Raw genomic sequence first — 72,089 nt, 5'->3', positions numbered from 1 at the left:
TGCCGAACCAATTTTATTAAGAAACGACGCAATTCAAAAACTTCGATATTTACGAGATTTCCAAAGGCTGTAGGCTGATCTTTTTTTGAGAGAAATCCATGCCGAACCAATTTTATTAAGAAACGGCGGAATTCCAAGACCTCGATATTTACGAGATTTCCAAAGGCTGTAGGCTTATCTTTTTTGAGAGAAATTCATGCCGAACCAATTTTATTAAGAAACGGCGGAATTCCAATACCTCGATATTTACGAAATTTCCAAAGGCTGTAGGCTTATCTTTTTTGAGGCTTATCTTTTCTGAGAGAAATTCATGCCGAACCAATTTTATTAAGAAACGGCGGAATTCCAAGACCTCGATATTTACGAAATTTCCAAAGGCTGTAGGCTTATCTTTTTTGAGAGAAATTCATGCCGAACCAATTTTATTAAGAAACGACGCAATTCCAAAACCTCGATATTTACGAGGTTTCCAAAGGCTGTAGGCTTATCTTTTTTGAGCGAAATTCATGCCGAACCAATTTTATTAAGACACGACGCAATTCCAAGACCTCGATATTTACGAGATTTCCAAAGGCTGTATGCTTATCTTTTTCGAGAGAAATTCATGCCGAACCAATTTTGATAAGAAACGACGCAATTCAAGGACCTCGATACTTGCGAGATTTCCAAAGGTCATATGCTTACCGTTCTTGAGAGAAATTCATGCCGAACCAATTTTATTAAGAAACGACGATATTCCAAGACCTCGATATTTACGAGATTTTCAAAGGCTGTAGGCGTATCTTTTTTTAGAGAAATTCATGCCGAACCAATTTTATTAAGAAACGACGCACTTCCAAGACCTCGATATTTACGGGATTTCCAAATGCTGTAGGCTTATCTTTTTTGAGAGAAATTCATGCCGAACCAATTTTATTAAGAAACGACGCAATTCCAAAACCTCGATATTTACGAGGTTTCCAAAGGCTGTAGGCTTATCTTTTTTGAGCGAAATTCATGCCGAACCAATTTTATTAAGACACGACGCAATTCCAAGACCTCGATATTTACGAGATTTCCAAAGGCTGTATGCTTATCTTTTTCGAGAGAAATTCATGCCGAACCAATTTTATTAAGAAACGGCGGAATTCCAAGACCTCGATATTTACGAGATTTCCAAAATCGGTAGGCTATCTTTTTTAGAGAAATTCATGCCGAACCGATTTTTATACAAACGACGTAATTCCAAGACCTCGATATTTACGAGATTTCCAAAGGCTGTAGGCTCATCTTTTTGAGAGAAATTCATGCCGAACCCATTTTGTTAAGAAACGGTGCATTTCCAAGACCTCGATATCTACGAGATTTCCCAATTCTGTAGGATAAACGTTTTTGATAGAATGAATGCCGAACCAATTTTATTAAGAAACGACCGCAATTCGAGGACCTCGATATTTACGAGATTTCCGAAGACCATAGGCTTACCTTTTTTGAGAGAAATTCATGCCGAACCAATTTTATTAAGAAACGACGATATTCCAAGACCTCGATATTTACGAGATTTCCAAAGGCTGTAGGCGTATCTTTTTTGAGAGAAATTCATGCAGAACCGATTTTATTAAGAAACGACGCCATTCCAAGAACTTGATATTTACGAGATTCCAAAGGCTGTAGGCTTTATCTTTTTTTAGAGAAATTCATGCCGAACCAATTTCATTAAGAAACGGCGGAATTCCAAGACCTCGATATTTACGAGATTTCCAAAAGAGGTAGGCATATCGTTTTTTAGAGAAATTCATGCCGAACCGCTTTTATTAACAAACGACGCAATTCCAAGACCTCGATATTTACGAGATTTCCAAAGGCTGTGTAGGCTTATTCCTTTTTGAGAGAAATTCATGCCGAACCAATTTATTAAGAACGACGCAATTCAAAAACTTCGATATTTACGAGATTTCCAAAGGCTGTAGGCTGATCTTTTTTTGAGAGAAATCCATGCCGAACCAATTTTATTAAGAAACGGCGGAATTCCAGACCTCGATATTTACGAGATTTCCAAAGGCTGTAGGCTTATCTTTTTTGAGGAGAAATTCATGCCGAACCAATTTATTAAGAAAACGGCGGAATTCCATACCTCGATATTTACGAAATTTCCAAAGGCTGTAGGCTTATCTTTTTTGAGGCTTATCTTTTCTGAGAGAAATTCATGCCGAACCAATTTTATTAAGAAACGGCGGAATTCCAAGACCTCGATATTTACGAAATTTCCAAAGGCTGTAGGCTTATCTTTTTTGAGGCTTATCTTTTTGAGAGAAATTCATGCCGAACCAATTTTATTAAGAAACGACGCAATTCCAAGACCTCGATTTACGAGATTTCCAATGGCTGTTGGCTTATCTTTTTTGAGAGAAATTCATGCCGAACCAATTCTATTAAGAAACGACGCAATTCCAAGACCTCGATATTTACGAGGTTTCCAAAGGCTGTTGGCGTATCTTTTTTTAAAGAAATTAATGCCGAACCAATTTTATTAAGAAACGACGCAATTCCAAAACCTCGATATTTACAAGATTTCCAAAGGCTGTAGCTTATCTTTTTGAGAGAAATTCATGCCGAACCAATTTTATTAAGAAACGACGAATTCAAGACCTCGATATTTACGAGATTTCCAAAGGCTGTAGTTTATCTTTTTTGAGAGAAATTCATGCCGAACCAATATTAAGAAACGCGAATTCCAAGACCTCGATATTTACGAGTTTCCAAAGGCTGTAGACTTATCTTTTAAGAGAAATTCATGCCGAACCAATTTATTAAGAAACGACGCAATTCCAAGACCTCGAATATTTACAAGATTTCCAAAGGCTGTAGACTTATCTTTTTTGAGAGAAATTCATGCCGAACCAATTTTATTAAGAAACGACGCAATTCCAAGACCTCGATATTTACGAGATTTCCAAAGGCTGTAGGCTTATCTTTTTTTGAGAGAAATTCATGCCGAACCAATTTTATTAAGAAACGGCGGAATTCCAAGACCTCGATATTTACGAAATTTCCAAAGGCTGTAGGCTTATCTTTTTTTGAGGCTTATCTTTTTTGAGAGAAATTCATGCCGAACCAATTTTATTAAGAAACGGCGGAATTCCAAGACCTCGATATTTACGAAATTTCCAAAGGCTGTAGGCTTATCTTTTTTGAGGCTTATCTTTTTTGAGAGAAATTCATGCCGAACCAATTTTATTGAGAAACGGCGGAATTTCAAGACCTCGATATATACGAGATTTCCAAAGGCTGTAGGTTATCTTTTTTGAGAGAAATTCATGCCGAACCAATTTTATTAAGAAACGACGCAATTTCAAGACCTCGATATTTACGAGATTTCCAAGTGGCTGTTGGCTTGTCTTTTTTGAGAGAAATTCATGCCGAACCAATACTATTAAGAAACGACGCAATTCCAAGACCTCGATATTTACGAGGTTTCCAAAGGCTGTTGGCGTATCTTTTTTAAAGAAATTAATGCCGAACCAATTTTATTAAGAAACGACGCAATTCCAAGACCTCGATATTTACGAGATTTCCAAAGGGTGTAGGCTTATCTTTTTTTAGAGAAATTCATGCCGAACCAATTTTATTAAGAAACGATGCAATTCCAAGACCTCGATAATTACGAGATTTCCAAAGGCTGTCGAACCATTCTTTTCTGAGAGAAATTCGTGCCGAACCAATTTTATTAAGAAACGACGCAATTCCAGGACCTCGATATTTACGAGATTTCCAAAAGCTGTAGGCTTATCTTTTTTGAAAGAAATTCATGCCGAACCAATTTTATTAAGGAACGACGCAGTTCCAAGGCCTCCATATTTACGAGGTTTCCAAAGGCTGTAGGCTTATCTTTTTTGAGAGAAATTCATGCCGAACCAATTTTATTAAGAAACAGCGAAATTCCAAGACCTCGATATTACGAGATTTCCAAATGCTATGGATAAACGTTTTTGAGATAAGTGTATGCTGAACCAATTTTATTAAGAAATGACGGAATTCGAAGATCTCGAACTTCTACGAGATTTCCAAACCTTTTCTGACAGAAATGCGCCCACAGCCAGTTTTATTGAAATACAACAAAACTTACATAAACCAGAACACCGAAGATTTGCAAAGACTCGGAAGCATCGAAACATTCAAGATTTCTAAAGACTTACCGGTTGCGAAAAATACACCCACAATGCTATTAGTCAAAATGTGAGAAAACATTCCTAAACGAAAGAAAAACGTACATTCAAGTGTTCTAAAGGTCAATGGGTTATCTTTTTGGTTTGGTGGCGTCAGTTTAATATTTACATGAATCGACCCCAGCACTGGTGTCACATTCGCTAACATATCCGTGTCACATTCGCTAACTATGTATACACTTGCTTCTCGAAGGTCATCGCGAGCAGACGCACGAGAGGTGCTTTGTGGTCTTTGTATTAGCACATTCCTTGTAATTCGGACTGTCTGCACGGCCGATTAGGTGTAGCTAGCACCGAGTGAGCCCCACACCTATAGTTGTAATGTATGCAGTAAACTTATAGTGCGTCTTTTCATGGTGGGTGGCAGGGTGTCGGAACGGAACGAAAACCTGAAACGAAAAACGAAAAAAAAAACGATATTTCTGACCGGAACGAAAACGTAACCGAAACTTTATCCATTTAGTTCCGGAGTGAAACCGAAATTTTTTCAGTCGTTTTTTCGGTTCACGAGAAAACTTCGCAATCCGGAACAACTGAAGTCATGCAACATGAGCAGTTATGCATATCGCAGGGTACAGTATTAGCGCATACCTCAAGGAGGAATCCGAAAGCAAAAATATGCTGAAATTGTGCGAAAAACGAAAACAGTGGCAACCGGAGATGTTTATATTAACGCAGGTGGACTTTTGCGCCTTGTCACGCAGGTAAGCGTGGAGTGGGCATTGTCGGCGCTGAAGTTTGTTACAGCGAAAGCTGTTATGAGATGACGTCCGATTTTGGCGCCATAGTTGTGCGCCGCCGCCGGTGTCCGTAACTGCTATCGCGTGAAATAAGGAAAAAGGAAATGAGAAACAACTTTCTAGAACCGGATGTGATTTGAACCTGCGCCCTCTGTGTGGCAGTCGAGTATTCCGCCACAGTACCACGCTGGTGCTTCTAACTCTTTCAAAAAAATACTCTTACCGGCACCATGTCGTGCAAGGAATTGTGCTAACATGTGTAATATAACGTGGCAGAAGAGTAAAATAACAAGCTGGCGCCACACAATGCGAATTGCGCAATGATGTCGGTCGTTGAATGCTTCTAACCCGTTACAAAGGGCTCAGCCATAATTGTTCATCGAATCGGTACCACGATTCTCCGAAGAATGACGAAAATGGCATAGTGGGTGCTTCGCTACTTTAAAAAAATTACGATGATTTATGGCGTAGTGGGTACCTTGCATGTGCACTTGTATTAGTTGCCCCAAGAGTCTACAACGGGCTCTACAAAGACCGCTCTTCCAGTTTTCGCTGTGACTGTGCTGCGTGTTCCGCGCAGACCTGGCGATGTTTTTATAAGAACAGCGGTCTCGCACATAAGAGAGTACACTCAATGGCGTGCTGCTTCTGAGATCGTTCTTACTCCCTTGACACAAAGCATTGAGCCCGCTAAAAAAATCGTAATTGACTTTTGAGAAAATACATACTATGACTTTGAAGGGTATACTGGTTTGTGCTAGTTGGTAGGAATTCGTGGTGAAGTTACTCCCGCTCCTCTGAAGTGTTTTACCACTGTCCCACATTTTTTAAGAGGAGGGCAAATAACTCTATCACGAATCCAATGTTTTTTTTATGATTATCTTAACTTCAAATGTTTGCATTAAAAAACCGTTACGAACCGTTACGGAACAGCTTTTTTTTTTTTTTTTGCGCTCCGGAACAGAAACGGAACGGAACTAAAACCGAAACGAAAAACATTTCCTTCCGACACCCTGGTGGGTGGTATTCTCACTTACAGGGGTGTTCAAAAATTACCAGGCCGCACTCTCCATGCAATCCCGTGGCATGGCGGCCTGGCAACTTTTGAACACCCCTGTATGCACCCCTGTACATGCCTGGGTCGAATTCATGAAGATGACGATGGATGATTTAGTCAGGATCTATATACTGCGGTATTTAGCGCAGGAGTGTATGAAGAAGGGCATTAGTGTCTATCCGTGAACATGGGATGGACACTGTTGCGGTGTTAATGTCGCCCATTTTGCTTCTACCGAGGGACGCTCGAAAATTTCCTTTAAGCCGCAGTGTATGCACTGGAATCCACTGATGCCTCATACGTACGATGGTCAGCATTCAGGGCGACATCGTACGTGTGATATTCGGCCACGGCGTGGGCAAGAAGATAAAATCCCTCATAGCGCATTATCAATTACTTAAAGCACTGGAAAGTCGCAGAATATTGTCCAGCTCAGAGGCAGCTGCATTCGTTACGTCGAAGTCGCACGGACCACAAATTAGTTGGTTGATATTCGTTGTAACAGTATAAATACTCTTACAAATCGGCAATCTTGCTCGCACAGAAACGCATTATTCAAAGCTTCAAATCCATTATAATCGAAGTAATCGTCCCCTTTCTCCTTATGGCAATTCAAACTAAATTGACCGGGACCTGAAAAGGTGAAAGTACAACCGAACATATGGTTCGTTTGATGAAACAAGCCTTCGGTTGTGGTTGAGAATTGCCTTTCAATATGTGGTTGTGAATTGTATTTCAATATTTGCTTTTTATGCTACCTTTGATTTTTGAGCCTCGCCAACATAGGCATGTGCAGGGTTCACCATTAGGGGGTGCAAGTCATAGTATAGCATACCCCCCCCCCCCCCCCCCCACTCCCAGCGTTGGCCGAACCCAAATGACAACATGCTTCAAGCGGATGAAAAGCACACACACACACACAATGGCCAGCCTTTGGGCCAGACTTCACACAATGGCCAGCCTTTGGTCCCTAGTTAGCCGGCAGTAGGGATGAGAAGTAAGCAGTTCTTGGAAATTGCAACATTAGGGCCCTTCAGCCGGCATTATCGTTCAAAACCTGCGTGGCCATAACTGAGTAAACGTACCGGGCAAACTTTGCGCAACCTCCTTGGTGATCAGGGGTGAAGGGGCCGCCCTCCCTCCCCCTGCCACCGTCGTGCGCACGTCTATGCTCGCCAACACACCGGTCCCCGGACCACGGTGTTAGAAGTACAGGTGGAACGACGCAGCACCGGCGCCATGCGCTCGCTGCGTCGAACTTCGGTTCCTCCGCGCCGTCACGCCGCGAGATGGCAGGAGCAGTCAAGAGGCTCACAGCGGCGCGCGCCGGCCTTTCTTCCGACAAAGCCACGGTGACGAAGCAGTTGTCGCCACATTGCTTCCTCGTTTAATTCTTTTTGTGCGACGGCAGGTCATGCTATTCGAGTGAGAAAAGCCGTGAAATGGGCAAAAAGTGTTTTGTGCCGCGGCGCAACTCTGTGTACAAGACCTGCACTGAAAAGTCGATTTTTCTGCACCCCGAGATGCGGAACACCTGAATGTTTGGCGTCATACGATTCCGCGCAAGGACCGCGTGCTGCAGTCTACTGATTACGTGTGCGAGAAGCACTTCGAGCCGAGGTACATAACGAAGACGTGGGAAGCAGTGTACGAAGGGCACGTTCTTGTGAGCACATCACGAAAGACGGCTCTGGCTAATGACGCCGTGCCGACGAAGTAATGAATTCGTTTTGAGTTCATCGTCTTGAGTTCATCCACGCCGTGAGTTGGCCCTTTTTTTTAACACCTACGTGCGTGTGCAGTCTTTCTCTCTCCGTGCGAAAGCTACGCTTGTTAACAATAAGAATATCTGGGGTTTTACGTGCTGAAACCACGTTATGATTATGAGGCACGCCGTAGCAGAGCTCCACAAATTTCGGCAATGTGGTGTTATTTAACATGCACTGACATCGTAGGTACACGGGTCTCTAGCATGCCGCCTCCATCAAAATGCGACCGCCGCGGCTGGGATCGAACTAGAGAACTTCGGTCAGCAGCCGAGTACCGTAACCGGCGTACCATCGCGGTTGACTGGCTACGCTCGTAAAGACTCCGCACACCGCGATCGACGTGTTCCTTGAAAGACGAAGTAGTAACGCTGTCTTCGGGTGACTGTGCGAAACATAAACATTGAAATATATTCCTGAGTTGGCAACAGAGAAGCATTCATAATGCCTTTTCGCAGTGCCAAACCAGGATGCTTTTTCATATCCTTCGTCGGTGCCTCAAACTTAGCTGCTCGCATTCGCTAATTTTAGTATTTTATGCACGACCAGCTGAAAAGTCGTATTCGTGACACATTTTTTTATCCGCGATCAACGAATGTTCGCGACAGCAAAGACAGTATGCATTTTCTGTTGTAATACCACGGCTAATGCGGTATTTTTTCTAACTATCCAAACTATACTTCTACAAATAGAACTAATTTTTGTCATATTTCATGTGACGCCACTGTCATATCTTTAATTGTCCGAATGAGGAAAGCATATGTTGAATTTGCCCCCGCCAACCTTCGCGGTGGCAAATTCAACATATTCAACAGGTAGCGGCTGTATCGTCCAAATTTCGATTTATTCGGAGTTATTATTTCTTTATTTATTTATTTTTGCGCTCGTTATAGCGCGAACGCACAGTTTTTTATTCATTTCGAGGGGCGGTCGCGGCTCCGAAGCGACCACGCCTGATACCGCTCTTGAGCCACCCACAAACCGCGGACAGAAGTTCGCCGCTTCCGGAGGCGCCGTCGGTCCACCTATAATACTTCTAACACCGTGCCCCGGACCGCGCCGACGCAGTGCCGCGTTGCAAATGGGCGTGGCATCCTTCGCCGCGCGACAAAGTTTCAGGCGGATCGTACGGCGACGGTACACCTGCTTCACGACATTAGTGTGTAACACAAAATCCTTTTATTGAAAATAAAAGTAAAAAAAAGAAAAGCGAAAAAAAAATTACTCCCCGTCGGGGAATCGAACCCCGGTCTCCCGCGTGACAGGCGGGGATACTGACCACTATACTAACGAGGACGTGAGCTTTCGGGCGAAATATGGCTTTATAAACATTAGTTCTACCAATGCCTCCGCTAGTTCTACTTGTTTTTTTTTTTAATATTATTTGGGTCACATTTAGTTTTTCTGTTTTCTCTCTGGCAAGATTGACAACGTTCTGTACTGTTTATATTGAAAATTAGCACCATAACCAACACGATCGTCGCAGCGGCCGTACCTGTCTAGCTATCTACTAGCTATTTAGGACTGCTTATTTCAACGCTTCCAGCTACAGTGCTTCCAGCTTAGCCTACGATGAGATTAGAACTTTCCCGCTTACTACGCGTACTTTACCGCCACGGCTACAACCTACTAGAATCATTCTACTGTACCACGGCGCGCTCCAGCGCGGCAGTTTTGAAACCGGCCTTCATCCTTCTCTGCTTCTTTTTTGTCCTGTACTGTCACCAAAAGGTACGGCTGAAGTGACCATCTGTGCTCAGACACGCATGGGGGCAGTTAACTGCCCCCATGCGTTTCTCGCTTAATCTTTTCGTCAGTCGTCATGCCAGTGCGCACTGAAAGCTGTATCTCCGAAAGTGATCGTTTGAGCATACAGCCCTTGAACACCTTGATAGAGCGATACCGGCCGCGGCAATCGCATATCGATGGAGGAGAAATACGAGAGACCCGTGTACGAAATGCTAGAGGCCCTCCACTGCGGCACACCTCTTAATCATATCGTGGTTTTGGCATGTGAAACCCCACAAATTATTAATACGACATGTACCGCTGAAAAAGTTAGGGGGTGTGGGACTCCACTTAAAGCTAGTGGTGACCAGCCTTCCTCACGAAATGCTTGCCGACCTGCGCGAAATTGCGGTGAAGCCTATTTAAATCTAGTAGCCCCATCGGAAGTGTCACTGCCGCTTCTTTTCCTTTTCAGCAGGTTGTCTCTATCCCTTTCTAACTGCTACAGCCTAACAGCAAAAGAAATAAGCTGGTCAGCTCCAAGACGTGCTTCCGAGATTTGCCAAATACAGAACACGAAGAGAAAGCCTAAACCGACTTACTGTACGTATGTATATGCGTGTGTATCAATCTGTAGTACGCGCAAGATAGCGGCTAGACTGCTATGAAATGTGTGAATATTCTCAAGATTTCTGAAGAACCATCTGCCATATCCCTATATTAAAAGCAGTTTGAATACCATGAAGCACAAATAAATTACTATCAACTGGCATGACGGTTAATTATTTTCAGTTTTAATAATTCCAAGTACACCCTCATTTAGATGTCCAAAGTTCAAGCTTCGCTATATAGGGCTTCTGGCACAATCACGCAATGTGAATCAATAATATCGGTAACTGGGAATTTTAGCTTAATTGGATATGCTAATAGTAGTAAAAACATGTTGGAAAAGATGCACACGTGTTCATCCTTTTTCAAACACTTTTCAACTCTGTAACACTTCGTCAAAGCACAGAAAGAAAGCAAACAGTCTTGCATGGTCAGTAGTGCACCATCTGGATCATCTGCAAGCGCACAACATAATCCCAGAGGCTAACATATTGGCATTTACATAAAATTCCGGGGTTTTTAAATTCTGAGCCACCTCGGACCTTCTATTTTCAAGACCTTAACATCCCTGTGCTCTTCAGCCAGGTGCGATATATAGATTCACTTGCTGTTAAACATTCATTTCATCGTGGAGCTTTAGTCACAAGATAGCCACCTTCATGCACCGCAGGTTTGTTTTTTGCACATTTTATTGACAACTGCAGATGACTTGAGTGGCCTGTTTGCATGAACTTCATTATCGACTTGCATGATGGCATAACAAGATGTACTTTCTTCTGTATTCCAGCACATCCACGTGAAGTACAATAACCAGAAGGTGTTCACAACAATAAGGCTTGCAGGCAGAAACAGAACTTACTAAGCGTAAGAAGTAATTTTGCTGCACTTTCAGGACCTCAAGATATCTTGCTCTTCATTCAAGCGTAGTAGGCCCATTTTCTGTTGAAGCTGCGGTCACATAATCGTGGAGCTTTGCTCATGAGACAGCCACTCGTGAGCACAGCATGAAATCGCTTCAAATTCAATTTAGTATTATCGCATATTATAGACTATTACAGCTGATGAATTGGGTCATTTGATTATGTGAAATTTATGCCTGCACGGGATACTCTGTGCAATACATTTCAGCTTCTAGCTTCAGCTCTACATTAACAGGATCTGCTCTTCTTCTGTATTCCAGTGTACACAAATTATACTTAAATAGTATCAATAAGTGTTTGAAACAATAAGGCTTGAAGGAGGAGAAAGTGGTTGCTACGAGTTTGAAGGTCTAGGGGATCTCCCGCATGAGAAAAAGAGGTTGGTTTCGCGCCAGAATCAGTCAACAACTTCATGTTTAACTTGCTTGACATTCAACTGAGTAGAAAAGACAAAGCCCGTGTGACGACTTGAGTGAGCAGTGAGGCTGATGGTCACATGTAGCGGTATTCACATCAGCAATGATGTGAATATCATGAGATCAGTGATGGCCAATAGACAGTTTTAATCCAGCATACTAGGAGCATGGAGCGCTGGGCAAGTTGGTATCCATTGTGACGATCAACTGTGCACAAACACAGGGACAAGGAGGGGACACGAGACAGACTCGCGAGTTAGCATATGAAGATACTAGAGGGAGTAAAACTGCACATGCACTGAGCATGATAGAGATGTGCATGAAGTCGCTGGTTAGAGCAAAGACTAGACATACGTAATACAGATGCTAGCTAGCGGTTAGATACGCACATGATATTGCAGAGCTTGTGTTGCTAGCACAACACAAAAGTGCCATGGGTCCTTTCATGGCTTATGTGATGTCTTAGACCTGCCAAAATCAAAATAAGTAGCTGGAAAGAGCAGCGGGAATTTAGAAAGTGCGACGAAAATAGCGTGCACTTCTTAAATGTGCTTGAATCCATTCGAAGACCTTTTATGCCAGGATTTCAAGTTACACTGTGTATATGTCAACATCGGTTATTGTAACCTCTTCTTCGGCTTTAGATAGCGCAATGGAGTCAAATGCCCAAAAGAATGCTCACAAACGACTAAAAAGGCAATCTGCTTTAAAAATTTCACATACAATCAACTAAAGCTTGCAATAACTGAAATTTGGGTGAGTTTGTTACATTTCATAACAGTGTTAAAGTACAGGGCAACGACACAAAAGTTTTTTGCACTGAAAACATCTTGAAACAAATTCTGTTGTCACTTCTCCCAAAGCCATGTTGAAAGTAGTGACACAACATGCCGTGCTTGCCAAAGGAAACTGTCTAATGGTAGCAAGTGGACAGAAAAGCATGAACTGCAATGAGTAGAGCACTCGGTGAATTATCTTAGAAAGCAGGTCTATAAGTACAGCTTACCCATTACTGACAAAGTCACCTCCAACAAGAAGATATTTATTATAAGCACGCATAGGTTGGAAATCACCAATATCACCAATATTGGCAAAAATATATTCACACACTCTATTATATTTGATATTTTGTATACATGAGGTTCAAGCACAAGAAATAGACCACACTAGAATTGCTGTTGTAGACTTTATAAAATACGTACCATATTGATGTTCGTTGCAATTTCTCCATCACTCGCTGTCCGAAAAACTCTTATTCAGTGTTGATGAGCTCCTGTTTGTTACACATTCCCAGCTCTTATGCTCTGAAACACCACTCTTGTCTGCAATTTCGATAGGGTCAAGTGCACTACCTTCACATTTTCTGATGTTCCCTTCCCAGCTGTTATGTCTGAAAACGTGATGGCACCTACGTTGACTGCTACATCACTGCTGAAAAAGCAGTACATGCTGGGTGGCACCATCGTAATAAAAAAAATTCGGCAGATCCCACGTACCATCTGCCAATAAACCAAATGCTTGTTATATTATGCACTGTCCGTGTCACGTATTTCAATCACGTTTTGTATGCGCGCTAAAACATTTTGCATGCGTTAAAACCAGATGTCTCATTTTCCTGGATCATCACCCTTTTCCTGCAATCACCTAAGATGTAATCGGCTTCTACTTAAGCTAACTGTGACTTACTCTTCTCCGTATGCTTGAACGACATGCTGCCCCAGTAGCTTGTGTCAAGGTGAAACTTGGAGGCAAGTAGCCCAGCTCATCAACTCTTGAAGTCGGGCACCATGGAAAACATCGTGGCAGCAAGTTTCCCACCGTTTCCGAAGTGTCACCGAAAGTTCGAGCTGAAAAAATTCCTTCGGTGCCTTTCACCAGTTTGGGAACTGCTGAGAGACTAGCTTCCTGCAATGTAAATGTCCGTGACAGTCAAACGGAGGCTACAGTAAACGGGCTGCATAGCTCACTCTGCAGCCTGAAGTGGCAGTGTGGTGAGAAAATGGTCAATGTTTCAGAAAGAAGGCTGTGCACAGCATGCAGTGCCACCGCTGGAAGCGCGCCGTGAAGCGAGAGAGTAGGGAAACAGAACACAAGGGGTGAGGTTTGTTATTTGAATGTCACAGTCCCTCTCCTATGGCAGATGGGAGAGACACTGCTTGTGAATGCTTGCAGAGGCAAATGCAGAAACGCCTCTTAGCAGCAAGGTAACAGCTAAGACTTAATTGAGTATCTTGAGACTGTTACAATAATCAAGTTATTTTAAAAGTTCTTTCAATAAAAATGCTCCCTAGATGGCACCTTACAACTACCAATGCATAGCATAAACTTGCAATGGGCCTAGTGAGGGGCCCTTCAGTGTCTGTTCTTTGAATTGATTTGTGTATTGTACGATGGCAAATGATGTTTTACAGCATTGTAAAAGCCCACATGCACAAGAGATTCTCAGTTCAACATATGAAGTACTTTTCAAACGTAGGGGGGCATGCTGAGAACATCCGCTAATTGAAATCCTGGTTGTTCCACTGGCCACATTGATATAGAAGGCGGCCTTTAACTATTTCTATAGTCATACTGATAAAAAATTTTCTATCGTGTTTAGCAACACTTCACGACTCGATGGGCAAAGCTTGCTCCATCTGTAGCAAGAGTAGTATCAAAAGTCAACCAGTCAACACAAGGAACTTATTACTGCCGTTGACACTTTATTCATCATATGCACTTTTTGTTACAAAGGGAAATAATTTGTGCAACAAACAGCTGGTAGATTTCTAACTAAAACTGTGTTACAAACACAAGGATTTGCAATTAACAAGGCTAAACTTAAGCATAAAGGGAAAGGGGAACATCTTTTATATATCTATAGAGTATTTTACACGGTTAACATACAATGTTGGAAGTTTTGCGGGTGACCACTCCAAGTACAAGACGCATGTCACCTCTTTTAATATACATTGCACAGGAAACCGGCTACATCTACAGACGTCACAAGAAAAAAAATTATAATAATTAGGAATGTAGTTTCCCAAGCCCATTCAAAGCTTAACTCTCGCATATGACGTCCACACGTACGATTTCTGCCACATATTACAGAACGCAAGCCCCTTCAGCTTCCGTGCACCGTGTAAACTCGCTGAACGAAAAAAAAATCACACGCAGCTCTCCCAAAATAAAACAGATATGTCCCTGCAAAAATAGTCATAAATAACACGAACAAGCTCAGTAAATCTGGAACGCATACAATCAGAAGACAACACGCCGGTGTTGACACTACTTCACCGGCAGTTAGTGGTAAGTTCAATTAAGAGAAAAGGTCACAAAAGTACTGACAGATAAATAGATTTACAGCACTGTAAATCTGTTATAATAAAAAAAGTATCAATGAAAGAGGACCTGAAAGCGGGGGTGGGGGGCCCGCAAGAACAGAACACTACGTTAGTAATAGTAGAAACAACCTGAGGCACAGTTAATGTCTCTCCACAGTCCTTCCCCGTCCGGTTGCGAATCGTGCTTCCCAAGACAATATCCAGCTCAGCAAAGACAGTGCTACGTAGCACAACCTTTGCAGAAACAGACAACGGTACACAAGCTCCTTTTCCAAGCAGTTCTGGGTACAAAACGACAATACATCCAGTGAAACCCTTAGCAAATGCACTAGCATCTAGACACTGTATGCACATGACATGCTGTTCTGAGCTAAACGATACTTTAATCCTAGAATAAAGAACAAACGAGAAGTTCAACGCCGGTAAAAATCCTAACGCTTAAATGTTAAAAAAAGAAGAAAAAGTTGGGTGGGAAAAGCCTGGAAACAAGGCAATAGAGCAAAAAAAAAAAATATCCCTCAAAGAGAGGAACTAGAGAAAGCGTGAAGCTGCTTTATTGTAAATTAGTGATGGGCCTCGAAGGAAGCACAGAATTTCATCTGCAAGTGAATTAATACTTCAGGGGAAACAGTAGCGGCATCTACTGAAGATTCAGCAGACAGGAGAAGGATGTTATTATGCTTGCCATTCCCGAATCCACATAATTTTCACTAGGCGAGTGAAACACTGCACTGTACAATGTCCACAGTGCAACCGCAGCAAATCACTGCATACATCTCAAGTGAAGGCTCACATGACAGTCAAACGGAGGCTACAGTAAACGGGCGACAAAGCGTATAATAATTCATCGGCAACAAACACAAAGCCTACGCTACAAATTCCTCAAAATTTGGCAACTAGCTGGTCCGAGCACAGTCATCGAGTGCATTGCACACACACCGTCGTATTCATGAAAATGATCAACAAAAAAAATGAGAGGCACGATAAACTGTAACAAACGCAACAGGCATCAAAAGTGTGAGCGCACCGGCGGACTAGCATGTCCGCTGCCACCGAGTACGTCACCCTCAGACACGAACAGAAGTGACTGCAGTCTTGACTAGACAATGCACACATTAGAAGATAAAACGTTGATGACTACGGCACGAAAGGCAGCAACGCATATGCAAGCAACAAGGTATCGTAAATGTGGGCAACAAGTAAACAAAAACAAAGAGGCTAGGCCTATCCGACATCCATTCGTCGTTCTACCGCAAAAAAGCACCGTTGCGGTGGCATCGTTCTCGAATATTTTTCACGCAGCTTTTGTGACATTGCGGCACAAACCTCATCTAAGCGTGCATTTAATGCTTGAATTCCAACCCCTTTTTTTTGTTGCTGCTTCGTTATGCCAAGCAACTGCGAGTCTCTCAAAACAATGCGCAAACGACGCATGAGGAATGCGTCCACGCAAACGCTTGCATAAAAGAAGACCACCACAGTCACGTCTTACCTTGCAATCTCAAGTACAACAGCCTCGCATGCACTGCCCGAATAGGGTGCGTCGTCAGCACCAACAACCACACGTGCCGACTTCCAAGATATGTGTGTATGTGTGTATAACTTCATTTTTCACAGGGTGTCATCTTGCGGAAAAATAAAGCGTTTTCCGGAAGTCCTGAAGCACAAAAATATCTGTACATACCACATCTGAGGCCTGTCGAGGCTCGCAAATGGAAACTGAACATTCAGAACTGTCTCAAATGCTAATGTAGAGAAGGCCACACTATGTAAACTAAACGTTGGCCCGCATACGTGATACATGAATTTGACTACAACATGAGAGTCACACATAGCCATCGAAAACAACTGCGCGTTACACTTCTGCAGCAAAAAATGAAAAAAGTAGGGTAGGGTGGGGGACACATGATAAAATGGTTAGAATGGAAACTGGAAACATAGCAAAGATCAGACGCACTGCAGAATAACAGAGCTCGAACAGAGAGACCGGGCTTGGACTACTTCGGGACACTGGTGGATGATGAAGAACTTGTAAGGAGGGCCCGTGTAAAACTGCCTTGAGAAAGTTGGAGAGCTTGCCAGGCCCTACCGATGCCTCATCCTGCAAAACCGAAAAAAAAGTGGATTAACAAATTCCATGCCCTTCCGAAGAGCCAGTCACATAGCATAACTAAGTAATTCTGCATAAAAGTTTCGATTCAGCATTTTTTGTCAATTCTCCCATATCACTATCACAGGATTGCGAAATCTGATCAGTTGTCAGTTGTTCTTATGTGCCTTTTATTGAAAAATTGCGCATAATCTGTAGCATACTCTGGCCAACATCTGAACTCATTTTCGTGGCAATGTTACCATTTCGCCCTTCCTGGTTCACCTGCAACAATGAATTGTCGCATATAACAAAGTAAATATAAAAGCTTTATTGCTTATGTTATCATGTAACAAACGTAGTATTGTTGCAAGGAAGATCAGAATTAGCATACTAGAGACCATGAGGCTGAAGTTGTGCAGTTGATGCTAGAGCATCTACCACCATCCGTTAACCCCTTAACTGCTTTGGACGAGCAGAGCTCGTCCTGCCCAAAGTGTCCCCAAACTGCTTTGGACGAGCAGAGCTCGTCCTAGCGGAATAGGTACTCCCCTCTGGCGTTCAGGACAAGAGGCGCTCTTCTACAGCTTAGATTGCGTGTAATCCACCAGATGGCAGCATTTACTTGGCAATTTATTTTTCTCCTGCGGAAAGAGCGCGTTTTGTATAAAAAGATGGCTTGCGGTGGCGGTCACCCATGCATAACTGGCTGGTCAACACGAAAAAGAGGCTGTTCATTTTCGTCATCTTCTTCGAGTGATGATCATTCGGATACAGATGTTTATCTTGTGTGCGGAAGTGAAGACAGCGAAAGCGGTGAATTGAGCATCTCCTCCGGAGATGATGAAAACAGCTCGGAAGCGAACGTCGCGAGTGCTCGCCAGTGGATCCTGCCTGATGCGGACAATCCTCATGTGAAGCCTCCTCGCTTTCCATTCTTGGCCATTCCAGGCAAAACTTTCAACTTGTCATCGCCTGATGACCTTATGGAATATTCAGCAGTTTCTTCAAATGTGCTTCGTTTGCTCTCGGAAGCGAGGAGAAAACGGGGAAAATTGAGAAAGGAAACTCGATTTTGGTCCAGGAGCTGGCCCCCTTGCGTTATTCCGCGTTTTGATTTGACTAAGTATGTGGTACAACTATTTTTCAACATCGACAAGCTGCTTTTAGTACAATCAGATTCGAAATCAGCAATAAAAAAATAGGCACTTTTGGTTGGGAAATTTTCAAAAAAATAAAGCACTTAAGGGTTAATGTGTCACCCTGGATATTATGCATTGTCCCATCCGTGCGACTTGCATTCTTGAACGGCTATCATACCTGCTCCCGCCTCGCAGCAATATGCTTATTTGTATTGGATGTAACAAGTATATGCTTATATCTGCATAATTTAGGAGTGAACGAACATTCTCGATATTTCAAATATTTTTTTAATAATGTTGCTATTCAATTCAATTCGCACCAGAATTTTACTATTCGAAATATTCAAACTGCCAGAAAATAAATATAACAGTTTCATTAGTTGAAAATCAAATCGAAGAGCTTCTGAGTTATATGCGTAAATCCAGTTCCCTTTGCAAACTTCGACCTATCAGAAGTTTAGTGGCCGTCACCGCACCCTGTCGCTATTTCACAAAAGGTAGCTCGATCAGTGCGCAGACTGGAAAGAGTGCAGCGTAAAAATGCGAAGCGCAGCATCTGCTTATACCGTGCTTGATTGAATGTAAAGCGCACCCAATGTCGACGATCGGAAGGGGAAAAAAAAAGGCAACCACAATTCACTCTCACAGTAAGTGAAGTTTATTCTGCTGCAGTTCCTTTCCTTTGGTGATCCAGTTGTGGATACACCTCGACCACGCGCAGATTAGAGGGCCGTTACCTTGACAAGTTCGGTCTACAAGGAACTGCTTCAGAATGCCTGCACGCTTGTCATCTAGATCATGATATTTTCCCATTTTCGGCCCGTAGAAACTTTTCCACTTTTCCTGGAGGACATGCAGTTGAAGATCTTCTTTTGTTTGCACCACTCACGAACACGGGTTTCGGGCATGCAAAACAGACGCGCTGTAGCTGTCCTTAGCGGGCGAAATCACTCTCCTTTGATATGAGTTTTCATAACGAAGGGGAGCACACCATTTCCACTTCGCTGGGAACAAATTTTACGCGGACAGACCGCATTTGAGCACGATATGCGCCGATGCAGGCTAGTTGTAAAATGCATTCAATCACCATCATGTGATTGCGATGTCATTACATCTGCAAGTGATCGTCGGCTGTTACTAATCCCACGAACGTAGTTTCGGTTTCATACTCTATCAACTCGTTTTGTGGTTTCCAAATAATGTCTGGTCGCCACGAATTCAGCCTGCAATATAAAATTCATTAGCATCACCCTAAAAACAGCAAAATATCAAGTTTTCCAAGCTTGTGCCAAACTGCTCGTTACGTCAACCACATCACTATGCAACAGCTAGCAGCATAGTTTCGTAATTGCGTGGCTGACAGCGCGCTGCCGCTATGTCTACGGGTTACCGTGCAAAAGGAATTTTTTGTTTTTGGCAATGTTTTGCACTACATTTTAGCGCGAAAGCATTACTTGGCCAGGGTGATGTAGGTTTTCAAAAGCGCACCTCGCTGGCGTCGCAAAAGCAGTGTGCGGAAAACAAGCGACCTCTCCCACCGGAACTGACAGCGGCGCCAACAACTGACGCAGAAACCACTCGCAGCCACAGAGTAGGAGAGGGGAATCCCTGCAGCAGAAGAGCAACTCCCAACTCTAAGGAAGCGGGCCTTCGTCCGCCAGATCAGTTGGCCTTCAACTTCTGTGGAGGAAGTGTTGCAGCAGCATGGACAGTGATTTTGCAACATAATAGCTGCAGTGAGTCCAATATTGACGTTGTAGGCTTAGCAACGACATCAGTAAAAGACTCGTCGACATTGCCATTTATATGACCCCGATGACAAAATAGAAGAGGAGAGTAAAGTGTTGACGAAACCACTTTGGTTGAATGAAATCATGTAAATAAACACTATCCGGCCTCTGCATTGCCTCATTCTTTATGGCACAACTCGGGAACACCACTTTGCAGCACCCGTCTATAACACCAACCGAGCCAAAATAAATGCTTTCACGTTCCCATTTATAAACATACGATTGGGGACCCTCTACAACTTTTTTTCCGTAACTGATTTTTGGAATATTTGAAAAATATCTTATTCGATTCACACTCAAAATTTAATATTCGAATTAGCTTCACACCCAAAATTTGCTATTTGCACTGCTCTAGTACATTTGCGTCGGTTGTGACTGTTATAAGACAGCTCCGAATCCAGTATATTCATTTCATCTGCAGGAAGTGTTAGCATAAGGAGCTAATGAATCCAAGGAAGATTCGGCGTAGCTTCGTTTTCAAGGGAAACTAAAGATAAATGTTCCATCTGATCTAGATTAAAAGATCATGCTTCTGTAACAACAATTGTACAGATTGCTTCCAACATCCTACCCTTGTCAACAACATCTGTTTTATGAACGATCAAGGTCACTTGAGAGATAAGCGAGAGGGTGTTGAATTTAGCGTTACAGCCTCTATGACTACTTGTGCTTGTCACTTGGCAACAACAAAAAACAACAAATCAGGCACCGACGCAAGACACATGTGGTGCAAAAAGTGAAACTATGCTGCATAGAGTGACTGTGATGCGCCATGGTGCCTGCATGCTCTCCCTCTTTCCTACTCACTCCAAGGGCATGAGAGCATTCAGCAACACCACACATACAGACACACAGGTCTGATTGACGCTGGTTTCACCAGCTTATTGTTTTCGAAATCTGGTGACATGCGTCAGAGGTGGCAGCCAACCACTGCTGGTATAAAGATGCTGCTCCACTTTGACGGCGCCTCTCTGTTGTGCAGCACGATTTGAGAAATATATCTCGATATATGACATATAATATATCTCGATATATGATATATACGCGATTTGAAATATATCTCGATTATGATATATATATCTCGATATATATGAAATATATCACGCATATGACTCGACCATCTGACTGCTAGCAGCTGTAGAATATTCGCTTATTGTCTCACTCTTCCTCTGTGGCAGCAGCAAAACATCATTCTACTGGAACTGCAAATAAACGCACTTCGTTGTATTGAGGTTAGTGAACCAGTAGTGTTTGACAGACATAAGGTAGAAGAGGTTATTAAGAGTGAAACAATTTGTTTACATTGAAAATTTCATTACACTGAAGTTCATTACACTGAGGTTTAACTGTACTGCGTACTATGTTTTGGCTGCATACCAATACACTTCTTTCAAATGGGATGTACTACCTTTTGGACACGAATGTGTGAATATATTCATTGTAATGTGATTTTACTAGGGATGGACGAATATTCAGACGTTTCGAATATTCGAAAGAATATTACAGTATTCCAATTCGCTCGCATACGAATTTAGATTATTCGAAATGAACCCCTATAAAGATGGTTTCACTGCACCGTCCGGTTGCTGTGCCATGAAACAACCCATCCAGGGGTAATCTGCACTGTTGCGAAGCCACACTTCAAGGATGTACGTATTTTTTAAGTTTAAAAGTGTGTTATATAGGCTATACGCTAAGTAGTAATTTTTAAATTGTAACGTATTGCACCACTTATAACTTGCACCCTACTGCTATTCAAATCTTGATACTATTCAAGGCTGCTTCCACTTCATTTCAAACCAAAAAAGTGACATTCAATCATACTTAGTTCCAATCCTAAAAATATTGTGCAGGTGTCATGACAAAAATGCTCATTTTCTTAATAATATGTGGTGAGTACTATTCGAACTATTCGATTCAAAATTCTTCAACCAAATTACTATTCGCTTCGGATTCGTTTCCAACCTCAAATTCACTATTCCAGTGATGCTACCGAGGACTTCTGATTTGGAGCAATTTTTGGAGCAGCAAACTTTCTGTTTTGGAGCACTTTGGAGCAGCAAAATTTTCATCTTGGAGCACTTTGGAGCAGATAATTTTGCATCTGGGAGCACTCTGGAGCAGCGAATTTTACATCCTGGAGTGCACTACAGAAGCATATTGCAATAACATTCAAGCACCGGAAATTACTATGGGGCTCTTATGAAGGCTAGAAATATTCGATTCATTGCAAATCTCATGGAAAAAATCATCTCAGGAAACTCCATACTTCACTCGCTAATGAAAAAGTAAGGGCTCATGCAGTGGAGCGTTCTAAATTAACCTCTTCGGCGATTATTTTCGACACTAGCAAATAAGCAGAATACCAGATCAATAAAATTGCACTTTATGAAATAACGCTCTAAATACATCTATGTGGTTATCAGCAGACATTGTAGATAAACGCCGTGATGTACAGCAGTGCCTCAATGCCAAAGAGTCACACTGTCCCTAATGCATTCCCCTAAGAAAACTCCAAGGCGAAAGCCAGGTTCTTTTTCTTTTCGATCGACGGGTTGATCCTCCCCCCTCCCTCTCTGCAAGCTATCTGCACCTCACCTGGTTTTGCGCTAGCTCCATGATCGGCACCAATTACGGAAGCAGTGTAAAGCGACGATGTCGTGATGGCGTCATCACGTGACATCACGATATATGACGCCATGATGACGTCACAAGTTTTGACGATCTATGACATGATGAAGACGCCATCACATGATTATTTTTGCATCAATCGATTGACGCCGCGACGGTCAATTTTTGTGTTTGATAAAGCATCCGATGCTTTCGCATTAATATTGCGTATTGAACGTTAACAACCTGGCCTTACATACCAAACTGTCCTCCACGATGTCACCTCTTTGCCATGCGCGAAACAGCTTCGCTTATCATCCACTTCACAGAGTGAAATGGCTCCTCAACTTTTTTTAAATGTTTATTGTGATAACAATTATATGGACGCTCTCGTGGATTTTTGTCGTCGCCATTGCAGTAATTTTCTGTATAAAGACCAAATTAATAACATCACCACGCGCATTCTAGCCGCGGGTAAAAGCTCGCGAGCGCTGGCGACGAACGCGGCTGAAGCGGAGATTAAGCTAGCGGCTGTCTGTCTCCGTCGCACGGACAGCGCATGAGATAACATCTTCGTGCGGGCCTGCCGTCGATTGCTCATCAAACAGAGAGGAAGAAACGCCCCGCCGTCTTTCGTAAGGAGCATGAAAGGACGCCAGAGGAGCAAGGGGGGGGGGGGAGGGGGGAGGGGACCGCATCGTTCGAAGGGCGCAGTCGCTTGCGCGCGCGCCATCTCGAGGCATCAGGAGACGGCTCGTAAACTTGCTGTGCTCTCAATGCTTACTTCGTGTTTAGAGAACTCAGAGCAAGAAAACGCTTCGGTTCCTGGAGCGGCCACATTCCCTTAAACCAGCATTTTGGAGTTACGCGAAATCGAATCCAAAAGAGTAGTTGCTGCTAGCCTACTTCGTTTAACAAAACATTTGTTGGTACCGCATCATGCTTCGCCCTTAAGCGAAACTGAGTTTTTTTACCCATCTGCTATTGACCCCGAAAGCGAGGGGCGCACGTGTAACATGGGGTAGCCGCTTCACTGTGGGCCGTCAGCGACGGGCCCGCTACTGACAGCTGCGTATTTGCGGCTGCTCCGACCAGGATATATGCTTTTATGTATGAGATGACATTTTAAAAGGCAAGCAAGAAATTCGAATTGGAACCCTAGCACGTGAGCTCGAAAGGGCAGGGCCTTTTAGCGGGTATTTACTGCAGAGTGATTAAACTCAGATGTGCTGGTATAAGCAATTACGAAAAAGCTCTCCGAATGGAAGATCCATGGATAAAGTATATCCGAGGAAAAGTGTGAACGCGTTTCCACCGTTCGCGTGCTCTTCCATAAACGCGAAGCAAGGAAAATTCGATATTGTTCCATATACAGTAAAACCTCGTAATTCGAAGGCCTCGGGACCGAGAAAAATATCCCAATTAAGCGGATTCCAATTATCCGAAACAACGCGAAATCAAAGAAATCAGCCAGAAAACGTGATGTACGGAAGTCACACCTTTATTGTGGCAAGTCAGCCTACTTGGAGAAAAATTCCTCCATGCGTGACTGACGCGTTCGGTAGTTCCCAGCACTGAAAGTCATATTTTCCAGCCTGTCAATGAGGCGCAGCATCTCAGCCTCGCCGCCGTTGCACTCGACGAAGCTGCGCACAACACTCAAGGCATCGATGACATCCGCCAAAGGGGGTGCTCGGGAGGGCTCGTCATCGCTGTCAACATTAGAGGCCGAATCGGTCGATCTCGCAGCTATCTCGCTGTCGATGTCGGCGTAACACGTCTGCACTGTGCACTCGACATTTACGTACTCGGAGAATCCGATTGGAGTGCACTCCTGTCCGCGTGCAAAGCTCTATCGAGCGCAGAGAGTCTCCCTTCTTCATCAAACGGGCAAGTGACAGCGGGTGACAGCAAACTCAGCGGAGGTTGCCTCTTCTTTCACAAAACCGGCGTGCTCAAAACACCGTCGAATAACAGTGGCCTCCACCTGCCTCCATGCGTGAACAATGAGGCAAATACCACCGAGGAGGTCAATATTATACTCCTTTCCATGTCATAGCAAAGGAGCATTCGCTTCAACAGATTGCAGCGATTATTTTCTGGTATGGTGTATGACGCCCTGGTCCATCGGCTGCGATAGCGACGTCGTGTTCGGGGGTAGAAAGACCAGCCTGATTGCCTGCAGGTTCTATGAGCCGTGTGAGCTGGGCAATATCGACGACGAACAAAACGCTGTGCCCTGCGGCCGCAAACTTGCGGTCAAGGTGCCGCACGTATTCCTCAAAGAGTGCAGCCGTCATCCAAGCTTTTTGTTGTTTTTATAGATCAGGTCATCCTTGGATGGCAGTCGTGCATTTTTGAAACAACGAGGCTTTTCTGTCTTCCCAATAACAAGCAGTGGCAGCTTGTGCTCACCGACATGCTTGCACCAAACAAAACAGTGATTCTATCTTTGTTCTGTTTCCGCCCCTTAATGTCTGCCTCCTTCAAAGCGAAGTCTTCGTAGGCAACATTTTGTAGAACAGAGCAGCTTCATCAAGGTTGTAAACATCAGCTGCTTCGTACTTGGCGAGTAGTGGAGCCAAGGTGTTGCTGCTTCCAGCCGTCGACAACAGACTGATCCGCGCTGCACTCTCGCCACAACAGTCACGAATGTCAGGTTGTTGCGCTCCTTAAATCGGCAAAACCATCCATTGCTGCATTTAAACTCAGAACGTCCAAGTTGCAGCGCCAGCTGGTTGGCCTTCTCACGCAATATGGTCCCATTCACGGAAGGTGTGCTGCGTTGGCTTTCTGCAGCCAGTCGATCAGAGCTGCTTCAACGTCGGCGTACGTAGGCGGGCGTACTCGTGTACGCTTTGACGAGTGCGTCTTGCTGTAAGCATCGAGAATTTTCTCCTTATTCTTGATGATGTTGCACAGCGTTGACAGAGGCACGTGGTGCTTTTCGCGAGAGCCGTTTTCGACGCCGTCGACTTCTGCCTCTTCAATTAAGCACACCTTTTTGTGCAGGGACAAGCTCTTGTACTTCAGCATCTTCCTTCCAAGCACACCTCAATCAACTAATTCACAGGGAAGACACTCAAGTGGAGACAGGAGACAAATGGAGCAGTCGCACCGAATCGCACAATGCTCGCCAGCCGACATCCAATGGCACAAAGACTCCACAAACATTCACTTCGCTAGAGTGGCTAACATCGCTGTTGAGATGATGATGATCATGATCGCAACCGCCGCATCGCCGCCTGGCAATTGCTAAAACATGGCGTCTACGACGTATTTCCGGTAAAAAAAAACATGGCCTTCGAGATCCGTACATCAAAAAAAAAATGCATTTTTAGTTACAGCCTCCGATTCGCAACACCCTTTGCATATTTTGGAAGTCGCGGCCAAGTGTGCCAATTAACCGGGAAGTCGCAGACTGGCCGCACCAATTATCCGGTTAAATTTACATGTAAAATTTGGGACCGCGCAAATAATACAAATTATCCGGGATTCCCAATTAACCGAGTACAAATTACCGAGGTTTTACTGTATATACTGCTAGCGATCCGAGATTTCATTCCGCGATGTCCGGAAACAGAAGTGACAGACATTTTAGCAGCACACGTGTAGTTATTACTGAACATTGCTTTCCTTACGTGCCGTGCGACGCTTGAAACGAGCTATCAGCAGCGTTTCTAGAACAGACGACGTCCGCCGATGAATCGCCGTCGCACTTTCTCGCTACCGAGAGGCCTAGACGTCACGAGCCTCTGCGGAGAGCGCGTTTTGCTGTCGAGCCGACTTGCAGAACAGAAGCTGCGTCGGCACCATGCATGGCATCATGGCTTACTCGGGACGCAGCACGCGAGCGCTATTTATTCAGCGGATAATTCTTGGTCCATGGTTGCGACTTTGGCAGCCCCAAGATCAGCTGCACATGTTCTGACGCGCCGGCCGTGCGATTGCCGGTGATAGACGCCCCCAAACCCGAGACTTTGGCGCAGTTTGGCGCAATTTTCGTCGATATTATCAGGATGGCGCAGTAAATACAATTTGGCGCATTTTGGCGCAGTTGGCGCAGGAGTGGAATCACTGCTATCGCTAGAGCTGTGCGAATAGCGAAATTTTGGGTGCGAAGCAAATTCGAATATTGAAGTATGAGTGTGAATCGAATCGAATATTTTTTGAATATTTCTCGAATATTTCTAGAATATTTTCGAATACTTCGAAGTGAATTGCCGAAAAAAAGTTAGGGGAAGTAAAGTTTGGGTCCTTTACCCGCGATACGATAATCGCGATTCGGCCAGAGGCCGACCACCAGGCTTGTGAAGGATCGGCACCGGAGGTGCCCCGTCAGCGACGGTCGTGGTGGCGATTTGCAGGCACAGGCTCGGAGATGATGGAGAATTAAAGCAGTTTATATACAGATGGTTACAAAAACACATATTTACAGCGTATTTACAAAGTCAGAGCGTCTACGTTGGACATCGTCCACACCTCGGAGACCCGAGTACTGCCTCGCAGTAACACCGCCCTGCTCAGACTGACCTACTTCCCACGGTCGGCCTCTTTTCCTCCTCCTGGCCCCCTTTCCCCAATGCGGCCACGTGGTCCCGCCAACTCTGGCGCGCCAGTTCTTAGAACCCATGCGGCCGCACCCGCGGAGGGAAAAGCGCTCCACCGAAGGGATGACGTACAGTGTTCCAAATGAGGTAACCTCCCGAGTTGTTTTCGCGGTAGCACGCACTCGGGGGAGGGGGGGGGGTGCTTTCAGAAACGACGCCGGCACGCCGCAACCGGCCACCGACTGCCTTCCCTCGGCGCCAACTTGCCCCCGTTGACAGATGTCTGTAACCCCCACGCCGTCCCTCTGTTTACGTGGGACACGGTGCCGGCATACTGGCGCCAACGGCCCTCCCCCAGCTCTCTGTTTTTTCCCGAACCTTACAGAGGATTCCTAAGCATATTCTTATAAGATAGCAAAATGAAAGTGTTTCTTTTCACCATGTTGATGAAGCACTGGCGGGGTGGCGTTTCATAGTGGTCTAATTAAGAATGAGCAATGTAGAGGCCGAATTGTATTATGTACATGATTTGGTGCAACCAAAGTGTTGCCGACAACACTTTACACGTGATGGCGAAAATGCCATTTCCTCAGCCTCTCCTCCTCTTTCACTTCTGTGGAAGCCCAACTGATGTGGTGAACAAGGGTGGCTCCCTTCAAGTCTGGAGTTCCAAGTCTGCCTCGTAGACGTCAATATATAAGAACATCTGAAATTTTGGATGCTAAAAAGCTTCGCTTCCGATTTTTCGGACTTCCTGCCCAAATTTCTGGTCCAAAACACCATTAATTGAGCCCCACCTCTGCCACATCTTTCATCTCATGTTGGAAACAGCGTTTCCTTGAGTAGTACATTTGCGACCATAGCAGAGCTTGAAAGGCAGCTTTGCCACAATACCGGGGTGTGATGAGGTGAAGCATATTAAAAATATAGGGACCCCTTCCAATCGGACGTTGACTGTGTCTTGGCAAAGTTCGACCGTAACGGAGCTTGAAAGACAGCTTTGCCTCAATACGAGAGTGTAATGAGGTGAAAGCGTATTGAAAATCTGAAGGGGTAATTTTCAATCGGACGTTGACTGTATTTGTTTTAAGGAAGTTCGAATAGTTTGAAAAGTAAAATTCCAGTGCGAATCGAATCGAATAGCAAACACTATTCGAAAAAATTCAAAATCTCGAATATTCGCACACCCCTACTATTAGCCCATCCCTAGATTTTACTGTAATCTATAGCTGTGGATAAGGAGAACACTTAATTGTGCATGCTTTACCTCTGCAGCCTTTAACTCACTAAACCAAAAGCATCCACAATTATAGACATGCCACGAGTGAAGCACTTACAGTGGCTGCTCAGTTTATTGGCTCCATCAGGGTAGGTGTCGCTCGCTGCCGGCTTCTTCCATCCCCGGTGCACTGGTATCAGAGACCGCGCTGCTGCTGCTGCGGTCGCCCACTGCCGCCGAGATATTAGGGCTCGGGGTCCGGGAGCCAGCGGTGGCACCGCGTGGTGCGAGGCGCCGGTTGTCGGCTGACGGCACGCTGCTCTTCTTGGTGGCAGCACCACTTGTCACGTGGGCTTGCGGATCTGATTCACACAGACTTCCGTTAGCGCGACAAAAGAAAAGTGGCATATGTTTTTACTCATGTTTCTCAGGGCCCAGAAATGTCATAGACAGCTCCAATGATTGCCAGTAAAATTTTTAGACGTAAATTATCATACTGGCACTCGTAATTATATGGCGCACGCACAAGTGTGTAATTTACAGATAAAATGCGGTCCTGTACTGTAACAGCTGGTAGCCCTTCCCAGTCTTAGTATGCTTTTCCGCATGGCACCATTGTACTAGGCAAAAGTTACTTAAATTCCGCACACAATAAAAAGAAAGCCAGAAAATTTTAAAAACCGTATTCCTTCATTATTTTCATTTCACGGTGGGGTTAAGAGGTTGTTTTTTTTTTTCGGGAGTTTATAGCTGCACCCGTACAATCGGAAGGATTGCTCAATATTCAGGAGTCTTCTGGGCAAATCAGGAGGGTTGGCAGGTCCATTTCATATTACACAAGGATGGACGAGATAGTACAGCAGTGGATCAGGCCTAGCACACTAAGCAACATACAATGGAAGGCGAGACTAAGAGTAGCAGTTGATCAGGCCTTGCCGAAGAAACGACTACTGACAGCCGAGCACCGACTTCCAAGCTCAGTGGCCTGGCTGGCCTGCGGTTTGGCCGTTGTAGATAGCCCAATGAATACTGGACTGAACCAGCTAAATCCATAACACAGCAACTGTTACATGCAGCCAACAAAAGCATAGCCTCCGAAATTGGCAACTGCAATTCGGAGAGGCCATTGCTGTCCTATCAGCTTTGACATTAGTTGTCCATCAGGCCACTGCACCTTCGCGGTGCTGGCAAGCTAGCAAAATGTAAACACCACTCAATCTGCTTGTTATGGCATTTGATCACACCTAATCAGGCCACTGACTTCCATTAAAAAGGCTGGACAGTGCATCCCCACTCTGTGAGGCGGGCGCTAGTGAAGCCACCGGAAAGTCCCCTGTTTGTCCCGGAAGCTGGCGTCTTCGTCCGTCTCAGCACGCAATTCAAATATTCCCGGGTGGCAGCTGTTGTTATGATCGTTTTTCTTTTTTATTTTTTCAAACTCTGCGATTACCCATCACTTTAGATGCCGACGAACGCTACACGAAAATGACAGACGCCGTCCCGACACCGTCCGAATATGGCGGAGTGCTGCAACGTACAAAATGCGTAAAGTAATGCAATTTTGAGGTACATAGCATGAAATGTCTTCCCTGACTGACGACTTTCCGGTCGATTTGTAGAGTTTTACTGCGCTACAGGCAGGTATTTCTTTAGAAAAGAAGAGAAAAGCTCTCTTCCGGGACAAAAACGGCGGCTTCCGGTGGCTTCACGCCCGCGTGCTCAATGCGCCATCCAGCTCCTCCTAGTGGAGATCAGTGAATCGGCTACCGGAGTCCGAAAAATTGAGCGGCGCACTTACTGTACACGCGTCCATACTTTCGGTCATGCTAGTACATTATACAGTAGAACCCCGCTGTTACTTCCTCACTGCTGCGTTTTCCCGGCTGTTACGTCGTTTTGCGCCGGTCCCGGCATAGCTCCCATAGGATACAATGTATTGGGAACCCCGCTGTTACGTCGTAACTGTCGGACCGTTCCCATATGATACGTCGCGAAGTGCGCTCGGAGCCGACCGAGTACTACCGAAGAGAGCGGCCTGGTGCATTTTCACGCAGCTTGCCTGGTTTGACCGTATATTAGCGCGCATGAGAGGCGCAAGCAACAAGATCCTTGAATTGTGCACACAAAAGCGTGGCCTTCGAGATTCATATTGCAAAGATGGCGTCTATGACGTAGTTGCTCGCGAAAGCAGGCCTTCGAGATTGGCATTTACTATTGACAAAAGCATAGCCTTTGAGATTTGTATTGCACAAACATGGCGTTTATGACGTAATTGCTTGCGAAAGCAAGGCCTTCGAGATTGGCATTCACGTCTGCCATCGCGTAGCGTAGACTCATCATCATCGTTATTGTCGGAGGACGGGAGGAGTTCGAGCTGGTTGGAGCTCGCATGGTCGTCGCGGCGGTTCGCGGTTCGGACTCGCCGCGCTGTCGCGATTGCGTGTGCTTAGTTTCTTTCATGCCTACAGCTGCTGGTGTTAAAAAAATCACATACGTTGATTACATTTCTGTGGATGAGGCCGTCCCCAACTCCGCGTTTCTATCCATCCTAGATCGCGGCTGAGCGCGCCAATTTTCGTGCTGCTCGTAAGCACTGAATAAAATTCTGTACCACTAAATCTGGCGTTTTTTCCTGTTTTTCGGCTCTTACATTTCCCATCTCTTACTTTATTTCCTACGGTCCCTTCAAAAAACGTATCGGGGTTCTACTGTATCAATGAAAACAAGTGCAATGCCACAAAGGTGTCCGAACAAATGAGCACATCGAAACTTCCAACGTCCGAATAAATGGTCGGCAAATGTACACTCGGAAGCAGGAAACTGGCCAATAAACCATTGTATGCTACCTCAAACCCTTGTATGCAAAATTTAATGCTTGCCAAATACAATGAGCCTCATATGAATATGAAACTATAAAGCTTCATATTCAACAAGAACATGACGCTTTATAGCTGTCCTCCTTTCACAAGCAGAATGTTTATGGTTAGCTATTGAGGTGTTTTCAAAGTTGTTTGAAATGGAAAGGTTAGGTCATAAAACACGCAATGCAGTTGGAGGAAAGAAGATGACTTTTAAGGGCTCGTTTGTTTCTTTGTTAGACACAATATTAATGAGAACTAACAGACAGTAATGCCAAGAAAAGTATAGGGGATGTTATATGTAATAATTGGGATATAAATGTGAAGAAAGTAAAGTGGACAAAAAGATAACTTGCCGCCAGCAGGGACCGAACCTGCGACCTTCGAATAACGTGTCCGATGCTCTACCACTGAGCTACGGCGGCGGTCATCCCCCATCCACTTTATAGGGTATATATGTGGATTTAAACCTAGGTGTATTAGTCAGCGCCGATCGCAGCCATGGCGGCGAATGTGGAACACACTTTTTCTGCCTTTGGCGTCACCTAGCACGTGACCTTTTTACGGACTAGCAGCTGACCAATAATCATCCTCGCATACTACCTGAAGGCATCGAGTCTGCCAGAACGAGACCCTCGCTATGAATGAAGGAAAGAAGATGACTTTTAAGGGCTTGTTTTTTAGACACAATACAGTCGACGTCCGATTTCCCGGACGCCCGAAATTCCGGACATGCCTGATTTCCCGGACTCATCTGTGGCACCGTCAAGTTCCCCGTAGAGTCAATGTATTAAAAAGTCCGAAATTCCGGACGCTTATAACCTTCGCCATCCGATTTCCCGGACTTTTACTGTTAACCGCCGACCCAAAGTCACCACCGACGCCGCCATTTTGGTTGTTTTCATTTTCATATCCTTGAACCCACCATACTCGCATCGCAGCACCGCCGCACCGCGGCTGCCGTAACCTCGAAACCGCACGAGTCAATCCGTTGCCAGCCGTAGCTTAGCCAAGCCAAACCTCACTGTGTTCGTTCACGTGTTGTTTTGTCAGCTGTGCCAGCTCTGCGGTCGTGTCTGCGGTTGATCGTTTGCTGCTGCGCGCTACCTTCAGTGATCACGTTTCCCGACCTTCAGCATCCACCGAGTTCATAGCTGTTTCGTGCTGCGTTTTTGTCGAGCGGATTCGCCGTTTACAGCAATGGCACCGACTGCTCCTTCGTCTTCGTCCGCGCCTTCGAAGCGCACAAAACCACCTCGTAGTCTCACGATGACGAACTGCCATCCGCTGACGTTGCCTTCGACGATCTGCGCGCTGGCGGCGTGTTGATTCCAGCCGAGATAACCCTTGAGGGCTTCGCCGACGCTGACAAAGACCTCGAGCTATGTGCGGAGTTGACCGATGACGAAATCATTCATCAAGTTACGGAGGATTCCGATGACCGACACCGAGAACGAAGAGCCAGCTCTACACAGCCAACGAGCTCGGAGTTGACGCGAGCACTGATGACACTGTCATTGGTGTACAGCGGCGACATGACGTTGACTGAAATTGAGGCAGACATGATCGCGGGCAAGCGGACCGTGCAAAAGAAAATAAGCGACTTCTTTGCGCCCAAGTGCTGACTTATGAGGTAGTGCCGGCCACGTCGTATTTTTTTTATAAACGGCTCTTTTCAGAGCCACCTAAACGATGCATTGGCTGAATTGCTATGGGAATCTTGTATTCCGGCTGTGACCCTCTCCGTCAGCGAAAAATACCTACCAAAAAGGTGCGTTTTCACGTGCGTTCGTTTTTCCGGACTGCCCGATTTTCCGGACGTTTTCGCGGTCCCTTGAGGGTCCGGGAAATCGGACGTCGACTGTATTAATGAGAACTAACAGCTGGTCTAACTAAAACAACTGGTCAGCTGCCAGTTCGTAAAAAGATCAAGTGCTACGTGACGCCAAAAGGCAGAAAAGTGTTCCACACTCGCCGCCATGGCTGCGATCAGCGCTGACTAACACTCCTGGGTTTAAATCCACATATATACCCTATAAAGTAGAGGGGGAGATGACCGCCGCCGTAGCTCAGTGGTAGAGCATCGGACGCATTATTCGAAGGTCGCAGGTTCGGTCCCTGCCAGCCTTCGAATAAGTGGACAATAAGATAAGTTATCTTATCGTCCACTTTACTTTCTTCACATTTATATCCCAATTATACATATAACATCCCCTATACTTTTCTTGGCATTACTGTCTGTTAGTTCTCATTATTGAAATGCAGGTGGGTGTTGCTAGTCCTGAGAAGCTGAAAAGTGCTTGATATAAAAAAAAACTATACAAATGGTGAAGTGCACAACACGAGACATCTTGGCAAGAAAAATGAGTATGTGACAGTGACTTGCCGTCTTTGTGGGTGACGGGAGCTTTGTTGGCGAAGTGGGTTTTGCAGAAGATGCAGCTGTGACGGTACTGGTTGCCTCCGCCGAACTGGGTGACGCATGGGACATCTGCTCCCAGTGATTACGCAGCTGACGGAAACGTTGCATCCTCTGCACTTCCTTGCACTGCACCGGGGACGAAAAGTGATTCAAAGAAACGCCTTTAGCTACATATACATTTTGGTGACAGGCAGTTATGACAAGAAAAAAAAAAAAAGACATGATGTGTGTTTTCGTATGTCCCACGACATCAGTGCATAATGTAAGCAGATATAAATGCATCATGTACTCTAACAATCATGAATACTAAGTGCATTATGCAAATACTGCAGTAAAATAACTTTCTAGGCATGCTGTAGTCAAAAACTGCATGAGCTGAAGCAATGCACTAATCCCACCAACACAAGCAATCTTGCCAGCTTGAAGAACCACTTGAGTCAATTTTAGCTAATTCTCCTTATATTTTGCTGAGAGTATAGCGAAGTAACTTCTATTTTCCAAATAAAATTTGTCTTAACCCCGTCCACTGCTTGACGTGTATGTTACATTTCTGGCAAGGAAATATGGAACTCTACGACAGCAATAATTTGTTTACGGATATAGTTGATTTGTTTTGTTTTTAGGCACAAAACTCAACCATATAACTATACTACTATACTTCATCACAATTTCCCCAGATTTCATAAACTCTCTGAGCCACATATTGTGCAGTGCATGCCACTGACTGCTTAACACATGAAGGCGCAAGTTGGTGCAGTTGGTTGAAAGGACATAGTAGCACCTAATAACAAACTAACACTAAGGCATACCTCATTTCATTTCTTCAGCCAAAAAGCTGCAACATGCACAGACTACATCCATGCTCACCCTTCTGCATTGCAGGGTAGATGGCCTTGGTCCCTCCCAGACCACTGCTGGCCACTGCGGTGCCACCTTTCAGCTTCTTCTGCAGTTCGAGGACGCGTGACGAGTTGTCCAGCGTCTCTTCCAGCGAAGACGAGTCGACCAAGCTGGCAGGTGACAGTGCGGAGGTCGTCACTCTCGTCGTACAGGCCATTCTCGTCACTAGGGGTGCACGGGGAGCCTACACTGGGGGGGCTCTGAGGCCGCCGGGGACTTGCGGGAAGCGGGCTTGGCGTTCTTCAGGCTCTGCGCTTCGACGCCCAGGGCGAAGCTCAGGCTGAAGCCAAAGGGAAGCTCGGAGAGGGAGCGCAAGCTGCAGGCAAGCTCTTCGCGCAGGAAGACAAGCTGGGATGCGAGAGAAGCGGCACAAAAGCGGCAGACGTCTGGTAGTGCTTCTGCAGTATCTGCGGGCTGGAGAGCAGCGTCAGGAACCAGGTGTCCAGGCAGCCCAGGCTGAAAAAAAAATTCTAGAGCTCACCAACACATGATTATTACAAATGTTGTAGTGGAAGAATCCATATTGATTTTTACTAGGCTTGTGCGAATAGCAAATTTTAGGTTCGAAGCGAATTCGAAGCGAATAGTGATTTTGGTCGAATAATTTCTAATCGAATTCGAATAGTATATGTCACATATTATAAAGAAAAATGACCGTATTTGTCATGGCCCAACCAACCGGCACAATGTTTTAAAATCGTAACAAAGCATGTGCAAATGTCATTCTTTTTGGTTCAAAGGAAGTGGAAGCAACCTTGAATAGTAGCAGGATTTGGCTTTCAGTAGAATGCAGGTGATAACCTGTAAAATATGTGGCGTTTTAAAATTTACTATACTTGGAGCATATAAGCTGGTATAACAAGCTTTTAAACTTAAAAATGATGAATCGATGTGAGGGTAATCTGTTCATTTAATCTTGAAAGGGGGCTTCGCGGCAGTGCAGATTCTTCCTGGAAAGGTGCATTCACGGCAGGCATAGCACTCCCCAACTGCAGTGAAACCACCTTTACAGGGGGGTTACATGCGGACTATATACACCTATTCGTTCATTTCGAATAGTTCGAAATTTCCAATAATTTAAATTCAAATCGAAGCGAATTCGAATACTGTAATATTCGTTCGAATATTTGAAGAGCTCGAATATTCGCACAAGCCTAATTTTTACCACTCGGGGTTCTTTCGCCTTAATCTTGGTACATGGCTGCTTTTGCACTTCACCCACATCAAAATGCAGCTGCCGGGGACAAGAACTGAGCCAGCGTCCTCAAACCTCGCAGCACAGCAGCCGGTACACTACCACAGCCTCAGAAGGATGGAATGTAATGCTGAGGACATATGTTAAATGCAAAGGGTGGATTTCCCTGTTTCCTTATTTGCAAGGGCTTCGTTACGTATATGCAAGAGCCCCCATGCCATATGTGTTATGTAATATCTTTCGTGCTTGAATTTGATTGCATTCTTTTCCTGTTGCTTGATTTTCTCACGAGAAAGCTGGTTGTAACTACCACAATTTTCTGTTTTCTCTTTATAGCACATATTCCTCTCCACTGGTGTGCCTTAATTCTTCATTAAAGGGACACTAAAGGCAAATATTAACTTCACGTGATTGAAATAGCGGTCCAGAAACCTCGTAGTGCTACTTTTATGCCAAGGAAGTGCTTATTTTGAAATAAAATCACGTTTTAGTGGTACGCATCGCGTTAGCGCACTTCAAATCACCCGCCTGAAAGTGGTATTCGCACGTCACTGTTGCCATGCCCAACAATGCCTGCCTTTACTGCGCGGCGGCGTGCACCTTTTCGGCATCCGGCAACCACATGCATGGGGTATTTTGTCGAACTTTCTGTCAGAGCGATTTTCACGAACGTGCAAAACACAGGCGGCAGTACGCGATACCAAAACTACCACTGAGACGCGACCGCGTGAGCAAAGCAGGGCGCCGGGCGAAGCACAGTTCGGCGAAAACGGAACTTTTTAACCATACGCATCGTTCCCCATGGCAACGCCAAAGAGGTTCTTTTTTCCATGAATCAAACAGAAATGAACAAGCAGCATTCTGTTACGTCTCTTGATGCACGGAAGGTTCTTTTTTTATTGCAGCTAGTTTGATTACTAGTGATTAATTGTATCCAGACTCTCCCAAGTCATCAGGATCACTTCCAAAATGTCCCACTCGTGGCACTCATCGTGTGATACATTTAGCTTAATTTCTCAGTAAGTAGGGCACTGCTGTTGATAATACTGCCGTTTTAGACGTTGTCATACATTGAGCTTTCACTCTGACATAAATTGCTATTTGCCTTTAGTGTCCCTTTAAGGCTGTATATACTTAACTTCAATGATCCATCAAACGCCATGATATCAATAGTTCCCATGTTTATGCAAACATTTTGAGGCACCAATACAGCCTCGCAAAAATGATCTGACGAGCATAACTGGGTTAAACAATCCACCTCAACAATGCAAATGACATTTGCATCAAAAGGCAGTGATTAGCTAAGTCAAAGGAGAAAAAAGTGAAGCCTTGACATTTTTTCACCCTTGTTTACTCTTTGTTAGGTCGACAAAGAACCATCTACAGGCTTGCAGATGTTGATCGATAATTTATTTCTCACACCTCTGACAACGTCTGTGGCTTTTTACGTTTTACACCAACATCTCCTATGGCTAACTCCGGTTTGTACAGCTGACAACGTGGGCAATCACAGATGCACAAACAACATGGAAAGAGTAACAGCACAAATGCAGCACAGCAATCAGAAACATGAAAGCTAAATGTTTTTCACAGGGCACCTTTTGTTTCTAGGACTTTGAAAATACTTTGAGCAGGCTAAGCTCTTCTAGCTTGACACGTATCTTGAAAGCCTTACTGAACGCCCTGAAAAAAGTTCCAGTCAAGGAATGGCCAGCATACTTTCGAAGTAAACTTCACCAACTTGGAGCCACACATAACTGAATTTCAGCACTTGCTCTCTAATTTACAACTGCTGTTGTCATGAATGATGTGAAGACAATCGCTCGAAGAAAGCACATAGCCCTCGCGTAAGCCACACGTGCTTCATTAAAAGCTCCCATGATAATTAGGCAGCTTGTCTGCTAGGTTGAGCTGATGACATACAAGCGAGGCTCAAGTCATGCTAGGAACTTTTTGTTTCTCTCTTTAGTGCAGCAAAAAGGCCATGCACTGCAGGTATGCGAAATTGTTATACAGTACAACTAGGGCTATGCTTCGAATTCCTGCTCCACAACAGGCATTTACACTTTTGCCTCACTAAAACATGTTTCCCGGATCTGTGCGATAGCGTATACTCACTTTAGTAGACCAAGCAACAGGCACCAAATTTCTCCCCATCACCATGGAAAGCAGTGTCGGCCTGCTCGATGTACTCTACAAGCTCTTGGACTTCTTTTCGTCCCTCCTCTGCAAGAAATATTATGACAAGCATCATTACAAAATGTCATCAAAAAATAATAATGCGGGTTCTACAGAGAGTTTTCACACATACAGCTGGTGTCAAAGTTTGAAGACCACTAGGTCTGAAAAAAACGTTGAATTTCTCAGCAATTTGCGATTGTATTCAGCCAAACTGCATGGTGCATGCTGTTAGCGTGTTTTAACACAGGCCAAACATCAAAATATGCAAGGCTGCCTCTCGAAGCAGCGAGAATATTCAGCTTTTTCTTGTGTCTCATGGTCGAAATTTTTGACGCTAACTGTATATATAAATGCACTTCCAAATTTTGACTACGACAATGAAGGATTTGTTTTCTGTGCCAGCTTAAATGCACACTTAGGTCAGTTAAAGGCAACCCCCCACAGCCATCAGTGATGCCAGGTGCGTACTCAGAAGACATTTGCATCAAATCTAAAAATCTCATAAGCATTTTTCAATTTCCATACTTTCGTATGTCGTCACACAGCATGGGGCAGAGTTTCTCTAACTACAAGATCATGTCGGTACTGACTGAAGCACTAAGAGGAAAATCTGAAGGCAGCAGGCCAGCTAGAACAACCAAACAATGTATCATCGTCCACATAGACATAGACTCACTGGCTTGGCTGAGGGAGTGAGCCAGGTGCCAGAGTGAGTTGGGTAGGCGACCAAACACGCCCCGCACGTGCGGCAGCAGCCCATCGGACAGCAGCTCTCGAAGTGCGGGCACTAGGAACTCTATTGCCAGACGGCCACAAGCACTGCCTTCAGACAGACACGGTTCGGGCCCACCTCCCACAGCAGGCTGCAATGAACAAACACACGGCATGAAAATGCGCAATAGGAGTTACAGTCGCAAATTATCCGGAAATTCACATCACTATCACGGACATCCTTCAACTTTCCCATTTCGCCTTGTCCTATTTGCCTGCACTCTGGATGCACAACACACGGAAAGACGTACTTGCAGCAAGAGAGAACAAGAACCCTGTCTAACGAGACTGCAACTTCACGAAACCAACAGTGATGCCAAGGAAAGTATAGGGTACATTATTTGTAGTCTTTAACTGTAGTGTAGTAATTATGACATAAATAGAAAGTAATTACACTGGACGAAAAAGCAACTCTGCCACCAGTAGAGACCAAACCTACAACCTTCGAATAGCGTGTCCCATGCACTACCAATTGAGCGGTGGTCACTGTTCCATCCACTTTACTGGTACTATTTCTGTGCACCTAAACCTGGGAGTGTTAGTGCTGCTTGTAGCCATGACAGTGAGTTCACGGAACACCGAATTCGTGTTTATTCAACAATTATTTTTATTGTATTGATATGAATGTGACGTATAGAATTTCCAGAGATACGTTTCCGCTTGAGCATTTGGTGCCACGAACACTTTTACGCGTGCCAACTGCATTTAGCCACTACGGCCTTTAAAAGGCAATTTCAGTGTTCCACCTCATATTTCTCACAACTATACATATCTGTGGTACGGTCACCTGTGAGCCAACACATGAGAACATGACCAGCATTTGTAAAATGCAACACCTGCAGTTAGTGCCAACGAAGGGTGACAAAACCTCATTATTTGTTGTCTACGGCAAGAGTGACGCACATGCAGCCTAGTATGTGTATCTTATTTTACTAAATGCAGACTACACTCTATCGCGTAATGTTTAAATCTCAGAATGTCGCCTTGTGTTCGTCGACATCATCACTACACTTTGTTTTAGGGGTGTGCGAATACTCAAACTTTCGAATATTTTTCTAATAGTGTTTGCTATTCGATTCGCACCAAAATTTTACTATTCGAATTATTCGAACTTCCAGAAAATAAATATAGCGGTTTATTATAACGGAAAATAAATATAAAGATGATAAATCGGTGTGCAGCAGCTTGGGCTTGAGTTTTGGGGCGCTGACATGCGAAACTGCTAGCCACTTCCACTGATGCGGTCGATGCGCGACGAGCTTGCCGGGGGGTCCACTGCCGATGCGTAAAATGCCCCTCCTCGGTTCCGAGGAGCCAGCGGGCGATGCGATTCGTTGCTTGCGACTAAACACATTGCGGCTTCTTCGTTTTCGTGTGTCCACTAGCGCGACGTTCTTGCTCGCAAAGTTCAGATTCATCTCGTACATCAGCGCCGTGAGCGGAGTTAGGCCTAGCCACCACTCCAAGCAGTAAGCTCGGTCGCGATGTGCATGGCCGCGGTGCCTGATGTTTCAAAGTATGTCATGCTTGATCGCAAGTACGAAGAGTTGTCCCGGGATGGTTTTCGTCATGAGTTCGAAATGCTGATAAGCAGAACAGTCGGTCCGAGACGCACGTCTTCGATGTTCGCGACAAGCGCGGAGCACTATCATAATCTGATGCTTGAGCTTCCGCTTGCAGCTGCCAGACTAAAGCGTAATTATATTCTAAATGATTGTCGACCTGTGAACACAGAACGAGTGTGAACACGTCACTAAGTAGTGCAATTTTAGACAGCCGTGACCTCGCGGTGTGCAAGCAACAGATGACGCTCTCCCAAAGCGAGGATTGGAACAATGGCGAGGCACGCTGGAGGAACATGGCGGACGCAGCCATTCGAAGGCCTCGGAACGAACTTCAAACATTTGCTTTTCGTACGCTTTTTTCTTAATGGAGGACCTAGCTAAAGCGGGAAATTTGAATACGGAGAAATGCTCTTTCTGACGAGCCCAAGATGGCGATGCCCGGTTGCATCAACACAATTTCTTTTTTGCGATTTCCGCAGTAATTTTCGCCACCTTGACAAGCACAACAAATTTTTTTCCGCACTTGTATGTAGTTTCAGCGACGATATTTTGGAATCAGAAAAAGGGCTACAGAAACTGAAAATGCGATTTTCGAAAATTGATTTTTTTGTTATTTTTCGCGATACAAAAGCCACATCCTCCCTTAGGAATAAATCTGTTCTTTGACTATGTTTGTGACTTGTAAGTGTTCCTGTCTTGTAAGAACATACTTAGGGATTCTCTCCAACCTTTTTCTGTAATTGCGCTTCAAGTATTCGAAAATATTTGAGAAATATTCGAAAATTATGCTATTCGATTCACACTCAATTTTTATTACTTGAATTGGCTTCACCAAAAATTTTGCTATTTGCACAGTTCTACTTTGTCTCTAAACAGATCAATGGATCCGCAAATTGTGTCAACCACTGCTGGACTTCATCTAGGAAACCGAGTTGTATCTTTTTATTTAATTGATGTCGTAGGGCAATCTGATGCAAAAAAATTTTTTTTAATGATGTTTCTCGCACCCTTCAGCTGGTCTAACAGCAGCACACGGAAATGCTTGACAGATCGATAGAAATAGTAGAGAGGCCATTGCAGCTAAACGCAGAAGTTCATGATTGAATAACGCAGTAATATGTTGCACCTTGCCAAATTCACTTGATCTGAGAAGTGCTCGCACAGCACAGGCGGAAAGCTAAAGCATGCGGCCTGCACACTCGTTGCAGTGATTGCTGTGGCGTATACACTTTTCCCATGAGCACTTGTGCGCCCACTGGTGACGCTCGTGTGCTTGAGAAAGGTCTACATTTCCCTTTAAGTGCTTCACTGTGCATTTCGTGGCAAACGAGTATGTATAGTGACCTAAGCCGCACCCAACACTTTCTGATCCGTGTGACAATCATATCCTTTAATGGTCCAATTATTACTGGGGCTTTTTAAGAAAACATTCACTACGTATGATAGCAGAAAAGTAGTGAAGATAGATATGAAGTGACCAGGCACGAATTATCAAACAGAATGTCACATGACATGAGAAACAAATAGGTAACAAGAAGTTATTCACCTGGGATTCCTTTTCTGTGCTGTAGCAGTCAAGAACCTGCTTTATAGACCGCATCGTGTTGTCAATAGACCTGCACCCAAAAAGTACAGCATGAATGCAACAAACGTACAGACAATAATGCCAACCATATGAAAAAACTAGTCAGTTATTCGGCAACATGACATCGCATATTGTATGCAGAGAGAATAGGGGACAGCACTGCACCTGCAAAGTTGTACTTGTTGAATGTGATCTTCCAAACTACCAGTTATTAAGTACTAGTTCCCGATACGAACAACAGACTCCACGTATTACATGTTGCAGCACAGCTAAAAAGTATGGCGAAGAGTTGCCTGTAAATATAGTTTCTCCTGCTTCCTTCTTTTCTAATTGTAAGGATGACGCCAATTTGCGAGATAGGCACATACAGGCACTGATAACAATGCAGAGAGCAACAGTTCATGTGCTACATGTACTAGGGCGACTTAAGATGCCTATACTCGGGGACAACTTTCTGTGGCAATGGAGCGAAAGCTACGGGGGGTGGAGCTAACTGCTCTGTGTTACTGTGCCAAAGTAGTTCCTGATAAACTGGTTTCGGTTTCAGTTTTGGCGTGACAGATACGCATTTTCCTACGGTTCTTTTTCTCGCATGTGCTCCGTGGTTAAGTGCGGTGGACCACAATCACTGAGCATGCAGGCATATTGGCAACTCTTTCCCTACGCTTAATTTGCTTCTAACGAGGGTACCACTCAGAACCTCCGCCTTGAGCTATGCAACAGTACGCTCCCTTGTGCCTGGGCGAACGCTCTCCTCGGGCTGTCACGGGCGCGCTCCGCGTCTGCTCGCCGCTACGCGTGGTGGCGCTGCGCAAGTAGACTACGGGAAGCTGGCGCTGAACGGCCGCGCGTATCGCAAAGTTTCGAATTCATGTTTGCACCCGAGTTTAATTGCATTTGTGCTTGTTGCAGGCTTTCACAGGTACAGGGGCATGGAAAGCAATGCAAACATAGCGGCGTGCTGTTTTCATCACGCTCTAACCGTGGTGGCAATAAAAAGATGCTAGATGGTATTTTATTGTGTCATGGATGACGTCTTTTCAACAATCATCCAGGCTATAACTGCTTGAAAATAGATACGAAACAGCAAAGAATACAGATGCCGCACGTGCGTGTCTTTCCATCCCCGCTGTACATATTCAGCAGGCAGTCTGTCAGGCCATGCTGCCGGTTCGATACTTGCACTCGAGTTTGATAGTATTCGTGTTTTATTTTCCATTTCAGGCTATTGCAAACACCCCACTGCCTTAGTATGTCTACTGTTGTGTTCCACTCAGAAAATGGAACTGAAAGAAATTACGATTGCCTTTTTACTTCCCTTTATTGTAAAGAAAAAAAATCTCACAGGGTCCCTTATGCATTCATCTAAGACGACTGAAAGGCGAAAGCTATCTTCTTTTTCTTCTAGTCAATGTATTGAACATTCCCTGCCTCCCTCCGAGATATTCTGCACCTAACGTGGTTTCTTACAGCCTCAAGGATCTGAGGCAGTGCAAGCTTTCTGCGCATCAACGAAGGCACGCACTGCCTCCGTGATGGCCCATTTGGCCAAGCGAAGGTGTAATATGACGACGTCACGCTGAGCGACGTCACGATGTCACAAAGTTTTATGATCTGTGACGTCTATGATGTCCACGTAATTATTTCTTGCATCACTCGCGTTGACGCTGCCGACGGTCAATTTTCACGTTGATGAGGTATCTATAAGGCTTTTGCTTTAATACACTATGCGGCTGTCGTTCCATGAAATTCCAGCTGTCACTGGTGTTCAGGAGAGGTGGCTTACAGTAATTAGGTGGGATAATTGGTCTCCTAATACATCTTCAAACTACACTAGAATATGCAGCCGTCGTTTACGACGGAAGATTTCATAGAATATAAGAAGCGGCGGCTTAAGAAGGATGCAGTAGCGTCACTCTTTGCAGACTAACCTTCACGTTTGCACCCAGCTAACAACTGAACCAAGCATGGCGAGTATGCCTAAACGTGACCGTGTAGCGTCCGACATCAACCAATGCATGTATAGTACCAGCAGCAACGCTGCCTCGCGATCACCGCCATGTGCATGCAGCGCTGACATTAGGTCCTGAAGCTGAAGAATCAGAGCCTATGGACACCACCTTCACTACCGCGGTGAAACAACCGACAATCATTATGTACAGTGTCACAATAAATGAGTGCACAAGGATGAGCAGGCTGCTCCATGCGATGAAACCGCCCAGGTCGACAGCCATTCGGCCTCTCTACTTGCTCACTACCGAAAGGGCCAAAGCTTAGAAAATGAAGATACCTGAGAGCCAGATACTGAGGCTACAACAATCCGTCGAGCTAAAGACGAGCTCAAGCAACTGACAACAGGCAGCGCCATTTTTCACGCCTTTCACTCTGGCTCAAGTTGAGAGTCGGCACTAGACTTTATACTTGAACGACAGCGTCTGTTCACACACATCGGTCAGTGTTGCAGGAAGCGCGCGGCATATGTAGCTGTTTGTGTTTGTTTTCGTACCACCACGATTTAACTGGTTTAGGCTCTGAAATGGTGGAATCACTTGGCATAGTTCTTCTTTTTCTGGCACCAGCTGTTGCTTTCTCCCCGGTGGCAACAAACGTAATTCTCGAAAGCTTTACGAAGGGAACGGGCAATCACGTATATCCCTAGAAGCAGTCTAGTGACATTCCAGGCTATTTAGCGCATGAACTCCAGGCTTGCGTGTAGTGTGCTACACCAGTAGACAGTAGCACGCATAGGCGAACTTTAAGCGCCCAAGCATTCAGTATTAGCTCTTGGCAAATGCTGCTTTCGAAAATCGACTTTCAGACAGTCAAAACCGACTCTCAGTCAAGCGAACGTAACGGTGATAAAACAATTTTCCGCGCATCACTGGCATGCGTTCTCTGGCATCGGGCTAACAGACGAAGCGCGAGCGTCTCGATCAAATGGCCGCGAAAGACACATGCCTCCGAAATTGGCTGGCTGCCCAGAAAGACAAGTGCTTCATGATTCCAGATTACAAGTTTTCATTATACTTTAAACAATGCGAATACAGCCGAAAACTGAACCATACAGCAGCTTCGAATGCAGCCACGGCATTCGTTTCCGCGAGCGACGACGCGACAACTTGTCTACTACGGTGGCGGCACCTGGCGGCTAAACGCCGCACTAACGCCGACGGTCGGTTCCCATTGCGCTCCGCTCCTTCGCCCAGGCACAGAAATAGAGGAGGCGCTGGTCAGTCTCACTTGAGCGTACGCGTTGCTGATCACTTGCTTCGTTTGTTTTGACAGCTTTTGGTTCTCAAGCTTCTTGAAAATCCTATGCGCGATTGAAGTGGCGAGCTACCAGAGGAAAGCGGCTCTATCGACGGGGAGGCCATGTCAATTTTTTTTTTCTGAAGGGAACCTATGTGAAGCCAGTGGAGAATGCCACAACCAAAAATCCAAAATCTAAGAAATAACGCTGTTTCACATAATCTGGCTAATAATTTTCTGGCATTATCAATTTGAGGCTAAAAAATAAGAATTGTACATTTTTGAAATGCTTAGGTTACACACAGCAAATTATTTTTTTGTGGGACTACTTCCAGCTGCTCCGCAAAACTATCGAAATGACGTGGTTCGGCTCTGTAGTCTTGACCACATTGCCACAGAAAGTTGTCCTCAAGCCATAGTTGCTATCTTAAACCAGCTCTGTCCACAATTCATTGTGTGCGTCATAACGTCCGGCATGCTTTGTGTCGTTGCTTTTTGAGTAACATCATGTATCAACAATAATGAGCACCACTATTAATGCCAACTGAAATATTTTCCAGCTGGAAATGCTTGCTTTTTTTCAGCTGGCAAAATTTTTCAGTTATGGCTGGATTAGTGAACCATAAATTTTCTCCCAGCTGGATAATCTTCCAGCTTAAAGGGGAACTCCGGTGCATCTTCGGCTATATTGAGATAATGCCGTTTTCAAATAGTATTAACAGTCCTGTAGCAGCTAGGGTGCTTCATTTTACTGAGACACTCGTCAATGATTTTAAATAAGCAATAAACGATGAGTCGAAAGCGAAACCGAAACAGGGAGCTGCTCCATGCTGGGCATGTGATAACGTCACAAAAACGCTACACGCCGGCACGGCTGGCCAGGGTAAACATAGCATATGTGCTTCTTCTTTGCACGAAAAACAAGCTGGCGATGTCATCCGACACGGAATCAAGCTGTGCCAGCCCGTCTGAAGTTACCAGCGACGAGTTCAGCAATGATTGCAGCTACTATCTGAGCGCGGAAGTATCGCCTTTTGATTTCAACTCGCCGGCGCTGAAGTAGCAGACGTGCCCCACGTCGATCTCCACGTTGCTCAATATTGTGCGTGCTTAGTGTAAGACCTAATGTAAATGACGACTAACACGCTATGCAGCCAACAAAACCAAACAACTTTGCTCGCGCGCGTCGTCGCCTCGTAGAAGAAAGCACGCGCTGCACCGTCTGCTAGGCGAGGCAGGATTGCAAAAGAGTAAGCACGTTGCATCACATACACAGTGTGGCCCGCATTAACAGGCGTGATTCCAGAATTGGCTACCAATTTTTAAAATTCATTTTCTAAAAAACTAAATGACTTACGGTTGTATAATTTGGCACATATTATCAGGGTACCAAAGAGAACATATGTTGAAAGTTTACCTGAAATCGGTGAACATCGAAAAATCGCCGGAGTTCCCCTTTAAGTGACTTTTCGAGCTGAATTAAAAATTGCAATCCCGCTGGAAAATGCATTCCAGCAGCAGTGTTGAACATTCACGAGCGAAATCCCAGCTCGATGTTGACTCACTCGCGAATGTTTATCATGCCATATCTTTTGCTCAAATGGTTATAGAACATCCATTCTTGTGCTACTGCATACAGTTCCGATTCTAGATTATTGTGATATACGCTGATTTCCTTTTTAACTTTCTGAGTTTAGGAGAATCTTGCTCCTCAGAAGGCACGCTCGATTCTAAATATTTTGTATCTTAAAAAAATACACATTATACTACAGAAATAATTGCATATTTGAAATCGGAAAACAAATATAAATAAGCAAGTTTTGTCGATATGAATCAAGAATACTTTTTAAAATTAAAGAGCAGTGCGCCCCCCGTAAATTGCTGCCACTTACCCTTTTTCTGCTCAACGAGCTCTCGCTGGCTCCTGGACAAGGGTGACATACCCCACGATGGTGAGAGACCTTTAGGTGACAAAGTAAACTCGTGGGGAGCATGCTGGTCATCTTGGCTGCCACCAAACAGTAGCGTCATCTTCCTCGATGGCCTCTCCAGGGAACCTGCACAGCCAATTAAGACGAAAGCTACCTCAGCTTTTGAAATAGGCACACGTGTTTGTAGGAACATGTGCACGAGGCACCATAGGCGGCACTGTGCCACAAAAAAAAAAAGTGACTAAAGCTATCGCAGTCCTCATGCTTTACCACAGCACAATGGCACAACTTACGAAGTCTTAGGTCAAACATATTCGGACTTCAGTGGACCAAACTTTACCATATACAGCACGGTAAGCACATAAGTATCACTACACGGACACCTTGTGTGTAAATTTTTGCTGCAAGTGCTGCTTTTGATTAACAAGGCTTTTAAATATGGCTAAATGCAGTAATTTATCAAAAAGTTATTCATGCCTACGACAATATAGGAACATTGTGGGCACAGCAATACGACAATGTAGGCATGACCCCAACGTACATACTGCATCAAGCAGTAGCTACACATACTTGGTCACGTCGCCTGGCACAATGCGCCGTTTCATCCGACTGTTTACAGCCTATGTTACTACAATTTATGTTCTAGAAAGACACAGTACTTGAAATTTATCTTCAAGAAAGAGATGCCCACAAAGGACTTTGTCACAACAGGTAGCACTGACCGTAGTTCGCCGTAGGACTCGAGCCGCACGTACACTTGCAGAAGGCTCCCCGCATGGACCGCATGTCATTTGCGTGAACGTTGAGGTCCTCGCTGAAGCTCACGGCCTTCTTGGCACGGCAAGACGAGCAGGTGGCCGCCAGCGGCACAGAGCGCCTCGCGTTCCGGCCTCCGGCACGCCGCCACGACCCCTCCGAATTGGTCCGGGACAGGGGCAGTGAGGAGTCGCGCTGCAAACCTCCGCTGCAGGCCAAGTTCGGACAGGGTGGAAGCAGGCCATCCATGTCAGGAAGGCCCTTGAGGAGACGCCGGTAGTCTTGCAGCGAGTGCCGCCGGTTGGCGAATTCATTCGAGGCGCCCGCAGAGATCCTGTCAACGTCTGCAGCGAGAGTGTCGCACTGGCTCCTTGGCCGACTGTTGGCCTCATCCGAGAGCTTGCGCAGGATCCCCGTTGTTGCTCCGAAGCGAGATTTGAGGAAGGAGCCGCATGGCGGAAGTGAGATACCATGGCCTTAACTTCAGCGGGCAGCAGCACACTCAGCGAATCCCAGTCCTGAATGTGACTCAGGTTGCGCCGGGAGAGGTCCTCGAAGTCATTGCACGACTTGGGTCGTCGCCAGTGAGGTTCGCTGCTGTGGGTGCGCCTGTGCAGCACGGGCGATTCGTTGGGCGGCACCTGCGCCGACGCAGCAGTGCCATCTGCCGCTGCTTCCGACGCACCAGGCTGCGGCATCTTGTGCTGCGTAGGACGAAACACCAGGTCAGGCTTGTCCTCGGCTGCAGCCAATTCCTTCAGGAAACTGAGATCTGGAAGGGAGTAATTTGGGTAGCAGACATAAATAGATCTCTTTTGCTCCCCGTCCTGCTTCAAGATGGCTTCTTGTGGGCGCAGCGTCAAGTTGAAGCTTCGCTGTCCCGACACTGCTGCCGACGTGTCATCGACAGTGTACAGCCAGTTAGAGTTCTCAGCCACGGCCCCCTCCACGCTGGTCTGAATGCCACGATCCCGAATGTGCACGGGCACTTGCGTGCTCGAGTGCCTCATTCGAGCTATGGCCGTAGGCGTCTGCTTTCTCCTGTTTCCGCCGGCACTAAGGAGGAACGTCTGCCTGTGAATCTGGTCAACAGAGTTTTGCCGGCTCACGTAGCCACTCGAGAGGAGACTCGAAGAGCGTGCGTTTCGGCCTTCCTCTCCGCTTCCGCTGCTGTCCGACACTTTTCTCGTAGAACCGGATCCCGAGCCGTCGTTGCAGTTGAAGCGCTTGGTCTGCGTGCTGCGGCTGGACTGCCGATCGTCCGACTCCGCAGCCACGGCATTGCTGTTTTTATTCACTGTCGTGAAGACGTTCTTTATCCTCTCTTTTCCCAAGGGGCCACCAAGCAGTGCACCACTCTTGGCACAGCGCAGTGAAGAGTTCACGTCGTTGTTGCGCCGCTCGATGACTCCCGCATTGTCTGAAGACGTGCCCCCGCCACTGCTCAGCAGGTCACGGCTGTCCTTCATTGTCTCGTCCCCACTGGACTCGAACGGTTCTTCTTCCTCGTGGATGGGGCTCCTCGCATTAGCAGGCTTCATGCGTGCCTGCACCGCTTCCACGAGGCTGTCCTCAAAACATTGCGACGTCTCCTCCTCACTCTCCGACGTCGCCATCCTCAGCCGTTCATTGTCGTTGGCAGCCGTGGGTTCCACGTTGTTGTTGTTGGCCTCCCTGCCCACAAGGTTGGTGCTGGCCCGCAGCACTTTCCGCACCAGTGGTTCCACGGGCTTTGGCGGAGGTGGTGGGTCTTCGCTGCTGTCGCTCTTGGAGTCCATGGAACCGCTGGAGTCCTCGCTGGACTGCAGTTGGTAAGCAGCAGCGCCGTCCCGTGGTGTGGTGACAGAATCCGAATTTTCGGAATGGCTGCTGGAGAGAGAACCTCCGCTGCCAGCCTTGCTTCGCATGAAGAGGCGCAGCAGGGACACGGACCGGGCATCGGGTGGATCAATTGTGCCGTGTGTAGATGCCTGTCCCGAAAAAAAAAGGCACTTGTCTATTAATGGCACACCAAAAGTGCACATAACAGGGCTTTTGGCAGGCAAATAAGATAAGAGCACTGCTTTAACACCTTTTGTTCACTGCCCCTCAAGTAAGATTTTTTCGTTCAATTGCATGTGCCTAAAGCAGAACCAGAACCTGATGGCAAGAGTGACTGTTTCACACTTGGTAGACGATGCTGCCAAAGCTGCAGAAGTAGTGCAGTTTTGGAAGTCTCACCAGCCGACCCCTTTTGTTACACAGTCGTTTTTAACTGAGATGCTTTCTAAATTCTAAGCAATAACTCCTACAACATTTTTGCAACTACCATCTTCAGGATGTGAGGTTACATTGAATCAAGCAGTTTTGTGCCATCAGGCTCTCAGTATGCGATATGCGCTTTGGCTGTGAGTCCTAAAAGTGCATGCTGTGACCACTATTACAGAAACATGCCATTTTATCAGCTTAGTAGTCAATAGGTTCAGATCTGAGACACCTTCCAAGTACTGATAACGATACATTTTGAGTAGGAGATGTAATGTTAACACTAGCCATGCTACACATAGCTAGCTACTTAGTATCTCTCTTCCACACGCGATGCGCTATTTTTTGTCACGAATTAAAGCTCTGAGAGAAGTGAGCCTACACAGCATAGCCTTCTATACATGCAAATGCGTAACAGCCCTATGCATAACAATTGCCTAACGTAAACTAAACTAAGTGAGGTCAACTGGTAGTCTAAATGTCTCTAGAAGTGTTTCAGTGACAAAGAGCAACCACCTGTTGTTAAAGCTTCCCATGTAACAATGCATTAAGGGGTGACATGGCAATGAAAACAACTTTGGTTATTTATGGGAATAAATTAACGAAATTTAGCATGCAGACATGATTTGTTATGCTGACATTCATAAATGGAATTGGGTTTGAGCTACCTGTTGCAGTTTTTGAGTTATAAATTTTGATACAACATTATTGTCATCCCCAAGCTAATTAATTAATTAGACAATTTTCATCAAGATATTTACATAAACATATTCACACGGGCCAATTCGGAGCTACAAAGCTATCGGTTTATTTTTTAATATTGAAGTAAGCACATACAAATTTTTTTAACATTCTACGCATATTTTCTTTTTAAAACTTTTGCAAAAAAGAAACTATAAAAACCTGTATGATGTGCAGAGAATATAAAAAGCTTTATAGCACTCACCAATGTTTCGAGATCTAACTGCAAAAATCTGAATGGTTTTATCTTTAGTTGTTCTGAAACGGCACAGGGATAATTGACAGCAACTGCATAAAAAATTTAAGCTGAGTAAATGGAGCTAAAAAAGATGGAAGTCCAAAGCTGAGAAACTGAACTCTGAACATGGTTGGCTCTATTTTACATTAGAGAAATGCAGAACTGTGGCTACCTTGAGCTTCAATCTCTCCTCTTTACGATGACGGCAAGGTGGCGGCACTGTGCCAAGGAAAATCTGCAAGATTTACACCTTCTGAATCCCGACTTTCTCACAGTTCTTGGTGATATCCCACAAGTAAAGTGCCTCTTCCTCAATTTCTGCCATGTATTTCATACTAATATTTCACCACAATGTAAAAGAAGGTCCTTTGTCAAATTCTGCAACTTGCTGAATGGCCTCATTCAGGACAGAGTTTCCTTTAGAAAGGAGTGCTTGGTCACTTTCGATTTTGCAAATATCATTCTGCTTAAAGCCGGAACTAACGAGTTCATTTGCACTAGAGAGCAATGCTCCGCTTGATTCCACTTGGTCTTCCAAGACCTTCTGGTCATTCTTCATCAGCTCTCTGTGGTGGTGGTAGCAACTTCTATGACTTTCCGTTTTGGGGCACTTGTTTCATTGCTGAGCCTCATGCATATTTTGCCCTGGACTGCTTGACACTCCTGATCAGTTCAGCAGGAAGGAGAACTTTCGTAGCATCACCACTGTAGCGGTTTAAAAAGCGACTCCTTATTTTCCGTATCTCATTGATTCTTGCGATATTAGGTGAGCTGCGCCCCTCAAGAAGGTTCTTGTTCACGCTAAACCTTCGTTCAACGTCTGCGCCTCCATGAGGCGAAGAAAGGCACTAAACAGTAAAAAAGGACGCAGCTGTGCAACGGAAGCAACTTACGTATGCTCATACTGATGTGAGAGGATAGCCTGCCATAGCTTGGACGGTCACAATCAGAAAAAGATGATCACAGTCTTACGAGCAGCTGAGCACATGGCCGACGCAGTAATTTGCCACAGTAAGCGCAGAATCCAGGCGGGAATGTCGCCAGACTGAAGGCACCTTCTATATTCGAAATACGAAACCATGCAGCGGAAAAAAAAGGGGATGATTATCATGTAGCCGGACAGCCTTCGCGACCTGTGCTCTTGTAAGCTGATTGCTGCAGGGTGGGTGCTCTGACGTCTAAGCAAGTCACATGCTTGCGCAGCAAATCATAGAGTAAAACCTCATTAATTCGAACTGAGTTTTTTCGAAATCTCGCATAATTCGAAGGATTTCTGTGATCCCGTATTTTGCAATTTAAATATGAGTGGATAATTTGAAGTGGCGGTCAGTACCAGCCCGATCAATTCGAAAACTTTGGGTGCCATGTGCCAATTCCCGATCCCGATTTCGCCGCAAATCCACAGAAACGATGGCCCTTAGGAGCCACAAGGCAATGCACTGTAGTGATACTAATGAGCGACAGGTGAAACACCCCAGCATCGCTGCTGCTAGTGCAAGAAAAAAAAAAAGCGGTCTCATGGTCAAATGAATTGTGTGCCTGCGGAAATAGACATGCTTCACTGCAGCACAGCGGTGACACGCGGGCAGCTTGTCGCACGCTTCTTGCAATGTCCAGCGCGTCATGATTTACCTACTCTTTCTGAGAATATTAGGAAATTAATAAAAGACGGTCTGACGGAATTCGCGGTGTATGCGAACCTCCGATTGGCAGTTGCTCTGGTAATTTGCGCACTTGCACTGCTGGCGAAGTACTTGCCTGCAACGTCTACTTCAAAAACTCAGTTCGAAAACTTGAATGATCATGTTTTCCAGCCAGAACACATCGCGAATTCCGTCACACTCATAATTATTAAATTCTGTATTTTACCAGAAAGAATGGGTGAATGGTCGGATTATGACACGCTGATGCTGCGAGGATTAGGTGACATGCTGCCCGCGTGTCACTACTGTGTTGCAGTGAAGCACACCTTTTTCCGCAGACACACATTTCAGTGACTTTTTGACCCGAGACACTTTTTTTTTCTTTTTTTTTGTTTTTTTGCGCTGGCAGCAGCTAAGCCCGCCGCTTCTCCGGTTTAGAAGCAAAATTGGGACCGGGTCTTGAAACATACCCCGTGGAGCCACAAACTAGGAGGCACAGCAACGACCACCTCTGATTACCTTCAGTAATTCAAAATTCCTTGCAACTAGCTTTTTGTATGTTTGGTTAATTCTAAAACCCACTTAATTCGAAGATTTTTCATAGTCCCAGTGACTCTGAATTAACGAGGTTTTACTGTAGTTCTATGTGTAATTGCCTTACGATTGGCAGGGTTGAGGCATTTGCCTTTGTTTGGCAGGCACTACGTAACAACAATACGTGATAAATTAATTCCACTCCGCTTGCACGTCGTGGCCACCTAAACAGGTGTCCAAATATGCAGCAAGTTTTGTCGGTACGACAGTCACGTTGCATGATCAAGCAGGCATCGTCAGGGACGCAGTCTTCAGTGAGGCAGCGCGCCATACGTAGCCATGACAACATCTCATTCGGGCCAATTCTCAACGTTCCTGGCATCGCCAGTCCGGCGTATCTGCATGGAGTAGGCAGCTACCTGGCAAGCTGAGAATGTGGGACTATACAGCCCCAGTAGAGTCAGCGCGTCTTAGTCCACTGTTAGATACTTTTCCTAGTTCCAGTTTCATACAGAATGCTACATTCAATATCGCGGATGAAGCAGAATCATGCCGCTGTCAGGTTCTGCTAATACTTGACAGAAAATGAATTAGCGGTTGTCGGTTTCTGCGTTTTGGAGCAGCGTGGCGCAATTTCAGGAAATATTGCAGTTTCAGCACAACTTGGCGCAGGAAGTCGAAAATGTAGCATTTTGGCGCAATTGGTGCTGCTAGGTACCCCTGCACCGAGGTTTGTTTTACAGACGTGTAGTGTAGTACTGGGTACTTCCCTACTGTGCAAAATGGTGAATTATGGCGCAGTAGGTACTTCGAATTGTACTTGCAGTAGGCGCCCTACGACAGTTTACAACAGCAAATGCTACACGCAGAGAAGTTCCTTTCCTCACGGCACGGTTTAGGTGTCCGAGAAGTGAAGCAGGCTAGCGAATGAGAAGGCGATGTGAATGGGGCCCAAAGCGCTATCGCGTTCCACTTTTAATTTCGAAGCTTCAGCGTCCTTCATTTCTTTTTCAAATTATCAATACAGTCGACGACTGATAATTCGGACTCCACGGGGAACGTAAATAAGTCCGAATTATCGAATGTCCGAAAAAACGAATGTGTCAGAAAAAAAAATACTTTTATTGACACTTCAGGGTCCCGGTGGCTGAAAAAAGTTGTCAATGCGTTGCTGCCCGCACTTCCGCTTACGTGCAACCAAGTCCGCCTGTATCTCCGCCAGTGTGATATGATCGCTGTACAATGGCGAGCTGGTTTCGTTCGTGAAGGCAACGCGTCTGTGCGGCGCACTTAGCGGTCGCACAAAGAGGCAGCATGAATGGCGGCGCGGCGCGTTTGGGTTCTCGCCTATTAAATGCGTGCACTACGCATGCAACTGCACCAGGCTACATGCACTATCGAGCAGTTGACTGAAGATGCTTATCGTAAGGCTTGTCAGCGATTGAGCCGTACTGGCGCGTTTGCCACCTGCCGCCATCACGCCTCCGTGCATTTCCACTGCTTATCCGTAAGACATCACCGCACGGCGCCGTGATAGCGGCCCCTTTGAATTTCTGGTCCGCTTCACCCCATAACACGTCGGCATCGTGACAAAGCTGACTTTCGGACTCTGCTACTGTCGCAAATAGGTCGACTCGCGAAAGCGCTGGTTCGAACCTACGAGATGATAGACGTGGCAGAGGTGGGGGCTTCAATTACTGTCTTTCGGACCTGCAATTTGGGCAGAAAGTCCGAAAAATCGGACGCCGAAGAGTTTTAGCGTCCGAAATTTCCGACGTTCTTGACCATTGACGTCTATGGGGCTGGTGACGGTGCCGCGAAAGCGTCCGAATTTTCGAGCATGTCCGGAAAATCGGCAGTTGACTGTATCTGCCGCGTTTCGTTGTCGTCGGCGCGGCCTTCAGCGCTGGCTCTGAGGGCACCGTTGGCGCCATTTAACTCAGATCTTTTGAGACAGCAGAGCGTAAAATAAAGAAAGTCTCAAGATAAAAATGAACGCACACGCAGAACGCTTTACCGCAGACGCATTCGACAGAATGGCGGCAATAGCAGCGCAACTAGAGAGGGGATACAGGAACCGGAATGTAGGATGTTCGCGATGTCGATAGGATTTCCCACAGTTGACCAGTGCCTCCAAGATCGGCATTTCAAATCACAAATCTGAGGCATAAAGTAGCGATCGAAATAGAGCCTCATAGATCACCAATTAGCTTTCGTTTTGATCTCTGAGGCCATACTTTGTATGGTACGGGTGCCGGAGGAGATGGCTGGCGATTCGGCGTGCGCGACAGTCTCGGACAGGGTCCGGATTATCGAATGTAGATCTCGCAGCTGTCCGAAATATTGGTCGTCTTTACACATTACTTCTATGGGATCATCGGCGGTGCCGCGCGACTGTCCGAATTACCGAGCATGTCCAAATTATCGGTCGGCGACTGTACAGTCGACGTCCGATTTCCCGGACGCTCAAGGGACCGCGAAAACGTCCGGAAAATCGGGCAGTCCGGAAAAACGAATGCACATGAAAACGCACATTTTTGGTGGGTATTTTTCACTGACGGAGAGGGTCACAGCCGGAGTACAAAATTCCCATTTCAATTCAGCCAATGCATCGTTTAGGTGGCTCTGAAAAGAGCTGTTTATAAAAAAAAATACGACGTGGCCGGCACTACCTCATAGGTCAGCACTTGGGCGCAAAGAAGTCTCTTATTTTCTTTTGCACGGTCCGCTTGCCCGCGATTATGTCTGCCTCAATTTCAGTCAACGTCATGTTGCCGCTGTACACCAATGACAGTGTCATCAGTGCTCGCGTCAACTCCGAGCTCGTTGGCTGTGTAGGAGCTGGCTCTTCGTTCTCGGTGTCGAAGTCATCGGAATCCTCCGTAACTTGATGAATGATTTCGTCATCGGTCAACTCCGCACATAGCTCGAGGTCTTTGTCAGCGTCGGCGAAGCCCTCAAGGGTTATCTCGGCTGGAATGAACACGCCGCCAGCACGCAGATCGTCGAAGGCAACGTCCGCGGATGGCAGTTCGTCATCGTGAGCCTACGAGGTGGCTTTGTGCGCTTCGAAGGCGCGGACGAAGACGAAGGAGCAGTCGGTGCCATTGCTGTAAACGGCGAATCCGCTCGGCGAAAAGCGCAGCACGAAACAGCTAGGAACTCGGTGGATGCTGAAGGCCGGGAAACGTGATCACTGAAGGTAGCGCGCAGCAGCAAACGATCAACCGCAGACACGACCGCAGAGCTGGCACAGCTGACAAAACAACACGTGAACGAACACAGTGAGGTTTGGCTTGGCTAAGCTACGGCTGGCACCGGATTGACACGTGCGGTTTCGAGGTTACGGCAGCCGCGGCGCGGTGCGGCGGTGCTGCTGGCCACACCTGCGATGCGAGTATGGTGGGTTCAAGGATATGAAAACAACCAAAATAGCGGCGTCGGTGGTGACTTTGGGTCGACGGTTAACAGTAAAAAGTCTGGGAAATCGGATGGTGAAGGCTATAAGCATCCGGAATTTCGAACTTTTTAATACATTGACTCTACGGGGAACTTGACGGTGCCACAGATGAGTCCGGGAAATCAGGCATGTCCGGAATTTCGGGCGTCCGGGAAATCGGACGTCGACTGTATATCAAACTATTTCTTCATGCCCTTTCATTTGATAAGTTTGAGTCAGACAGTATTTCTCAAATGTCACAAAATATTGGGCAGTTTCAAGTCGGTGGTTGTCTTCGAATTGTTTGTGCATTCTTTTTGTGCTGTAATGTTCAGATGTCGCAGTATAGTGCATTACAATGCTTTTTCCACTCTACCTGTAGAGTGTAGAGTGGCAGGCAGTTGCCGGCCACATCCATGCGCCCTGCCACGGCTGCCGACCGTCGCAGAAGGTTGGGGAGGCTCTGGCTCTTTCCTGTGTCCGAATCCGGTTTGAGTCGAATGCCTGACGACCTTAGCCTGTGCCAGGTGGTGAAGGACAGCTCGGACCGTGCCATGGACCCAGGACCACCACTCGCTGGCTGCTAATACCCAACACAGAAAAAAAAAGACAAATAAATTGTTACAGTCACTCAAATAGGCGGCACACTGGTATTGTGGTATCAGCGAGTACAGTCGCACACCTAAAGAAGGTTCAGCAGAAGAAAATGATGGACTTAGTTGGTATAGTCACATATTAAAAATTCGTAAGCGCACAAAGACAAGGACAACGAGCAATCTATGTGTTCTTTTCGTTGTCCTTGTTTTGGTATGCTTATTGGTTTCAAAATGACGGACTTCTTTGCTCCAAAGTGTCCTTAATCTTGAAGGGTTTCGACTGTGCTAAATATCAATAGTTGTGCTTTTGTGGCAAGAGATACAAGCGATAAGGTAAAAAATATGTTTACAACGAAATAAATACGGCTCCCCCTTCAACTTCATTATATAACAGGGATTAACAGTGTTACAGAACTCAAGCAACACACATGCTCAACATCTCTGCCGTAGTGACCCACCGTAGCACTCACAGCACTGCCGCTGTGGTGGCTCTGCTGGTCCGAGGGAACGCTGCCTTCCGATAGGTCGTCGGAGAAGTGTGTCCCGCTCTGCTGGAAGGCGATCGTGTAGTTGTCCTTATTGGCCTGGCACGTCAGCACTAGGTCGTGCTCCTCGAATGAGCTGCAGTCGAGGCTGTCCGTGGAGAGGGCACCCCCGTTGACACCACCGACCCGTCCGCTCGTCAACGGAGGTCCACACTCCTTGACGGGTGAGAATAGCGGCTCGTCCCGACAGATGGACATCTCGCCAGAGTCCTCGTCGTGCCCGGAGCTGCTCTCAGTTTTTGCACTAAAACAGAACAGGAGGAAGGAACGTCAGTGGAGGAGCATTCCTTTTAACTCAGCGTGCCAGCTTGTTCGCTCCTATCTACATACACGAAAACAAACGCTCAAGAAAACTGACTAGAAGATAGCACGGCAGTGCCTAATGGGCAAACCACCACACTTGTAAAGCGAAGAATGTGGCTTCGACCACCTGCGGCGATTAAACTTGACGTCCATTTTCATTTCCCTTCATCTGACTATTTCTAAATGTGAGTGAAACACAATTTCTTCTTTGCTTTGTCTGGTTTTAGTGTTGGTTTTTTCACATAGTAGCACATAAAAATATATAGAGAGCCCCATGGATCCCTTCCTTCTTACTGGTCGGCTTGCACAAGTTTTACTGATGTTCACGACACCTTGCTTCTTGATCTTCTCAATGGAGGACAAATAAGGAATGTTTCAGCCGGGAGTCAAAGTTTAGGTGAGGGGAATTTATCTCCGTCAGGCCAAGACAAGTCATCTTGTCAAAAACGTTAGCTCCAGGCTGAGGCATACAGCTAATGTCTTATTCGCCATACGTTGATCAATTTAACTTTCCAGTCAAAGCTGGTGCGGCGGGCTAGTTGATTGCTTGAAATTGCTATCATTTTGGCAGCACAAGTTTGTACACATGCATGCACACACACAAACACACACAGAAAGAAGTTTGTGGACTGGATCATACAAAACATGTAGACTTGTGTATGAATGTACCAAGTTTGTGTTGCAGACATGATGGCAATTTAATTTCCACCTTCCTGTAAACTCTGTCTAGCACTTAGTCTCTTCTTAAGCGGGGAAGTGTGTTTTTTTAAAAGTCTTCAATATTGCCCTTACCAAATTTAAGCCACACAGTCTTGTTTAGTCTTCTTTGCCGATTCCAAATATGCAATTATTTTGAAAAATGTCCACTAGTTCCGAAGTTAATCAAAAATTAATTACCATTGTTTCCAGGAACAGTGGAGCAAGAACTACTTATCAAAATCTTACTTTAAGGACATTCAGGGCACGATAGCATTTGATCCTAATGTCTCAGCAGAGGAGCGAGCATTAACCACAGATATCACAAGACACCGCAATTGCCTCTCACATCTTTTAAGGGGGGACACTGCTCTTAAAAAAAGTTTTTTATTTCTTGATCGATCTTGATGAAACTTTCTGAGTTTATGTATATTTGTGTACTGATTTCAAATATGCAATTACTTTTCTAGTATATTGCGTAGTTTTTAAAATACAAAATATTTCATGTACCTTTTGGGGAGCAAGATTATTTCTAAACTGACTGCGTTACAAAGTAAATCAGTATGTCACGATAATCTGCAATCGGAACTGTGTGCAGTGCAACAAAAATGGATGTTCTAAACCCATTTGAATGAAAGTTATGGTATGTTGAACATTCGCGAGTGAGTCGATTTCAAGCTAGAATTTCACTAGTGAATGTTCAACATACCATAACTTTTGTTCTAATGGGTTTAGAACAATTTTTGTTGCACTGCACACAGTTCCGATTGCAGATTATTGTGATATGCTGATTTACTTTGTAACTAACTCAGTTTAGAAAAAATCTTGCTCCCCAAAAGGCACATGAAATATCTTGTATTTTAAAAACTACACATCATACTAGAAAAATAATTGCATATTTGAAATTAGTGCTCAAATATACATAAACTCAGAAAGTTTCATCAAAATCGATTAAGAAATAAAAAACTTTTTTTTTAAGTGCCATGTCCCCCCTTAAAGGTGATTCAGATATTCAGCTCTTTTAGCAATGAGAATACAAATGCGAAGCTCAGAAATGTTTCTTGCAAATTTACAACTCATAAATATGCTCCGTTGCACTGAAGTGTCACTTTGTACACTTGGCACAGGCCATGATGGCCGATAACAGTTTTCAATATTTGTAACTCTGAAGGCTTAATTTACAATGCTAGCTTCCTGTATAAAATACAATCAGTGCAGGTAGCTTAAGAATTATGTGTCAAAATCTTACCAGGACATCTTTTTAAAATTAATACCTCAATGCCATAGCTACAGTAATATCCGTGAAATCTAGGAACACATGAGGAAAGAATTGTAGATCTGTTCTCATTATCAGACATTCAGATTAACAGAACTGTGGTGAACGTATGGAAATTACATAAATGTAGATCTTGGCATTTTCTAGCTTTTGCAAAGATTATCCTAGTAAACCTAAGCTTGACAGTGTATTGTAAAATTATTCCATCAATTATGGAGTTGCATTGAGGGAAATCTAAGCAGGAGTGGAGAACTTTCCTCAAGTGATGTGCACAACGATGCAGAGCAGAGACACTTTTGTTATTTTTTAATCAATGTAATATAGAAATGTTACATAAGAAGGGTGGTTTGCTGGGCAAGCTGGTACTGCATCTTGAACAAAAATGCACTAATTCAAAGAAGATGGCAAAAGAAGAACACAGACACACTTGATGGTTCTTTGTCTGTCTGTGTTGTTCTTTTGCAGTCTTCATTGAACTAGCGCATTTTGTTCTAGAAATTTTACAATGTTGACGCAGCAAAATGAGAACTGCAGCAAGAAAAAAATAGTTGTATGCAGATCTCACAGAAAGTAGACCTACGTTTATGAAAACGCACAGCATTTGTTGCTCAACACATGCAACAAAATATTTAATGCTTTGGTTATTGTGAACTGCTGAAACTCACAATGGTTCATCAGAAGCAAATTTATAAATATACACTTCTTTTTATATGTGGCTAAATGTTACATGGTGTTCTGACCTCCCTACACTGAACACATAACATGCAATGGCATCTCAAATAGACAACACGTAAACACGTCAGCACAGTGGGAATGCGGAAACACCCAGCCACTTGTGTGTGGCACTTAACAAGACACATTATCGTTTGTGCATGGGAATGAATAAGAGAATGCTTTGCAATGTTTTCAAACAGACTTGTACATAACTGATTACGTATACAATTGATCACTTGTAATCAATTTAGTGTTTTATTTTTGTAATTGATTGGTTATATTTTTTATCAGCAACCCTCATGAGAATTCAATTCTTTTCTGCCATCAATTGTACATGCAACCAATTACTTTATTCACAACATAAGCTCTCACAGCAGATGCATCTTGAATGCACCTATTCTGAACAAGCCTTATGCTAGCTATGAGTTTTTGCTACATGTTTACAGCGAACGATGGGAAAAGTAGCGTGCTCCTGTGCAGGGAGACTTGGGTTCAATACCTACCACTGAACGTGCAACATCAAAAGTTATTGAAGCTGCAAAGCTCTGAACATAGCTACCTAATCACAAGGTAAAGAAAGCATGAATTAATACCATAAATACATAATGCCTCACATCAAAATACAGTAGACTCTCAGCAAACGGAAATCTCTTAAACGGAATTGCTGCTTAATTGGAACAAGTACTTCTAATATGATTGGTTTCGCAGTTGAATGCTGCACCTCTGTACATCTCTCAGTAAATGGCACAGAACAAAATTCCTGGCCCCTTCAGGCTCTCTTTAATGAGAGTCTACTGTAAATTATGATGTGCAGAAACACAGATTTCTATTTAATGATGCACTGTCGCCACACTGCAATGCTGCAGTTTTGCATCCTAATGAGCGTAAATGTCGATCATGCTACTTACTGCACAGATGAGGCATCCAGGGGCAGAGCCTCGAGAATGAGCCAGACACCGAGGACACTGCTCTCCGCGGCTGGCCGACTGGAAGTCCCCTCCATACAGGGCAGGAAGCGTGAGGATGGCGTGAATGTCTTCCGACCTGAAGGTCTCCATGTCGATTTCCGCCAGGTTGGCATCAAAGTTTTTAGACAGGTCCTCGTACGAAAGGTCCACACCACCGAGGCCCCCGCCGTCATCACCTATCACGCAAGCGTCCCCAGACACTGACAAGATGCTGCGCCGCATTAGCCGACCCGAAGACGTGAGTGATGAGGAACATAGATGCCTCTGGAATTCTCTGGAAAAGAATAAAGAAACAAAATGAAGCAACGGAGGATTGAAAGTTAGCGCTCCTGCATTCCTTGACCACCCGAAACATACACAGCACTGCATACTTCATTCTTTCCTTTCTGTCCTTATGCGTTCAATCGTTACGATCTGCACATACATAACTGTTATAATTAGTTTTCAAAGTGTTATAATGTCAGGAAATTATTTTTGTTTGTATACTTATTGTTTTGTTATGTGGCATGCTCTTTTTCATAATCACATTTCAGTGAATCCCAACTAGCCTTAGGCTAGGGATTCAGATGTTTTTCTAGAACTATTACAATTTTGTAAATAGTTTTATGTAAATATAACCAAATAAAAAAAATGTCCAAACACTTAAAAAACCTCTCGGACCTTCTGTTCAGTTATCTGAGCATGCAACACAACCTACACACTTGCACAGAGTCAACTAAGCGATGAAGTGGCAAGTGTGAACAAGGAACCATTTGATGAAGGCCTCTGCAATGCACAAGCTCACCTTCTGCGATTCAATCCCTCGTGATCTCATATCTTATGTCACCATTGAACACTAGGAGCCGAGCACTGTGACTGCCATATTAAGCATGAGCTAGCCCACGTGCAATGAAGAAAGGCGCCAGGTAACGTGTAGAGAAAGTGAAAGAATAGATTAGGTCACCGAAAGGTGCTGCAAAGCCCTTTTAAGACTAGTTAAAACAGTATAATTCAATGCCGCCACGTTATCCACAGTGCCCGTACCACAATTCACAACCAAATGCTAACACGGCTGAAAGGCCAATAACGCATACGCGTCATGGAAAAGAAGTCCAAAACAGAAACACAAAGAAGAGGAAATGAAAGCACTGAACTGCCCTCAGACTGCTTTGTTCCTAATACAATATATAAGCCCCAAGCGCGATGTGCTGGACATTGTTCAGGTAACGAGTTCCTTCATGACGTTACCATTCACTAGCCAGAACATGTGAGGCAGCAAAAGTGCTCATTGTTTGCAAGTATGTCTACACTTGTGCACCTGTTGAGTCACAAAGATTAGGCACCTTGTTTACTGCGCAATTTGCTTTTGTGAAAACTTTTGCTTGTAGTTCAGTTCACACTGCTCGTAAGTGCTCACACATTCTCACGTGTGCACAGAAAATGTGTCTCCCAACTCATATTTGACATGTGCACATGCTATAATAAAAGAAAAAAAGTATCGCAGAGCTTGTTGCTCCTGTTGTCTCAGATTCTTTGAGTTTAAGTGCCTTGTGCCACTGCATTGCTTTTTGTGTTCCCAGCCTTTTATTTAGGCAGCTGTTTGTATTGGACTACTACTGGTAAAACATATGTATTTCACTAGCTTTACTCAACAAAGCCCAAACCAAAACATAGACATTTCAGCACCTATGAAGAGAGCACAGTCGAACCCCTCAATAATGAAATCGCCGGGGAAGCGATTTTTGTTTGTTCTCGTGATAATTTCGTAGTCGCAAAAATAGGAAAATACGGAGACCAATTACTTCACACAACAAAAATTTATTTAATGAAGTCGTTGATCTTGCTCTGTCGAACTCCTCAGCAATGTCCACCCTTTTTCTGCCCTTCGCAGCTTCAGCGATGATGCTAGAATTCTCCTGAAGCGTCAAAAACTTGCGCTTTTTAATAGGAGGCAGTATCTCTTGTGGGGTTGCACACGCAACCCATTGTCTTCAAAGCGGCGGCACCTCGGCTTCGCGCTACGTTTGTACGCGCAGTGGCGAGGGGGGTTGCGTGGGAGAGGGCATGTGCCGCTCCCGCAGCCCTTCGCGCCCTGCTCCCTGGCCGAAGTCGAGATGCCCCGTTTTCCCTCCTTGCCCTTTTCTGGAGAGACTCCTCTCCAGACCCCAAGGAACGCGCACGGCTTTCTTGGGGACCGCCTTGTCTTTCGACTCGAGCAGCGGTGACAACCACAGCTTGATCGAGTTGGGAGCCACCCAGCCGCCATCACCCCCTGCGCAACGCCCGGTCTATTGAGGTAACTTACTGCCTCAGGGCCGGACTGCGAAGCCACGAGAGGTGAGTCGAGCCCTATCGCTCTAAATCTCGTGTGCTTCCCATTTTGTTGTTGTTTTCATGTTGTCGAGCGGAACTTCTCTGCCACTTCGTTGTTATCTGTATTTTTGTTGCGTTGGTGGCGCTTTTGGCACAAAAACTGTGTCAGGCAAAGAACTCGTCTCTGTTACCACTGGCCTGAACCCGCCGTGGTCGCGACTCAACGCGAACCAGGGTTAGGGGTCCAGCTCTGACTGTTAGGGCTGCTGTGTAGCGCCTAGTAGCGAGTAACTACACTCCTCTAGTGCGCGGTGTGATCCAAAGACGGGACAGTTTCGCACGCACGGATCTGTTTGTTAGTAACCCCTATACTCCCCGAAAGGTCAAAAACACTGCATATGAGTAAAGTGCAGAAGAACTCACGTGCACATGGAGAGATGCGCAGCAGCAAACAGTTAGGCAGTCAACAGAATGACTGTCAGCATGATGTCACTTACGTGGGTGTCGTTCACTTGAAACGTCATGTACCGGCATAGTTGCCCACAGAGGCATTAACAAAAAAACTGTTCTCAGCGAAAAAAACAGTCTTGTTGCTATCATCATCATCCAACCGAATGTAAAGAACAATAGTCACACTGATACTTGTTGGCGGAAGCGTTATGCGCCCGATTTATCGAATGAGCGGTGCCACAATTTTCGAACTTCTGGGTTCTCATCTAGCTCATCCGTTGAAAAAAATGTTGCGGATCACTAGCTGGCACTTTATTTATTGCGGGAGTGCTTTTAAAACCTCTTTGCTATTGAGAGGGGGCAAATGCATTGAACTCTATGGACGTTTGCTGGGGACGCCAGATTTCTTCATTGCCGCGAGTATTTCGTTCTTGAGGGCTTTAATTATTGATGGGTTCAACTGTATTAGTATCAGAACAACATGAATGGCATAAAAAGGTAAATACATCCTACTTATCTATCTAGGATGGTTAAGACTACATGCCAACAAATTGTGACAAACTGCGATAGTACAGATTTTCTTTTTTACCCTTTTTGTTGAGCAATGTCATTCAAATAAGTCTCACCAGGAACACCTATGCAAGCAGAACACAAATGGTACAAAAAAGCATATGCATGCAACCTATTCATTTACATGGTTAAAACTGCATCCCAATGAATTGCGATGGACAAACTACAATTCCGCAAAGCTTCTTGGACCCCTTTTATTGGACAATGTTGGTAAAATAAGTTACCAGTATGCGCTTCCTCATTTTTGGAAGTTTTTTTTTCACACACTGAAACAGCTGTTAAGCACAACCAGTGTTGTAGGCGTTACCGAAAAAAAAGTAACTAAATATGTTACTCGTTACGCTAACAAAAAAGGAATGCATTACCACCCTACGTTATCTCCAAAAAATGGTAACACATTACCATTACGGTTCCAGAAAAAAAGTAACGCACATTACTTGTGCCTTAGTGCATAATCAAAAATTTGAATCAGTGCATCTTCGCTGCAGGAACCCACAGTAATAATGTTAAAAAGATCATATTCATATTTCACAAAAAACGTCTAGCCCAAACAACGATTTTACCTGAGGTATTAATCTAATGAGAATACCACCTGCCACGGTGGTTAATGGTTGTGGTGCTCGACTACTGACCCGCAGGTCGCGGATTGAATCCTGGCCACGATGACCGCATTTTCGATGGAGGTGAAAATGCTTGAGGCCCGTGTGCTTAGACTTATGTGCGCGTTAAAGAACCCCAAGTGGCCAAAATTTCCAGGAGCCCTCCACTACGGCGTCTCTGATAATCATAACATGGTTTTGGGACATTAAACCCCAACAATTACTGTTAACAAGAATACTTTGCACAAATGTGCTGGACCCCAGCAATATTATAGTGGCCTATGAAGTTGCCTGTATATGATGGCTTTTAACTCTGTGGCACATGATAAAGCCATTTTTTCCAGTGTGACATTAAGCACAAAATGAGATTTCATCATCGATGCTCTGCTCAGAGAAAACGTCACTGAACTCTCAATAAATTTACAATAATTCTGACGGTGTGCTTCTAACAAGGCAGATGCTCAAATATTGTAGTCCCAAAGAAATGCTTAAAAGGATTAGTTCCGGGGAAGAAATAATTGCATACATATACAAATTTTTCTCATTTAACACGTATATTTGCCGCAAAAGTGCAAATGTTTATGTGAAGGTCACACTCGTTCGCTCAATAATTGACTAACTTAAGAAACGTATACCCGCAGTTTCCGAGAGAAAGAAGCAAATGTCATTTTGAAAACAAACTTGATAACCAGCGCTAGAGTACTGGATGGAGAGCTTTCTATTAACTACAACTTGTTGTGGAGTTTAGGCAACAGTTGAATTTAAAGTGTCAGCGAACAGCTTGCCTCACTTCTTGATTAATACACCCGCACCTACGCTAAATAGGTGCTCGACAGACGCATTGGATGGTGCTCTTAACACCTAACGGGCCAGCAGCAGCTCGTCGTTGCGAAGAAAAGAACATCGTGGCGAGCTCTGCCAAAAAGGCGCCTATGAGACAAAGGAGTTTTGTGTAAAACTCCCGGGATAAGTGCAATAAGAAGTAACGAGTAATGTGATACCTCAAGTTACCAAAAGATGTTAATGGAAGTACGTTACCCGTTAGAGTTCCGAAATGGTAATGAGTACGTTACTAAGTTACCGAAAAAAGTAATGCGTTACTGGTGATGGCGTTACTTGTAACGTGTTACCGCCAACACTGAGCACAACCACTCTGAAAATGTTTTCAAGATTGTGACAGCTCTATTGGTTAATTGATGTATAATCATATCATAGCAACAGAGTGTGATGCCCACCTGTTTGAAAGGATAGTCGGCACCACTGCAGCTCATCTCCCCCGTCCTGCAGCAGCACCGAGTCCGTGCACGAGGACGTGGTGCTGGCTGGCGCATCCTTCTGGGGCCGCCGGAGCGCCCCAAGGCTACTGCTGTTGTGTTTGTGTAGTTGAGCTGCGACAGATCATACTGTTGCTGCTGCTGAGCCAGGGCCTCCATCATGCCTGACAGGGCGCCTGCTCTTCCTGCATCGTGGCAAAGCACAAGTACAACATAATTAACGCCCACTTCTGCTCTTGCTGCTGGCTTGCATAATCATCTGAACATGGAGCAATGTGTACATGCAACCCTCGACGTCATGTAGCGATGAAAAATTCTTGGAACACGGGGTGTCACTGGAGCGAACATTTCAACAAGCGTACTTGTTTTATTCAAGGCTGGCATATTATAAGCAGTTGACACCAGGCAAAAGAAAGGTGTTCCACGCTCGTCATCATGGCTATGAGCAGCACTGCTCACGGGCTTAAAATGCGAGATAAACCTGATCAAGTGTAGAAGGACAACCGTCACTGTACCTCTGACATTCAAGAAAACCTCTGTTGATTGTCCGTTGGTTCTCATTAAGGTTGCGTCTAACAAAGAATAATGAGCCCTAGCTTTCCCCTTACTTCGTTTTATCCCGACGTGCGTATTATGTAAGGACAGTGCTTTGGCAGGTCTACTGAACAAGTGCTCACAAGCTTTCTATGGGAATCAAACAAGCGTGCCACAAGGGCAGCTGCAAGTGCTTCAGTGATCATGCAGTAGGAGGCAACTTGTATGAAGCAGCAAGGGTCTATATAACTGCAGGTATACGAATCATGTAAGTTTGTTAAGATTTCTAAGAATACATTTAATATATGCCAAAAATATCGTGTAGTAATATAACAATTAAGTTAATATAAAACTATAAAGTGCTGAAGGCATGTCACTGGACATTATCAATGACCAAAGGCTCCTGTTAAGTCCTAAAGCCACATATATGAATGAACATGAAATGTCACTGTCTGCAGCAGCGTTTTGCTTGGTAAAAGTAACAGTTTTGCTTGGTAACCAATTCCACTTCCAGCCACACATACACTGCTTAATTTGGTTTGAATCACAAGGATTAATCAGCAGTGAGTATATTATTGGGATGACTGCCAACTCCTTGTAATGGCAGGTCATTTCTTGCGTCTATCTGACAAAAGAATACGTGCACACCAAGAATAAATTTTGTTTCAAGAAAATGCAGAATGCGTGAACATTTCTCATGCTGCCTCCGCATAGACATGTCGCTAACCATAAGTGAAAAAAATAACCCTCCTTTTATGTAGAGTTTGTTTGTTTTATTTTTGCCCTTTTGGATTACCACGGTCCCTGAGCAAGCTCCAGGCCAATTCAAAGCTCATCAGTATGCCATCTCTGCCACCACCGCGCCCTTGGATCAGCATTCGCGCACTGGGCGAGCAAGGATATGCATCGATTGATGAAAATGGGAACTGCCGAGGCAGAGAGCCCGGGGCATGTAATCCGAGCTCTAAAGCAGAATCGGCTGCGAGCTCATTTCGGACTGTATTTCCGACTCTGCCCGAAAGGATAAGGCGATCAGACCACGTCACACGGTACGTATACGTACGTCACTACGGGTCGACCGCAAGACCTGTAGATGGGCAGCACCAACGCACGGGGGGAGGGGGGGGGTAATGCGGTAACGAAGCTTCTTCTGCAGCCCTTGTAAGGAGCAAGGCTCAGCGACAATACACCCGAGGCCCAACCAAGACGTTCATTGGATGGTGAAAGCTCTTAGATGCGCGCGATCCGCCGCCGGCTCTGCGTTCAACCAAATCCCATTCGGCGCCCACCGCGTCAGTCGCCAATTTTTTTTTTTTCGGCAAACAGCAGGAAAAATGCCTTCCGTACAAGTGCACGTACACAGACGGCGGAACGAAGAGATAACGCGCCGCCGCTAAATGAAACAAACGGCAGTGCCCGAAACCCCCGGGACAAGCAATCTCGCCGAACAGCTGCAACCCCGCACGTCCGCTAGCACGATAGACCCGCACGTGCGTGAAAGGAAGCACGGCGACCCTACACGACCATTACTTTCAAATGTTCGGTTAAGCTACATATATTAATGCAACAATTTAAAACGGCAACCAATAGCAAGCGCTGGAACGATGCATCGGAAAAGTGCACTTTAGGTGATAGGCAGGTGGCCTAGTGTAGGATGATCAGCGCAACCTGACTCCCGCAAACACTCACACAAACACACTCATCCACCCGAGGAACACACACGACACTCAGCGCTCACTACCAACTGTTTTGCACCTGAATGACCCTCTTATAGGTACAGAAAAATGCGCAAACCACTATGTCGAATAACCAACTAGCCAACAAGAAGTTTTATTGAGGCAGGGGCGATTCTATATAACGTTGGGTGGCGACACCAGTTCATGCGTGATCGACGTACGCAGTTTTATGTGACGTCACATCGTCTTAGCAGCGTCTTTTAATGCCGTATGTTAAAATTCAATGCATTCCCGGGCTTGACCTAAGGTAAACAGGTGGTCATTCGCGCGTACAGTGATGGCGAAGGGCTCGACCATGGTATCTTGATTTTAGCGCTAGAAAGGACAAACGCATGAGAGAAAGGATAGCGCTGTCGTCCTCTCATGTGTTCGTCTTTTTTAGCGCTAATTAAGGTGTCGTCCAGCAACAAGTTCTTATTACATGAATATCCATTTCCACAAAGCTTGCATTCAGTCGTCCATGTAGAACTCAGGGAAACAACGAAATGGCTTTTTTTTTTTTTTGTCCTGCTTATCTTTTCTACAGCTGAAGAAAACCACAGCTGTTGCTGCAGCGCGACGGGGCCTAAGAACCGAAAATGCCACTGACAACCGGGCCGCAACATGTCACGAACACTGGTCGACGTGGTAAGCACTGAATTATACCATATGGTGACAGAATCAAACTATGTTTTCACAATGTTTTCAAAGTGAAAGTCACAAAAACCGGCACCTCGTGGCGCGTGGGCGGCAAAATCCTTGGTACGTTCTGCGCGAATGGTCGTTCGGATTGCTAAACGTAGCCTGCTACTGTTTAGGCCGCACACCAATTCCTGCTTAGAATTACAGTGTATATATAATTTATCAGACATTCCCACTTGTTTATGCGCTTGCGTTATTACGAGGTATTGACGCTGAGAAGCGACGATGCCTTCGCGGCAACTAGTGGAACCATGTAGAGACGCTGAGCACAAAGACGCAGCATCTGATGCGTGTAAGACAGAGCAGACGCTACAGATAAAAAAATTCTGATGAAACAAATGTTTCGCGGCGTTTTCCGTGGTTCCATGATTAGGTACCCTTTACCGGTGAGCTTGTTGCAGTAAAAGAAAACTTGTACAATAAAAATTGGTCGTCAGTTATGACTGTCGTAAATTAATAACACTTTGATAGGGATACAGCCAATGAAACCAATTAAACATTTCATTCGACCTGGCCAGTGCTTCATTACACCGGGGCACCTCAATCCTTTTCTATAGAAAGTCAACGTCCTTCTGCAAGCCTGGGCGCAAGTGATACACCGCAGCCCGCAAACGGAAGACAGCCGGTTGATACGCGCATAACTCTGTCGGTTAGAGGGGGCCATGTGGTCTACTTCACCCGCCACTGTCGCTATCGAGTTGTTGTTATAGCAGCGCAGGCGAAAAGCCTTCGCCAGAAGGGCGCGCGATACAAGGCGTGCACGGATTGCCGCCCGCCACGTCTGCTGATCTCGGCTGACCTCTCTCAGCACCAGCGCAGCCGACGGCCGCGCGTCAAGGTCCCAGACAAGGTTCCAGCACCGCCGATGCAGAACAGGCCGGGCAGCGGACGATAAAGGCATATTATACTAGGACTCCGTGTTTTCGGATAATTCCGAAAAAATTCGATAAACCCTCGCCGGTAAAAACTTTCGGACAATTCGGATTTATCCGATAAACTCAGATTTTAACGGCCCAATATGACCCCGTTCCGAAGTTTATCGAAAGGGCATGTTCTGTATCGAAAGGGCATGTCATCGATACATCAGCCGGTTTAGCCGATATAAAGTTTACTGAAGCAAGGTCTTCGTTGCTCTTCGTTCCACGTTTCTTTCTTTTGCGCTGTAATCACAATTTGAAATAAAGTTTACCTTGACCACGTCACAGTATTTCGTAGACCGAACCCATCGCACATTTACTTAACAAAGGGCTTCTCGGGCACGGGCGCGAGAGACATCAATGTATGACCCCCTGGAGCGCGCCTGACGACGTCGAACACAGGACCTCGTAAAGTACGCTTTCTTCTATTACAACAAGCTTTAAGGCTGTAATACGCACAACGTAGGTGTTTTGTATTCAAGTAATTGTGATTGTGTGTATATTTGTTTGTGCGTTCAAACCTTCCAGACAACTAAAATACGCTTCGTGTGTTCCGATTTTTTCGTGCTCAGAAATCACTTTAAATATAGGAGTATTAAGAATAACGCAACATAACTCCGAATTTCGTAGAATTGGGATGTAAGAGAAATAAACCCCCGATAAACGCCGAATTCCGCCAAAAAGGTAAACTCCGAAAAACACCCCCCGAATTTCAAGAAAAATAAACCCCGAAAACACGGAGCCCTAATTATAACCGTACGCCCGGGATTGTAACCTAAAGACAGATCCAGCCCGGCAGGCGTAACACATAGCGACAAAAGCGCAGACTTCACAAGCGTAATTATTTAACCAGTAGAATACACATGCAAAGCGAAGACAGCATACAGTCAGACAACAAGAGTCGAACAGCCAAAAACACTGAAAGAGACAACAATAGAAGAAATGTAGGGGGCCTAGAGAGAAACACAGAGAAACATCCGTTTTGCTACATAGGGGGCGGAGGACAGACAGATAAGCTATACAAAGGCGATACAAACAGAACACGTGCACAGAGCCAGAAGCCAGAGGAAGAACTGACGCTACATAGCGCTTGGTCCAGTGAAAGCAGCATTTGGAATTATAACTGCAGAAAAGACAGTGAAATGAGAAAGACAAAAGCGCAAGGAGACAACAGCAGATGTATACGGCAGTCGATTGCCCACGCCCACTCTGGCGCAGGCGGCGCCCCAGAACCTGTCCTCTCCTACACTTCAAACTCGCTATACCCCTCTTTTTATTTATCTTCGATATCCTTTCTCTGTATTTTGCTTAACCAGCTTGACAAAGTATGCGCGCACGTCAGCGTTGGCGCCTACTTCGATTAACCCGCGTTCCACGCACGCATGGGGCGGACCACCCCGAATCCCTGCTGCCTGCAGCCCTATGGGCGCCCTGCCCAACCCCATTAAGAACGCGTAAGGGAGCGCTCTGACGTTCACCAGGGAGACGTATGGCAGCCGCGGCGCCGGACCGGGTCATTGCT

At 45.2% G+C, this 72,089-nt stretch overlaps 1 protein-coding gene, 1 long non-coding RNA gene and 1 other non-coding gene across 3 annotated transcripts; all 3 read right to left on the bottom strand.

The window, feature by feature from the left end:
• Positions 1-8,992: 8,992 nt before the first annotated feature.
• Positions 8,993-9,064, bottom strand: Trnad-guc (transfer RNA aspartic acid (anticodon GUC)). The gene has a single exon. It is a non-coding gene; the product is annotated as a tRNA-Asp (tRNA).
• A 19,268-nt stretch (positions 9,065-28,332) lies between these two features.
• Positions 28,333-34,475, bottom strand: LOC125756256 (uncharacterized). Its single transcript, XR_007414745.1, has 3 exons — positions 34,312-34,475; positions 33,399-33,570; positions 28,333-28,517 (listed from the first exon to the last, which is right to left on the bottom strand). It is a non-coding gene; the product is annotated as an uncharacterized LOC125756256 (long non-coding RNA).
• Positions 34,476-34,494: 19 nt separating this feature from the next.
• Positions 34,495-62,361, bottom strand: LOC119378301 (uncharacterized). The gene is given in 13 exon segments (XM_049411736.1): positions 34,495-34,688; positions 34,691-34,800; positions 36,960-37,030; positions 37,668-37,765; positions 38,397-38,583; positions 41,603-41,672; positions 46,776-46,947; positions 47,645-49,547; positions 56,793-56,999; positions 57,471-57,801; positions 61,455-61,483; positions 61,515-61,788; positions 62,299-62,361. Coding segments are annotated over 12 exon segments (3,579 nt in total). The 5' UTR covers positions 61,737-61,788; positions 62,299-62,361; the 3' UTR covers positions 34,495-34,509.
• Between the last annotated feature and the right edge of the window lie 9,728 nt (positions 62,362-72,089).

The sequence above is a fragment of the Rhipicephalus sanguineus genome, unplaced genomic scaffold (assembly GCF_013339695.2).
Source record: "Rhipicephalus sanguineus isolate Rsan-2018 unplaced genomic scaffold, BIME_Rsan_1.4 Seq771, whole genome shotgun sequence".
Lineage (NCBI taxonomy): Eukaryota > Metazoa > Arthropoda > Arachnida > Ixodida > Ixodidae > Rhipicephalus > Rhipicephalus sanguineus.
Note: the sequence above shows the minus strand (reverse complement) of the source record. Positions and strands in the feature narration are given on the sequence as shown.